The sequence below is a fragment of the Nicotiana attenuata genome, unplaced genomic scaffold, assembly GCF_001879085.1.
Source record: "Nicotiana attenuata strain UT unplaced genomic scaffold, NIATTr2, whole genome shotgun sequence".
NCBI classification, from domain to species: domain Eukaryota; kingdom Viridiplantae; phylum Streptophyta; class Magnoliopsida; order Solanales; family Solanaceae; genus Nicotiana; species Nicotiana attenuata.
In genome coordinates this window covers 157,903-229,991 of record NW_017670692.1, presented here as the reverse complement: position 1 = coordinate 229,991, position 72,089 = coordinate 157,903, and the positions used below count along the sequence as shown (strand labels likewise).

Here is a 72,089-nt window from a genome sequence, read left to right as displayed (position 1 = left end):
ATAAATTTTATTTACAATATTAATACAATGTAAACAATTATATTTCTAGCCGATTACTATTCTATTACAAAGACATACTCGTTGTTGTAGGTCAAGTCAACATGATAATGTAAGAATTTAAGGGTCGTTTGATATATACGTCGGATAATGTGGGATAAGGTGTGTGATTAAATTTATATCATCTTTAGTTGACGGTATATATTTATCTAAAATCAAACATGGTAAATAAAATTATCTTAGACTTAATACTGGATATCCGTCCTTATCCCATCAAACTTGGGATTATTTTATCCCACCTTTCAAGTATGATAAATCAGGGTTATAATCACTAGATAGTTTAGTTTGCGTACCAAACAACCCTTATAAACTGTAACCTGAAAGAACTTTTTATATTATTAATATATGTAAGTTAAATTCTTATTTTGAAAAATAACCACTTTTGGCAAGAGATCATTAGGATGAAAGAAGAAGTAATACTACAAGAACAATATGGATAATAAATTATAATTACATTAACATAAATACTATCAACATCAATTAAGAGTACTAGCTACTACTTTTCATTAATGACATAAAAACAAAGCTACATAAAAAAACATATTACATTAATTTTCTTGATTTGTTTTTTTTCCTAAGACCAACTAGAGAACAAAGCTTCACAAATCTCAGTAAAAACTTCAATAATAACCTCATGATGATTATGTGAATTTAAACTCAAAAAACATTCCAATAATTTCTCAAGATCTTTAGCTGCAAATATTTGATTTTCCATAATCATTTCCAACATTGAAACCCTAAAATCGTTATAAGGATCACTTGATTTCTTCACCACCGCAAGACTACCTTTAACACCACCTTTCGCCACCCTTCTCCGCCGTGTCTTTCGCCGGAAAGAATATTCTGAAGAATCAGAATTAGTAAATGACCTTGATGAAAAAAGGGTATTATTGTCATCTTCTTCACTTTCTTCATCACTGCTGAAAAGACCCTTATAATTAAAATTAGGAAATTCTTTAAAATCAAATCTTTTTATATTTGAATTTGTCATCTTTTTCTTCTTGCTCTTCTTCTTCTTCTGGGTTTTCTTTTCATAATATTTGTTCATATTTTTGAAGTTGCATTTCTCTTGAGAATCATAACTCAAGGGATAAATTGGTGATGCTGGAGGGCATTTTCTTCCATTTGTCTCAGCTGTAAAAATAAAACACTTTCGTCAATATATTAAGATTTAATATATATGTACAAAAAATAAATATTTGATATGTATGCATAATATATAATTTTTCAACGAAAAGTATTCAACTAATTACCCTCGAAGCTACGTTCAGGGGCGTATCTAGCCTTCTAATATCTCCGGTTCAATTAAATCCATAACTTTTGACGCGGTGCATAAATTCATGTGTCAAAATTGCAACAACTAATATATTTGAACCCGTAATTAAAAAAAAATAATACAACGAGTCAATGATAAAAACTTTAAAGGCTCAACCCATAAAATTTGAGTCATGGATCCGCCTTTGGCTAAGTTATTGTTTGAGACGAGGTAAAATTTTAAAGAAAAAACATAGTACCGGACATAAACTGATTACTTACAAGTTGAATTGTGACAGTAGACCGACACAGCTGTTTGCATAAAATTTCTACGTACGCCACTGTTGGGAAGTAAACACTTTTGTTGTTGTGTTTGGAAATTTTGAGGGTATTTTGGTGCACAAATGGAAGGAAATGGACGAGGTTTTGGAGAGAAAAGTTCAACTAATTGGTAATGTTGAGGTTGAAAAACTGGTTTATTATCAATGGCATCAGAAATATTCTTTGATTTGCATGAACCAAAAGAAGATTTAAACATTCGAGAAATTCTTGTTTTAAATTTATTCTCCATTTGAGAAGAAAGAAAAGAAGAAGAAGAAGAAGAGTTTGAAGAGAGAATTATTATACAATTATGAGTATATGAATGAGAGTTTATATATAAAGTAACTGAAAGAAGAACAGTTTTGAAAATGAGAAAGTTTTAAAAAAAGGTCTGATAATGCAAACTTTTTGCTGTTTTTTTTGTCCTTTTTATTGTCCTTTTTATAATCAAATTTCAACTTCACTAAGTTAGTCCACCTTAACTTTTTCCCTGAAATCTGAAAACAGTTCATGCATGGGGCTCCCTTAATAGGCGTTGAAATAAATAAATACTAATTGATATGATCAATATAATATAACAAAATTATTGGAGCTTACAAATAAAATCAAATCAATTTAATTTATATACACTAATAATATAACGTAAATAATTTATATGTTATCATATGACACAATAGGTAATCTATCTTATTTTTTTAGTAACTTCTCCTACTTATATACGGTTATATAATCTATAATTATCTTTTAGATGAACTAATAGCATAAGAAAAAAAACAATCAGTGTATAAAAGTTAGAAAAAACTCGAAATACAATAATATTAAACAGAGTTTAAATTTATGGAGTGAAAATTTGTCTAAAAAAAATGTATGTAGATGTCCACAAAAAATAGGATAACTTTGAAAAATAAGACAAGTTAAAATAAGTTTAATTAATTAAACTTAAAACACTCAAAAAGCTACTATACTACTAAAAGTCTATAATGTAGGGGACCAAATGAAGGAATTATTCAAATTAAATGACAAGTACTTGTTTATATTTTGAATTCAAATTGCAAAGCAGATTTCTAAGTATACTTTAAGAAAGTAATACAAATGAATAAAAGAATAAATCAGGTCGAATAATTTATGATCCAACTAATTAACGTTCCAAAGAAAAACAATAAAGTAATAAATATAATAAGTAAAAAAAGATCAAATCCAGTCAATAAAAACATTCTGCCTAAAACAAGGATACAACTCAGTTACTATGAATAAAATAAAATTGACATTGTTAAAAAGTTCGTGGTTATGGAGGTTTCCAATGCTCGAAATCTTGAACCCTAGTTCTTCAAAATTCAAATTACTACTTGAATGTTAATTTTTTTTACAGAAGCAAATCTAGAATTTGAAGTTTATAAATTTCTACAGCAATTTCAAGTTAATGTACACACACACAAAAAAAAAAGAAGTTGAATTTAGAAGTAAATATTTATACTTATTTAATAAATTTCTCAATAAATAAATACTATAGTTTAGACAAAAATTTAAGCAGTAAGTTACATGGTAGATCCACCCTGCTTGTTTGTGCGCAAAAATAAGTACTCTCTCTATTTGACTCGGCACGAAGTTTAAGAGGAAAATTAAAAAGACTTTTGAAACTTATGGTCTTAAAAGTTGTAGGGCTAAAAGCTTTGTGGGGCCATGACATTTCTGTGAGTGTAAAAGCTTCTTATTAAGGGTAAAATGGTTAAATAAAAAATTTAAAGTTAAATTATTTCTAATTGTAGAAATGTGTTATTCTTTTTGAAACGGACTAATAAAGAAAGTGTGTCATCTAAATTAGGAGGAAAGGCTCAAGGTGGATACCTAGGCCGAAGAGGAGGTAGAACGTAGTAATTGACGAAATATTTTTAAAGAATTGAAAATTAATATAGACCCGGAAGATTATTTGCCAAATATAATGCTGTTTGACCCAAAATTTAGATTTATGTTACTAATAAAATAGAGTTACTCTTAATCAATGTTAATATCAAAAGACGTCTAAATCGATTTCGTGGCAAGATAATACGGGTATTATCTAAGTAGCAATAAATGCCTGCAATATGGTTATATTCAATGATCCCAGAATGAAGGAGGTAACATTAAATAATAATAAATAGCAATGAATGATATTTAAGTAAATAAAAGTATGTGAGTCACCTGAAGATGAGATTCTTTGGTATTGATGGGCCTTTGAATATTCGGGTTCTCCTTGGATCGTGGGAGAAAAGTTAGACAAGAATCTCAAGAAATAGGTATATTTTGTATGTGTATAATAAAACAAGAATCTTCAAAGAATGTCAATGTGTTGTCTTACAAGCGGGTGTTTCATGTCCCCTATAACTGTCTCTTTCTATTTATAAGGGAGCATGTGTCATAAAACCCTAATAATATAGATCCAGAGAATATTCACTGAAATATTCTCTTTGAAGTCTTATCCTAAAACTAGCTGTTATTACTCTGTTTAAGAAGAGTCCTCGTCCTCGACCTCAATCTATATTGACTCCTCGACCCCGCCTTTCATTTCTTGTTAGGTAACTTCGACCCCGACTATGCCTTTTATCGAAGTCACACCGGCGACACGTGGCAGCCTTTGAAGCACCCTTTTTAATGCTGATATTGTTTAAACATAACTAAGATAATTTCTGACTCATACAAGTGTGCGCGCGCGCACGAGGAAGATTATTTTCTTTCTCTCCGCTATCCCATCCATTAGAAGCGAAATTCTCAACTTTCAATATAATGAGATATTATCAGATCATCTAAAACAATATATAAACAAGTGTTCATAATGTGAAATTAGCAACCTAAAAATATAAGCCCCGTATTTAACGTGCGACAATAGGTTTAATATACTAATAATATAAAAGCTCTTTATACGTTTACTGTTACTAGTTTCTATGTTCGTGCGTTACACGAGATTTTTAAGTCAATTATTTATGAAAGAGTTTCAAATTAAATTTTAAAAAATAATCATAAGGAGCATGGTTTGATTGATATTGTCCAACTCAAAGTTTTAATATTTGGTCATTTAATAAAAGAATAATATAGGAGATTGTTGGTATAACTGTGTAGGAGATGTGGATCAGAGGCGGATGTAGTGAACAACCAACGGGTTCAACTGAACCCATAACTTTCGATGCGGAGTAACAATTTATATGTAAAAATTTATTAAAATTGCAAAAGTAGCGGATATGAACCCATAACTTTAAAAATATAATGGGTTCAATGCTAAAAACCTTAAAAGTTGAACCCATAAGATTTAAATCCCGGATGCGCCTCTAATGTGGATGATGGCAGGAGGTAACGTACATTGAGAAATTCTATCATTAGTTGGTATTAGATTCCTAAATATTAGGCAAATTAATTAGATATTATTATTATTTTATTCAATATGGAACTATCTTTTTAACAAAATATAAGAGTATAAAAGTTGATTAATGTTTTAAGGATATTTTTGTCGTTCAACATTTAGCATGAAACATTCGTGCTTTTATAATAATATAGATAGATAGATATATAGATAAATATAGATAGATACAGACTATATTAAAAGCCCGAAGGCCTTTAATGAAATATAATATCGTTTATCCTTTTTTTTCCTTTTAAAGATAAATTATGCATCGAATAAAATTATCATTTAATTTATTCTTTTAATATTTAAAGTTTTATAATCAACTAAAATTTTGATTACTAATCTTTTCTAGTTTTCTTATTGAATTAGGTAGGAAGTATATAATATAAATATATATTAGTTTGGGATTATGTATGGAAAATAAAAATACCATGTATAGAAAACAGAAGTCAAATCTCTTCAAAAATCAATTAATATTTTGCATATAATAGAATAAATTAGCCATTTAAGTTATTTTTTAATATTTATAATTTTATAATCAACTAAAATTTTGATTACTAATCTTTTCTTATTGAATTAGGTAGAAAATTTATAATATAAATATATATTAATTTGGGATTCTGCATGGAAAATAAAGATACCATGAATAAAAAATGGAAGTTAAATCTCTTCAAATATTAATTAATATTTTGCATATAATATAACATTCAAATCCACCAATATTTGTGCACTTAGTGTTGTAATAAATCACCGCCGCTGAAGAGATCCTGATTTGCGATGGATTCTATTATAAGTACCTATCCTAGTGTGTAGTATTTCTAGTTTTGTCCTTTTCATACGATTTTCTGTAAACACTAATGTAAATAATTAAGGGTATAAATGTCAATCAATATTTTAGGGATATTTTTGTTGTTCGACATTTAGCATAGAACATTTGTGCTTTTATAATAATATAGATAGATAGATATAGACTCTCATGTTTCTAAATGGATTTGGACAATACAATACGTTTTTAAGTTAAATTACTAATAGAAATTTTTTAAGAAGTATATCCTAAAAATGATAGGATTACATGGCTAAAAATATGTCCATATCCCCAAAGTAATTATACTAATAGAAAATTTAACATGTTCCTAAACGTATTAGGTGTACATTCTAACATGAAGTATTATATATTTATGCCAAAAAATTATACTAATAGGTTTCTTAAAGGTTATTATGTAGGATTTTTAACGTGTAGTATTATGTCCTAAAAGGCTAAAACTAATAGGATTACAAGGCTAATGTCTAGAATTCTGATTATGTCCCTTTATTGTGAGTTATTATGGTTAATATTAAAATGTTATTTTTGTACTCCAACATTTTATTCATGCTCTTATAATAATATTGATATAGATAGACATAAACATATATAGATATAGATAAGAGTAAAAGTGATTTGGGTGAATAACTTGTCCTCCATTTGTATTTAATAACCTTAAAATTTGGATAAAATTAGGTTCTCGACTTCTCGTTTATCATTCTATCACAAGATCCGATTATTGAATAGTGATCTTCAAATTCCAATTAGTTTCTCTTCTATGATTTTACTTTATGTGCGAAATATTTACATTTGCATAGAGATTAAACAAAATGTAGAACGTCCATATAAGTGATTCTGCCGCTTAGTTGCTACAATTCCTTTTATAAGTAGTCTTGGTATCGTGTAGGATTCTAACGTGTAGTATTATGTCCTAAAACTAATAGGATTATAATGTTAATATCTAGAATTCCGGTTATATCCTTTTATTATGAGTTATTATGCTTAATATTATAAGGTTATTTTTGTAAACCGACTTTGTATTCATGCTTTTATAATAATATAGATAGATAGATAAATTAAATATATATCCAAGCACTAAAATTTTCAAAGTCTTGAGATTTGTTCTACTATATATGATCCAGATGAGAAACCCCTTGATTACTCTTTCATAATAGAAAATAATTCCCAAATTAATTTTCCCCCAATGGAACACAATTTTCGAAATGTGAGATTCAAGATGGGAAAACAAAGGTAATATTGTCACCTTTTTCATGTTCTTTTGTTAGTCAACTTACCCCATATTGGGATCTTTGTCATTATACATATGTCCTGTTTCTCACCAGTTTACTGCCTCAGCAAGGAACTGTTTATCTTGGAGAGTACTGCATTAACCTCAATTTTTCACCATGCACGGGATCATGGATGAGCCGGACCACAAGGGTCTATTGTATGCATCCTGACCTTGTATTTTTGCAAGAGGCTGTTTCCACGCCTCGAAACTGTGACCTCCTGGTCACATGCCGGCAACTTTACCAACTATGTCAAAATTCCCCTACAAGTTATTTGTAAGTAATTACAGATAACTTTCTATGGTAATCATTATAGTAATCTGAAAAAATTATTAACTAACTTGATATAATATATTATATTGCACATATTTTCAGTGTATAAAATTAAAGAAAATCTAACCTAGTCGCCCCTTCAAGTTAATTATTTATAAAGTAATTACAGATAACTTTCTATGGTAATCATTAATTAGTAATCTTAAAAAAAAATATTAACTAACTTGTATAATATATTATACTGCACACATTTTCAGTGTATAAAATTAAAGAAAATCTAACCTAGTCGCCCATCCAGCCGCTTAAAATTAAAATAACTGGCGGATGTATAATATATGTATAACCTGTATATCGTATGTATATTACCGTATATAATCAGTGCCTATAATCTACATTAAAATTATAAAATAATAAAAGATAGCCTGGTATACAAAGCATCTCGCGGTTATGCAGGACCCGGGGAAGAGCCGCACCCCAAGGGAGTTTGAAGTAGGTAGCCTACCCTGATGCAAGCATCAATGGTTGATTTTACTGTTCGACCAGTGACCTATAGATCACACGGAGACAACTCGACCATTGCTTCAAGGCTTCCCTTCATCTATAAATAGTAAATTCAGCTGACTATTTGTATAAATTTCTCATTTAAATCCTTATCTAAATGTACAAGTGCTCTTCTACTCTCTCAACTCTCAAAGAGCATCTTGAAATCATAGAAGCTTCCAAAAACAAACAGACACAATTCCTATTGATAATTAGTAGTAGTAGTAGTACAAAAGCTAGGAGACACTTTTCTCAAGTGATGGGTTCAGCTTTCTGAAGTTGAATTCAGCTTAATGACAAAAATAAACATATGGCCTTTGACATTGGTTCTTGATTTTTTTGCTTTGATTTGATGCTTTGCTTTTGTATGTTAGCAAAATGGGCTCTGAAAAATTTAAAGTTAAAAAAATCTTATCTACTTGTCTTACCATTAGTATGTACCATCAAGGCAGATACAATATATAGTCGACGAGTACAACTGAATTTAGTATTTTTTGCACAAAGTATATAAATTTATATACAGTCAAACCTCTTTAGAACGATCTCGTTTGTTTTGATATTTTTTGACTACTATAGTGAGGTGATAATATAAAGAACATATATTATAACATAACATAAAATCGTTTTCGAAAAAAAAATGACTTTTATAGTGAATGATTGTTATATAAAAATGTTATTATAGAGAGGTTTGACTGTATACCATAATTGCAATAGCACATTAGATTCAGTTGTGAGAACATAAAAATTGAAATTGTCACATTTAAATAATCAATCTGCCTCCGAGTACCCTAATGAAGTATGGACTATAAAGACGGAACTAGAAGTCCGATTATAGATTCAGCGGAACCCAATTTTTGCGCTAATAGTATATTTGTGTTTTAAAAAATTAATTTTATATATATATATATATATATATATATATATATATATATATATATACACACACACACACATGTCACGCTCCAAACCTCGGGGAGCGCGACCGGCGCGCGATCGAGGGAATCCGGTCGAGCAAGCCTATCTAGCCTTTCATACCCGACTCATTCTATATCCGAAGAAGTAATACATTACCAGTTGTTAAACATGAGAGAGAGAGAGAGAGTTGTCATATAAACGCATAAACATTGCTAGAGAGATTCTTACTTAAAATACAACATGTCATAGTTAAGTTCCCAAAAGTGCATACAGTTGATAGTCTAGTAGAGAAAAGTTTCAAAATACAAAGTGATCCTATGACCCCCCCGGCACCCATACATGACCCACTTAAATGTCTACAGAGCCTCTAAGGATACAGAAGACCAAAACGATAATGCCGGCAACAAGGCCCCGGCCATACCTCAAAATATGGAAATTTACACAAAGAAGAACTACAAAACCCCTGGGAGGAATAGGGGCTCACCAAGACAGCTGTGAGAGGAGCAAGAGAGCACCACTATCTGCGATCGGCACTATCAGCAACGGAACCGCCTACATCCATTCAAAGATGTAGCACCCCCGGCAAAAGGGACGTTAGTACTGTCATACAGTACTAGTATGTAAGGCAAACCCAGTTCTTAATAGGATGAACAGTGAACAAATAGAAGGCAGTTATATCATCAACAAGCACATCACAGGATTACGAGGAAAAACACCAAATAAGGTTCACATGATTCTGGTTAAGTCTTTCCTTTCCTTTAGGCTAATGTTCTTTAGTGCCAAGTGCCATACTTATAATATAATGCCACCGTGATTTTTACACGGAGTCCGGTCTCGGCCGACCGGCTAAGCCATCCCAAGTGAGACATATCCAAGTCCACAATGATATTCAAAAATCTAATATAAATGCCACCATGTGTACAGCATGGCGTCCGATCTCGGCCCGATCGGCTAAGCCATCTCACTTGGGACATAACCTCTTTCAATTACTCCTTAGTTCCCATTTCCTTCCATATTTCCCATTACATGGTACAACACCTCTTTTTGTTAATTTATTTCTTGGCACTTGGATACATTGTTACAACACAAGTGTTCCTTTTATTAATTCGTTCATATAACTTCATCTTCCGTGTCGATAAGTGGGCTATCATATAAGGCATGCACACATAAGAAAATAATGAACACTTGGAGAACATAATCACATTTCAACTATCATGATTTCAGAATAAACACATAGAACAATTTTGGGACGAAAGTCCGTCACCCAACACATTAATGCAATTCATCAAGTACGATCAATTCGAAACTCACGCCAACTATTTGGACACTAAGAATTCAACACTAAGAAGAAGAGGGTTAGCCATACATACCTTAATGGAGCTTCCTCTAAATCTTTACAATAAATTTCGAAATTTCCCAGCAACTTCGATCTATTTTATGAGAATTACAAATTAAGCCAAGAATTAGAGACATGATTAAGATTCTAGCTTATTTGAGCATATTGTCAAGCGCTAGGTGTGCATTGTGGTTTTAGGACCCTTTGTGAGAGATTTTTATCACCTTCCACCCCAATTGTCATCTTTTTAACTCACAATCTTTTCATACCCCATTGTCACTCATGCATGCAAGATAGTTAATTTCTATACCCACGAACTCACCCGTGATCACTTATTTTAGTAGAATTTCGAAATTATAGATTAGGGCACAAGTTCTTACCGCTTAGGATGAAGACCTAGCAGATTTTACTTGATAATCGTCAAGGGCTTAGGCAAAGATCAAATGGGGACTTGATGAAGACCACCCTCTCTCTCTCTCTAGAACTTCCTCTCTCACTCTATTTTCAGGAAAATCGCATAAAAGGGGTCTAAGGGGTGTTTTTAATAGAATGGGGTCGGGTTTTAAAAGTTAGAAAATAGGAGCCCCGACAAAATCTGCGATCGCATAAAGGACTACGGCCCGCAAAAGGGACCGCAAAAATGGTCCCCAAAACCTGAACAAACTGCCCGGGTATGCGACAAGAATGCGGTCCGCATACCTGTTCTGCGGTTGCATAATGCACCGCAGAACTGCCCCTCGCAAAAATGCCAAGGGAATTATGCGATGACTATGCGGCCCGCATATTGATTATGCGATCGCATAATTGGTCGCATAGTTGACCTCAAAATTAACCAACGCACTGTCTGACTCTGCGGCGACTATGCAGTCCGCATAGGCATTATGCGATCGCATAATGGACTGTAGAAACGTACTTTTCTGGAGAAATATTATTCCTTAACTTTTTAATACACAGCACAGTCCAAAGGGTCCGAACTTGGCACTACGAGATCTCGGGTTTTTAAGTAAAATTTTCACGGGGCCAAACAATATATATATATNTATATATATATATATATATATATATATATATATATATATATATATATATATATAAACTTGTTGATGTCGTTTCAAAATCTAGAATTGAAATTTTGGATTTCATCACTTTAAGTTGATTTTTTTTTTGTATAATCAAGTCCTTTTAATATGGCAATATTGGGTCTCAAATAAACTATTAAAACAATTTTTGACACAACACAAGGGAATTAACCAAATCTTTATGTGGATTTTGCATGTTAATTATCAAATACTTTGTCATATTGTTCCTCCTTTTATACTTTGATATGACGCACGAGGTCATAATTAACGGCTTAAAATTTAAAGAATATATTTTGTACGAGTAAAATTGAGGATAACGCATACCCCGATTTTTCGGTGAAGAGAATGGAATAAGGGCATGAACACACAAGGTTGAAATCGAGGTTGGGAGCCCTTTGTATCGAGATCCGTGAGAAGTGAACGATGTGCTCATCATCGGGCCTGATAAAGAGACGCATCCTGGACTCGGTACGAGTTCTAGGACCTCAAAAAATACGGTAAAATATTACACATGACGGATAGAGGCCCGTAATATTCACACCCAACCGGATATCACGGTGCAGAGTTCGCTCGATGTCGGTTACGTATTAGTAATTAACGAGAAAGGAAGATTTTACCTTTTTTAGAGGGATGACACTCTCCTATTATATAAAGGGAAAGTTTTTCTTTTATAAGGGACATTGTAACATGCAAATTAAAGGAATACAAATTCATTTTATGCCTTTTAGCTACTATAGAAGATCGATTTCCTACTCAAGATCGTAATCGCGTCCTAGAAAGCTGATGAAAAAAATTCTCTCTCCATGAAATCCCAACAATACGAATCTTCATATTCCATACCACCCAAACCACTTGACATCCTAATGGATTTAGCTTTAACATCATCCAAAACTTCACTCAACAATTCCACCATCAGTCCAAATAGCAATATGAATATTGATACGTATGAAACTGTCTCAAATCCTCCTCAATTTGTTACCAAATCATACCTAAATACCCTAATCTCTTATAATGTTACCTCTTCACCATCTACCCAACATGAATCACTAAACCTTAGTTTGGTGATTAATGATGAAACGGAGTCACCCTCTGACCCCTCCATTTTCATCCCACTCTCTCTTGAAGAAAAAAATAGGATTTACAAACCATGGTAACATGCAGTAATCGTTAAGGTATATGGTCGCAAGATTGGACATCAAATACTTAGGCAAAAAATATATGCCTTATGAAAACCAACTGAAAATCTACCTCTCATCGATTTAGGATCAGATTTTTTCCTTATTAAATTTCAAAAAGAGGAAAATAAGACTCATGCATTACAGGATGGACCTTGGTTCATTTTAAATCATTTTCTATCTGTTCGTCAATGGGAACCAAAGTTTATGGCTTCTGAAACAAAAATCACGTACTCTGCTATATGGTTGCGATTACCTGAATTACCTACTGAATTTTATGATTTTCAGATTCTTCAGAAACTAGGTAATAAAATTGAAAAATTATTAACTGTTGATATTTGCACCTCTTCAACAACAAGAGGAAGATGTGCAAGGTTATGTGTTGAAGTACCTTTGGATCAACCATTACGGACACACATTTACATTGGAAATCATAAGCAAAATATCCTGTATGAAGAATTAAATTTGCTATGTATTAAGTGTGGTCGGATGGGACACAATCAAAAAGTTTGTACTTATCAATTCCAAGATGACCATCCTACTGATATCTCTAGCATGAACCAATCAACCAATACTAATCCTAACAATTCTAATAACTCAATTTTATCTACTGAAGAATGGAAGAATATTCAATTTCCCAAAAAAATATTCATGAAAATGAACTCTTACAAAGCAAATCAATTCCAACCAGTGCAAACTTCGGCTGCTAATCCTACACGCCACTCAGGTAAGCATGTGTCAATTACTCCTAACAATCTTCCTTTCACTAATTTAACTATTCCTAATATTAGCCCTCCTAGTACTTATAATATTAATCCTAAAACATCCCCACCTCCTTTTTTAAATAATAATAAATTTTCTACCCTATTTCCTAATGACTTTGATAATATTAATTTATTAAATAATCTTGCTGAAAAGAGCCAATTACACCCTATAATTTCCACTCAAGTACCAATCCACTCGGTCCAATTAGACAATCCTCAAAACCCAATACATATCACAAACCATGCAGATAGACACGTTACCCCATCCCACATGCAAGACATACTCCAATGCCCAAACACACCTTACTCAGCACCCCAAGCAAACCTACTACACAATCTATCCAATCATCCAACACCTATTTTGAATACCGGAATACCATCACCCTTGAACAATCCTATTGTAGCTCCCATGCAACTAGGTCATGATGATATCTCAACTTCTACAACCCACTCCAACACACAAACTCCAAATCTGTCACTCCAACCGCCCATATCTACCATTGATATAGTTTCTTCTATAGCTCCTCATTCAAATCCGGACCAACTTACTACACTCAAACCACTCCCACTTTCTATCAATTTAGAAGATTTTTCCACACAACCTCAATCACTTACGTAGACAACAAAACCCAACCAGGCAAAACACTCATCGACTACATCACAATCACACTCCATTCTCCCATCCTCCCTCACATCTGATAATAGAGCCCAATACAATTATCTACACTGCTCAAACACCCCATGCACCAACACATCTAACATCTTGGCTCGAGACAGGCCTCCAGAATTATGCTCTAACATTTACAATGGAGGTCAACCATCAAGAGGTGACAATTCTCATCAACCATCCGAGGGACCTTGCACAAATAGTAGCGGAGGGCATGCAACTAGGGACAGACATATTTGGAAGATACCACTGGTCAATGATGCAAGCACCTTATCTTGCACCATACCACTCTCTCCATCTCCCAACACCATATTGGGATCCAATTCATCTTCACCCACATCTTCTTCAAATGCCTTTCTACCCCACACCCACTCCTGCCACCCCTTGGATTCAACCTTACATGGATCCACAACCAACACACCACTATTAGAACCAGTAACACCTCCAACCCCAACTCCATCACCACCTCAATCACCACCCTACCATCCCAATCCACTCGAACAAGACATGATATTTCAGGCAGAACTAGAAGCAGCAGTCGTTTACAACAGGGAAACACGTCCAATTCATGCATGTCTCGATGGAATCAAGGTCTTTGTCTAGAAGGAGGAGTACGAAAGAAAAATCTTCATAAGGTGCCCTCTAAATCTACAGAGAACATCCTTTCGACTAAGGCCAACAACAAACCCAGATGTGGGGATGTATGCAATGCTTCTACTTCTCATGTTACGTCTTCGTCCAGGAGAGACCAACAACAATCAGAGGAATCCCAGGAGCAATCAACTGCTTGAACCGCTCACTAGTCATATGAATTTCATTATTTGGAATTGCAGGGGTGCTCAATCAGCTGATTTCAGAAGAAATTTTCGTTCACTACTTGATTACAATCGCCCATCTTTGGTTGTTATGTTTGAAACACACTGTCAAAGCCATCAAATATTGAAAGAAGACTTCAATTTCACAGGTGATCGAGGTTGCTGACGACCCGACCGGTCGTCTTAAGAATTAATGCTACGATCCCCTATTAACTGCTTTCCCGAAGTCTATTCATGCTAATTTGAATTGCCGGGATTTTCGGTTTTGAGTTCCGGAGAGTTTTGAGACACTTAGTCCCTAAATGAGAGCTTAAGTGTTGGAAAGTTGCCCGTAGTCGGAACAGTGTGAAGACAGCCTCGGAATGGAAATCCGATGGTTCCGTTAGATTAGTTAGGTGATTTCGGGGTTGGGAGTGTGTTCGGAATGTGTTTTGGAAGTCCGTAGCTAATTTAGGCTTGGATTGTCGAAAGTTGGAATTTTGAGGTTTCCGGTTTGATAGTGAGATTTTGATCCGAGGGTCAGAATGGAATTCCGAAAGTTGCATAAGCTCCGTCATATCATTTGGGATGTGTGTGTAAAATTTTAGGTCATTTGGACGAGGTTTAGGTAGGTTTCTGATCGAAAGCGTGTTTTGTTAGAATTTGAAGTCCTTAGGCTTAAATCATTGGTTAATTCGAGTTTCCGGCGTTGTTTTAGGTGGTTTAAGGGTCGGTACAAGTTTGAATGATGTTATGGGACATGTCCGTAGGTTTGGTTGGGGTCCCGGGGGCCTCGGGTGTGTTTCAGATGCTCAACGGGCCATTTCCTCCTATTTTTGAACTACTGTTACTGCTTCTGGTATGCCTCTATTGCGTTCGCGGGCTGCCCTTCGCGATCGCAAAGGCTTAATTTGACCACCTGGAATTTTCCTCTTCGCGTTCGCATAATCCCTCCCGCGTTCGCGAAGCCCAGCTTACTTCCCCATCGCGTTCGCGTAAGCTGTCACGCGTTCGCGTAGGGTAACTCCTGGACCTCGCTATTTTTCTTCATCGCGATCGCGTTCCAGACGTCGCGTTCGCGTAGCTTCATGATCCCAGGCCTTCGCGTTCGCGTTCTCCCCCTCGCGATCGCGAAGGTCATTTTTGGCAACTTCTATTTTCCTTCTTCGCGAACGCTACCTTACTTCCGCGTTCGCGATGCATAACGGGCCTGGGCAGTATTAAATCATTCAAAACCGAGGGTTAGCCATTTTTATCAAAATACAAGCTTGGGAGCTCGGATTTGGGGAAAATTTCGAAGGTTTTTCTAGGGCAACTACTGGGTTACGATTCTCTACTCTCTTATGCTTAAAACCCACTAATCTAATCACGAATTCATCCTTAATTTCGGATTTTTGAATGAAAAATGGGGAAAACTTCATAGACCAAACTATTGAGTTTTGGGTGGGTGTTTGGCCTCTGATTTGGGAGATTTTTATATGCTTAGACTCGTGAGAGTACGAGGGTTCTAAAAATATGAAAATTATCTGGTTCCGAGACGTTGGCCCGAGGGGCGTTTTGGTCATTTTACTAAATTCGCGTCTTAGCTTTAAATTAAATAGTAGAATCAGTTGGTTGTGATGTTATTTACGATGTGTAATTGAATCGAATAGATTTGGGCCATTTGGAGTCGGATACTCGTGGCAAAAGTGTGGATTCGAGTTGATTTTGGAGCCGGTTTGAGGTAAGTGGCTTGTCTAACCTTGTGTGGGGGACCTTTCTCCTCAGGATATGATATTGGTAATTGAATGCCTTGTACGTGAGGTGACGAGCGCGTACTTGAGCTAATTGTTAAAAAATCCGGTTTTACTTTAAATATTTAGACTGAGTTTCTTTCTTATCTGCTTTATTTTTATTTGCAATTATAGACTGTGTTAGCTAGAAAAGCATGCTCAGTTGTTCCAAATTGCCTATCTGCTCAAGTTGCCTTGTTTGTACTACGTGAATAGCATCTTAGACTAGAACTACCTGTTTCCTTGTATCTTTGAACTTCATTTCTGGATGTCTTCTTGTTGTGACTGCGTATTTACATTGGGACTACGATGTGGAATTCCGGTAGCTCCCCCCCTTGTTTGTTTACTTTGGGACTGCGGGTTAGATTCCCGATAGATCCCGCTGTATATTTACTTTGGGACTGCGGGTTAGATTCCCGATAGATCCCCCTGCACATTGATAGTTGGACTACGGGACGGTATCCCGGGAGATCCTTCGGATATACTCATATGGTGGACTACGGGACGGTATCCCGGGAGCTCCTTGGACAGTGGATGAAAGGGACTACAGGACGGTATCCTGGGAGATCCTCGTTGTAGGTATTGATATTGAGCTGTTTTACTCTGTGTTATCTTATTCTCTGAGTGTTAATTGTTGCCTTGTATAACCTGTCTTACTTCATAGCTGTACTCATTATTTCCGTTTATTTCATGCTGTTGCAAGATTTATTATTATGTTTATTCTCAGTAGAGCCCTAACCTTCCTCGTCACTACCCAACCGAGGTTAGGCTTGACACTTACTGAGTACCGCTGTGGTGTAGTCATGCCCCTTCTGCGGCATATTTTTCAGTGCAGATCCAGGTACTTCATCCCAAGCATATCACTCTCGAGGCGGAGAGATCTAGCAGAGACTTCGAGGTACATCTGCCGCGTCCGCAGACCAGGAGTCTCTATCTTATTCTAGCTTTAGCAGTTAGCTTTTTCCTTTCGTACTTTTGCTTTAGACATTCTGGAGTTAGCGCCGTGTATTACTTTCTGTTAGCTTGTGTTCCCGTGAGTTTCCGGGTTTTGGGATGATATTGTAGACTTCCGCATTATTGGGTTGTATATGCCGAGCGGCATTTATATACAGTACCCTTCTAGTTTGTTTAATTTAATTATTTGTTTCCGCAATTTATGCTATTTCCGCATTGTTAGGCTTACCTAGTTGTAGGGACTAGGTGCCATCACGACATGTTCACGGAGGGCGAACTGAGGTCGTGACAAGGTTAGTCTGGAGGAATCGTTATATTATGGCTTTCCGATGTGCTTAATGTGGAACCAGTGGCCACCACTACACAGGAAATCCATTGCCATATTCAGGTGCACCCTTTTCCTTTTAAGTGTTTATTTACTGCCGTATATGCTAGTACTGATTTAGCAAATAGACAATCCTTATGGCAAAATCTGATGTGTGTATCCGATAATTATAAGGGCCCATGGATCTTAGGTGGTGATTTTAATGAGATAATACATGCAGATGATAAATTTGGTGGTTTACCTATTAATAATTCACGATCAAATAAATTATTAGATTGTATAAACTATTGTCATCTAACTGATTTAGGTTATAAAAGAAGTTGTTATACTTGGACAAATGGTAGGCATAATAGTTTTAATATACTTGAACGTATTAACCGTATTATGGCTAATTATGACTGGCTAAATCAATACCCCGATGCACTTGTTACACACCTTCCCCGTACTCATTCAGATCATTGTCCCATTAAACTAGAACTGCAACACTGCCCACTACCTCGTAAAAATTTTTTTAGATTTGAAACTATATGGACTACACACCCTTCATTCCCATCAGTAGTTGAACAAGCATGGCTGGATAATTTACAATTACTACCAGCTATTAATCAATTCACTGACATAGTACAAGAATGGAATAAATCAACTTTTGATAATATTTTTAAACGTAAAAAGAAAATACTGGCTCGTTTAGGTGGGTCTTCAATCTTCTCTCAATTATCCAACAAGCACTTTTTACATAACCTGGAATATTCATTAACACTGGAATTTAATAAAATTCTTAAGCTTGAGGAGGATTTTTGGAAATTAAAGTCACGTATTGATTGGTTAAATGACGGCGGTGCAAATACAAAATTTTTCCACCTTAGTACTCTAAATCCTAGGAGACATAATCATATAACTGCGATTCAAGATCAAGGGGAAATTGGATAACTGACCCTCATTACATTAAGGATAATATTACACAGTACTATCAACATCTTTTCACAACTCAAAAAACTACTTCTACTACAAAATTTTTTTTACAGCCTTTTAATGTATTAACACTATATGATCAGTCTTGTTTAACAAAACCATTGCAAGACTATAAAATTATCAATGCAATCAAATCATTTAAACCTCTAAAAGCACCTGGACCAGATGGTCTTCACCCATTATTTTATCAAAAATATTGGGATATAATAGGTAACTCCGTTAAATATTTTTGTCATAAAGTTTTCTTCGACCATCTGATTGATCCGTCTATTAATATAACCTTCCTTTGCTTAATTCCTAAAGATAATAATGCATCCACAATATCACAATTTCAACCTATTAGTCTTTGTAATACTATCTGCAAGATTATTACAAAAATAATTGTAAACAGACTAATATCTGTTCTGGAACATATTATTCATCCAACTCAATCTAGTTTCCAGAAAAATAAAAGAGCGGCTGATAATGCTATTATTGTATAGGAAATCAATCATTACCAGATTTCAAATAATGAAGGGTAACAATTTAAATATGCTTCTAAAGTTGGATCTTGAAAAAGTTTTCGACAAATTAGAATGGTCGTTTATACATAATACCTTAATCACCTTAAATTTCCCTCCCACTTTTACTAAATTAATTATGTCATGCATAACAACCGCTACTACTTCAATTTTGATTAATGGCAACCCTACAGACTAATTTACACCCACAAGAGGCATTAGACAGGGAGACCCATTATCACCTTATCTGTTTATTCTATGCTTGGAAATGCTTTCGAGAAAAATAAATACAGCAGTTGATTATCATGCTTGGATACCAATTTCAATTGGAAAAAAGGGACCTCAGTTATCCCATTTATTTTTTTCTGATGATATTATTCTCACATCAAAAATTACGGCTAGATCATGTCAACCTATTGTTAATACTATTACTCAATTTACACATCACTCTGGACAAACTATCAATTTTGCAAAATCAATTTTTTTTTTCCAAAAATTGCTCATCCAATATAAGAACAACTCTCCTACAAATCTTCCACATGAATGAAGGAAAAAGTTTTGGGAAATACTTAGGATTCCTTATATTTACCACGAAGCCTGCCAAAAGGGATTACCAATTCTTAATTGACAATTTTAAAAATAAATTGGCGGGGTGGGAAACAAATTTCTTATCAAAAGCAGGAAAGACAACTTTAATTCGTTCAAGTTTAAACCACATTCCTAATATCTTTACGCAATACATTAAAATACCTAATTATATATTTTCCTACCTTAATCGTTATCAATGTAATTTTCTCTGGGGAACAACTCAACAGAAGAAAAAACTACATTTAATTAAATGGTCTACCATCACACAACCTTTAGATCAAGGGTGGAATACAGAACCTAAGTACAAAAAACCAAGCCTTGCATGCAAGTCTTGCATGGAGGTTATTTCAAAATTCAAATCAACTATGGGCACAAGTGTTATTACATAGTTATTTACGACCACCACAACTGATCAAAAAGCAAGTTTCATCCACTTGGCGTAATATTATGAGAGGGTGGTCCTACTGTTGTTTAGGGTATAAATGGAATCTTACTACTGGCCAACATGTAAAATTTTGGAATGATCATTGGCTCAGCTAGAATTACTTAATTCGTAACTGCATATATGGACCCCTTCCACAATATGAGGAAACAATACCTGTTTCAAATTACTATTATAATCATAAATGACATTTAGATACATTACCATTCACACTACCAACTCATTTACAATCTGCAATCACAGATGTTTATATGCCTATTGTGCCCTCAACATATGATGAAATATATTGGGCTCTTACACCAAATGGTATATTCTCTGTCAAGTCAATGTTCAATTCTATCATAAATTATATAAATCCAATCACAACAAATCCACTATACTCCTATAAGTGGAGGAAACTTCATATCCCACCAAAAATATCCTTCTTCTTATGGTTAATTTGTCTTGACAGACTCCCAACGGCTGTTTATCTTACAAGATTAGGTATCCTTAATTCATTTATATGTCCATAGTGTAATATGGCCCCAAAAACATTACCACATCTCTTTCTAGAATTTCTAATGCCATTCAACTTTGGACTGCACTTAAAGTCTCATCTACTCATACCAATTCATCCCTATCCCATAATGATAATATAAATTGGTTATACCAATTTATACATACATAGTTACTATTCACCCCTCATAAAATTCCAAATACCACTCTCATACCGTTTGCATTATGGTAGCTCTGGCTTATAAGAAATAAGAACACTCTAGACCATCAAAAACTTACTTTAAATATACCTTTTATATTAAAGGCTGCGAAATTTTATTATCTAACAAATCCAATATCAAAAAATTATTTTCTAATACCTTTATATATAAAATGGCATCCCAAGGCCTAAACCTTCACACTTATAAGCTTAACATTGATGGATCTTGCTCCTCTAATCAGAACAAACATGGTATTGGTGGTATTTTTCGAAATCACCAAGGCAACTGGATTATAGGATTTGCAGGAACATCAAGACACGGGACAAGTGTTCAAACAGAACTTCTCGCACTGCTCATGGGGCTGAAAATTGCTGTTCAAAAGCATCTCAAACCACTCATCATTGAGACAGAGGCACATGCAATACTCGGTATGTTCACCTCAACTACAATGCAATACACTAATCTAATTAATGATTGCAGGTTATTACTCCTACAACTGGATAGTCCTCCTCTCCAAAGCATCTACAGAGAGCAAAATTGTGTTGCAAATAGTCTGGCTAAATATGGAGCCATGCATGCACAAGAGAGCTGTCTACTTTTTGGAAGTCCAACACTTTTTGCCACACCTACTTACCAACAAGATCAAAATGGAATGCTAAGAAGAAGGATGATTAAAACTAAGTCTACTTTGTGTAATAGTAGTATTTTAACTAGTACTGTACCTAGTACTCATAGTAGTGTTTTATCTAGTTCTACCTTTGTTAATAGTAATGGTTCCCATACGGGGGCCTTAGTGCCAAACTCTACTTTTGTAAATCTGATGCCGCTGATGCATCTTCTTAACAGCTCTCCTGTAAGAGTTCGATTATCTATAATATAACTATATCTTTTCGACCAAAAAAAAAAACTATAGAAGATCTTATTTAATTTTGTTCTCTATTCATAACTGGGTTCGAACTGAAGGCCCAACCAAAGGCAAAACCACTGTTCAACCCGGGTACATATTAGGCCATAACATTATAACTGGTTTGGTCGTTTATTCTGTTTTTAATTCGTTTATCTAATATTCTTGATTATTTATGTTGAATCGATCCACATATCCCTAAAATTGCGTACAAATTTAATTGTTATCCGATTTTAGGGTAAACATATATGTTAATATTTTCCTCTGTAATCAAATTAATGTTTTGATGTATAACTTATGGAATAAAAAAAGAGAGTTCATCGTAAAAATGTTGAGAAAAAATAATCTGAACTTCACTGTTATTAATATGTTGATAAAATTGTTACGTTGTAGCAGAAAATATTTAATACAAGAGAAAAAGTAAGTCAAATTGATTAATCTTTACACCATGCATCTATAAGAAGACGCTATTTTTTTATTTTCTATTTATTTGACAAATTATAAAACAAAATATATATATAAAGAATTGATTGTCTATTTTTGGTTCCTCTCGAGTAAAATAGCGAATATAGTTAAACAACGTTTGCTTTTTCTCCTCAACCACCTGACCAAAAAACAAGTACTAGTAATTTGTCATTTGCCTGTAAGAAGATACTACTGATGAATTATTGAATTGGTGATGAGTATGTCGTTTGGTATATTATATATACATAGCAAAGTATTAATGGCAAACCAACATATATAAGATATGAAACTAGATTCTCTCCATTGAATGTTTTCTCTTTTGTTTCTCGGATGACGCTCATGTACTCGCTGTTTACCCTAAAAACTGGATTTAACAATTAAATTTATAATATGGTTTTAAGTACATATGATTTCACCTAATACCAATCGATAAATGTAAAGATTAGTAATTGAAATTGACAATAAGATAAAGCAAACCGTCATTAGAACGTACTTCAGCCCTCGAGCTCGGATACCCTCGAACTGGTTGATGCAAGAATAGTAAAAAATATGACAAACTGATGAACAAGAGAGTGTAAATTAAAGAGAATATTATATTGCTTTGATATTTGTGGATGTCCAGTGCTTACAAAATGATTAGAACCCTCTTTATATAGTAGAGGAATCCTATCTATGGTACAATTCTATTTACGGAAGTAAATCCCATGATTAGCCTAAACAATAGCCCTTGATTTGATCTGTTTTGAGATTTCCGCCGTGATCTTCGACCGATCACGGATATCTTGCTTTTCCGTTATTGCGCTTGCTCGAAGTCTTCCATATTTTGTCTCGATCGCTGCTGTCCTCAATCTCGACAGGCACTTCGATTCTCGATCTCATTACCTTGTCTTCGTGCTCTAGTTTGATCCACTACGAGGCTGACCTTCGATGCAATTCCCTGGTCTCGATCAAATAGCAAAATTGGGTAGGCCCGGTTTTAACCGTATACAGATAGTCCCCTCGTTTCTTAGAGTGTAATGATAAGAAACGAATTGAGCCTTCGATTTTGTACCACGACCTGTCATCCTCGTGACGTAAGCGACTGAAGCGTCCCGTCGGTACAGTTTCCAAAGTCATTAATGAGCGTCAGTTGGTGGTCGGCCACCAGTGCCTTTGAATCGTTGTCGTGAATCCTTTAAATAGGCCCCTTCTCTCATTGATTCACTCTTTACTTTCACTTCCTTCTAATCCCTTAAGCCTTTTACATCTCTTAAGCTTTTCCGTTCTGCACAACCTCTAAGTTTCGTTAACAACCTTCTCTCAAAACACCAAGCCTTATTCTATTCTTCTTTCTTTAAACTTATACAAAAAATGGCAAAAACGTCAAAAACTGTTCCTTAAAAGGAAAAAGCTTCATCATCGCGGTCGGCGGGCGATAAAACATCGGTGGACCCACGCCCTGAGGAGTGTGTTCCCGGGGGGTGTGAGATTACTTCCGACTTCAAAGTAGAGAAAACTTCGTCGGTCCCTGTTCGATGCGAGCCAATGTCGAGATATGTATGCACGATAACTGAGTGTGACCTTGAGCAGGTGAAGAAAGACTGCCATTGGGAAGATAAAGAGGTGGTGATTTCAGCCCCCTAAGAAGACATCACTACCCATCTGAAAGGGTTTCTAAGTGTTTGCACTTACCCTTTCACGTTGGGCCCTGTCGATCCCGTCATCATCGATTTTTGCCGTCAATATCAAATAACCCTAGGTCAGATCCATCCCTGTTTTTGGCGGATTGTCATCCTGCTCCGATTCTTCGCAAGCAAAGTCAAGGATGTCTTTCACCCTCGACCATCTCGTTAGGTTGTACAGCCCCCGTCTCTATCGAGGCGAGATAATAAGGCTTCAGCATCGGGCTACCAAGGTGCTGTTCTCGAGCATAGATGAGGACAAGGATCGAATATGGATGGGCCAGTTTGTTCGAGTAAAGACTTCCGACCTAATCTCGACCGAGAAGATGCCATTCCCCGAGAAGTGGAATATGAAACGTAAGTACAATCCCACCTATAACTTCCATTTATTGTTTTTTTTCCTTTGCTTTTTCTCATCGACATTCCTTCCTATGATGTAGTGGTTTCTTGGGTGCCCGGTGCAATTCCTAACCTCGAGAGCTGGGTTCGGAAACTAGCTTCGACCTCTTCGTATGCTGAGCGCTCATGGAGTGATTTGGCAAGGGGCCGATGGGAGGCCAAAAATCATGGAAAGCCTTTTTTCACGTATTTGATGATCTTCTTCCAAAATGTTTCTTTTCATACTCACTTGATTTCCTTTCATACATGCCTCGGAGAAAATGTTGTCATGAGGCCCCCATCTGGGAAGGAAGAAAATCCTCCCCAATTGTCTACTCCGAAATAGAAGAAAGACCGGAAAAGGAAAGAGGCTTCGAGTTCTACGAACCAGCATGAGAAAAAGCCTAAAAAGAGGCCAACTCGCAAAGGGGATGTTATCCCTTTGTCGATGGATTCAGTCCTTAGACTACGAGAGAAGCCCGAAGAGGGTGAACAAGAAGGAGAATAAGAAGATGATTCAGGACTGGTAGACTGTACTCGAGCTAGCAGCGGGGCTAGGAAGATTTCGGAGCCAATGGGGACTGATATTGACCGGTCCAAGCTCAATGAGGTCGAAGAGGATGCTTCGGCCCAAGTCCCCGTGCCGAAAGGAGTTTTGCCTAGGGGCGAAGAGGCCGTTGAAGAGGCAGTGGGTGCCGAGCTCGAGGCTCTTCGAGATGAAGAGAACGCCCCAAGTGACCTACTTGGGGCAGTTGAAATTGGAGATTCCCTGTCGTTTCCTTCGTTTTCCGAGGGGATGATTCAGGATGCTCGGGCCATGAAGGCTACTTCCATGGAAGGAGCCCACGGAGGGGAGGACCTTTTCCGTGGCTGCTTTACTGGGATCGAGGACATCCCTGGCTCGGGCGACCTGGAGATATCGAGGAAAGATTCAGGTGGAAAACCGAGTCTCTTCGATGAGGCACAACAGGCTCTGAATCGGATAAGCTTTAATTCCCTTTGTTGATATTATACTTGCGTTTTTTTCCCTTCTTCGTCTAATTCCTTTTCTTCTACCTGTGTAGTCCTTGGCGCTATCAGGAGGCACTATCAAAATCTTAGGCGGAACTGAATAGGTATGAGACCAAAATTCAAAGGCTTACCAAGGAGAAGAATGCTCCCAAGCTTCTTGGAGAGCAAAAAGAATCAAATGTCTCCGAGCTGAGTTGGCCGTGGCCCAGAAAGAACAAACTGAACTGACCGAGTAGGTAAACAAAGTCTTAGATGTTTATGGTCTCTGATGACGTCCAAATCCACTACTAAAAAGTAATAGACACGGTCGCATGCAATATAATTTACCCAACTATGAGTCGGGGTCGAATCCCACAGAGAACAATGTGTAGGCGATTAGGAATGTAAGAAAATTATCGCTTATCGCGCAATGCCAAACACTAAGAATTTGGTTTTGAAAATGTATTATATCTAAATGCGGAAATGTAAACTAACCTAGAAAGCAAGTAAAATGATCAATGGATACAAGTATGAATGCATCGGGAATTACACTCAAGTAACGATCCAATGTATTTCACGATTCTACAAATATGAGCGAGTTTATGTTAATTAGCCACGGATAATAATTCTTAATTAGCTTCTTCCGAAGACTAACAAGACTTCCTAATTGAATTATCCCTAAAATAATTAGAAGATTAAGCACACCCGGAATGGCTACAAGTAGTTCAATCCTATCCCTAGGTTGAATCTATAAAATGAGGGTTAACGCCTCAAGTTCTTGTTAATTAATCTTTCCCAACCCCAAACTATCTTTACCAAAATTAATTCGGAGTTAATGGGTGAGTCCTAGGGTTAGCTAATCCCTTTGGAAACATTAAAGAAGAAGAATAATTAAAATAACAATAACTCACTTCATAAAAGAATAAAAATCATTCAATACATAAGCACAACAAGGTATTTAATCCACACTTTAAATATGAATATTTCCATAAACAAGATTCAAGTGTGGAAAATAAATACTACACACTTAAATATTCAATACAAATCAAGGAAATGAAGAAGTAAAGATAAATGGGTAAGAAATCTTAACCACAAGCTTCAATCTTCAAAACCCAAGTGTGTGTGCAAAACCCTAGCTTCAATACTTGTTCTCTCTAACTCTATGAACTGAAAACAATCCAAAGATATGCCAAAGATACTCAAAATATCTGTTTGGACGAGTATAAAAATGGTTTGGGGTGAGAGCTTGTGAAATGCCAATTCTACCCAGGTCTGATGCACGATTTCCGCACCTGCGGAAGAATCATCGCAGGTGCAGCTCCGCATAAGCGGAACTCTCATCGCAGAAGCGGCGTTGGTCAATTGCGCTGTCACCGCAGATGCGGTTCTTTTCTTCGCAGAAGCATGATCGCTTCTGCGCCTTTTCCTCCGCAGAAGCGAAAATCCCAATCCAGGACTACACCGCAGAAGCGGTCGAATTTACGCGGAGGCGGGGTCGCTTCTACGACCAAACTTCGCAGAAGCGGAATCGCTGGAAGTTTTGCATAATTTCACTCTCTTTTGCTAAATTCCACTTCAATTCAATCCCAATCACTTCGTAGCATCATTTACCTAAAAATATGACAACAACCACCATAAACAACCTCATTTTATAATTAAAAGGACATAAAAGCTAAGGAAAAGAGGCTAGAATGAGTGGTAAAATCACCACTCATCAGTCTCGGTTTGGGAGTGATGAATAATGATTCGATCTCACAGGTCCAGCGCCTGCATGAACCGATAGTGCAACTCCGAGGAGAGGTAGATGAGGTGTAGGTAGAGACTTCAATGTGGAAGCAAAAGATGAATCGCCTAGCCTTGGAGAAAGAGGCGGCTCTAGCTCAGTTATCCTCAACCGAAAGCCAACTCCATGGAATGAAAGAGAAGAGCTTGGAACAAGCCAAGAAAATTGAGGAGCTACAGGCTCGGTTGGACACAGAGATTGCAGCGGTGAAATCTGAGGCTGAGACGGTTAAGGCCGATGCTGAGGCGGCGACTATCTACCGATCTGACGCCGAGGCCTCTCAAGCTCGAGCAAAAGAAGTTTCTGATGCTGCTCAGGCTCGATCATACTGGGTTGCCGAGCATACCAAATGCCAGTATCGAAGAGAGACTGTTGAGGAGATTCACGCTCGTGGCTTTAACCTTGCTGTCAAGATCGAGAATGCGAAAGAGCTTGAAGCTGAAGCCAAAACGCTGCTCTCTTCTGACGATGAAGATTCTGGAAGCGTGAGTGGATCCGAGAGTGGAGGAGACCCCGATGGCGAGAATGTAGCTCCCGAGGAAAATTAGGCTCTTAGGCTTTTTCTTTTTTGAATTTTTTGTGTAGGACCCTGATCGGTCCTTGTAAATATTTTCGTATATATAAAAGATCTCTGTGCTTTCCGACTTGTCTTTATTTTAATTTTTGCCTTATGAAAATTCTGCCTTGTGAAAATTTTGTTCATAAGTACAAAGCTTAGGCAATTTCAATCAAAGTCGGACTAATGTAGTCTTTGTAACCGAGTGAGTACTTGTTCGAACCCGAAGTAGGATAACCCTTAGGATTTAGTTGAGTGAGGATGACTTCTCGAACTCAAAAAATAAAATGGCCCTTAGGCTCTTGAATTAGGCTGATATGGCCTTAAAAATAATGGCTTTTCTCCCTTTTCGGCTTAAAAAGTTAATTACATAAAAATTTGTTATGCCTTAGCACGAAATAATTATGTACCCATTAGGATTTTCGAGGGTTAGTGTCATCGAAACCCTTTACTTTGTTATGCCTTAGCATAGGCTTGTTCGAGAGTTCGAACAATTTGGTACCCCTTAAGGTTTTTGAGGGTTGATGGTATCGAAACCCTTTGTAATTTGCCGAGGGTAGCCTTTTTAACCATTTTTGTGAAAATATTAGAAGGCCTGTTTTATTACAGATTTCGGACGTCTACGAATAGTGTTAGTTTGGCTGTAGCCTTTAACTTGAGATTTGCCTCTTGGTCTTGTTTCTCAGTTATACTTCGAACCTGTTCGAAGTGTCAGTCCCCGAGTGGGGTGGCCGTGTCCTATAAAAACTAGGGTTGCCTTTTTAGGGTCTTATGATCTCGAGATTTTAGTAGTTCGATTACATTGATTTTTCGGACGGCATTTCCCGAGTACGGGGTAAGCTGTTCGAACTTCAGTTGTGATTGGACCTTAAGCCTATTTCCACAATAGACCAAAAGTATGAAATTGTAAAGTAAAAATTTCTCTAAGGCATGAAATATTTTGGCAAGGAAAAATACTTCTCTCAATAGATTATACATGCGTACATGTTTGCTTTTAGGGCTCGAGTAATCTTCATGGGCACGGTTCGTTTGACTGTTTGGCCCTTACAAAATTTTATCTATCGAGACCCTGTTGACAGGAAGTATCTTCCTTGTAACAAAGTTGACATCCAAGGGTGATGCCCCCCAGTATTCGAGATTGATTGCAAAGAAGCCTCGGATACTGTTGAATTGCCCCAAGGTACCACAAAAAATGGTTGCCTCGTTAAAAACCTCGCCGGAAAAACCATTTGGGATAAAACGCGGTCAAAGGAAAAAAGATTGTAACGCGTGCTTTCAAACCTTAGGACTTTGTTGAAGAATTCCTCGATGCCTTCGATCGAACACCTGTAATTGGTTAGTATAAAATAGAAACGAAAATGGAGAAGTTTGTACCTTAGCAGTAATATCTTTTGAGGAGTGATACGTTCCAGTTTTTTGGTAATTGCTCGCCGTCCATCGTGCCAAGTTTTTAGGATCCTATTCTGATGATATCGAGGACTTGGTATGATCCTTCCCAATTCGGGCCGAGTTTTCCTTCGTTTGGTCTTGAGTATTGAGGGTGACCTTTCTCAGAATAAGTCCCCAGTTTTGAAGTGTCGAAGATTGGCTCTTCGATTGTAATATCTTTCGATCCGCTGTTTCTCCACGGCCATTCAAACGAGGGCGGCTTCCCCCTTTCATCTAGCAATTCGAGGCTCGTATTCATAACCTCGTGATTTGACTCTTTCGTTGCATACTGAAACCTCAAGCTAGCTTCCCGACTTCGACTGGGATTAGAGCTTCGGCACCATAGACTAAAAAGAACGGTGTTGCCCCGTACTGGATTCCGACGTTGTTCGATATGCCCAAAGGACCTCGGGCAATATTTCTCTCCATTTTCCTTTGGCTTCGTTCAATCTTTTCTTTAGATTTTGGATGACGGCCTTGTTTGTCGATGCAGCCTATCCGTTCCCACTAGGATGATACGGCGTTGACAGGATCCTTTTTATTTTGTGATCGACGAAAAACATTGTCACTTTGCTGCCGACGAATTGCTTTCCATTATCGCATACGATCTCGGCAGGCATTGTGAATTGGCATATAATGTGGTCCCAGATGAAGTCTATGTCTTTTTTTTCTCTGACTTTCTTGAAGGGTTGTGCTTCAACCCACTTAGAAAAATAGTCAGTCATAAACAAAATGAATTTAGCTTTACTTGGGGACGATGGTAAAGGGCCGACGATATCCATTCCCCATTTCATGAATGGCCATAGGGATAGGACTGAGTGGAGTTGAACCCTAGGCTGGTAGATCATCGGCACGTACCTTTGACCTTTGTCGCATTTTCGAACAAATTAGTGTCCCTTTCCATATCGGCCCAATAGTATCCTTCTCTGACGATTTTGTGAACCAAGAACTCGGCACTAGAATGGTTACCGCAGGTGCCCTCGTGAATTTCCCGTAGAATGTAGTCGGTATCTCCTGGTCCCAAACATTTCGCTAATGGTCCATCGAACGTCCTCCTATATAGTGTTCCACCCTCGGCCAATCTGAATTGTGCGGCCTTCGTGCGTAGGGTCCTCAATTCTTTAGGATTCGATGGAAGCTTCCCGTTCTTTGGGTATTCGATGTACTTATTCCTCCAATCCCAGGTTAAACTTGTGGAATTTATTTCGGCGTGTCCTTCTTCGATTATTGACCTTGAAAGTTGGACGACAGTCCCCGAGCTAAGTTCATTGTCTTCGATCGACGACCCTAAATTTGTCAAGGCATCAGCCTCGCTATTTTGTTCTCGAGGTATGTGTTGTAGTGTCCATTCTTTGAATCGATGTAGAGACACTTGTAGTTTGTCTAAGTACCTCTGCATTCAATCTTCTCGAACCTCGAATGTTCTGTTGACTTGATTTACCACAAGTTGGGAGTCGCATTTGGCCTCAATGACCTCCGCTCCCAAGCTCTTAGCTAGCTCGAGACCTGCAATCATGGCCTCATACTCGGCCTCATTGTTAGTTAATTTCGAAGTTTTGATAGTTTTGATAGACTATCTAATTGTATTACCTATGGGTAGCTTTAAAACAATGCCTAGCTTGGACCCTATCATGTTCGAAGCGCCGTTTGTGAAAAGGGTCCACACCCCCGATGACGTACCCTATTTTAATAATAGTTCCTTTTCTACCTCGGGTACGAGGGCTGGCGTGAAGTCGACCACAAAGTCTGCCAAGATTCGAGACTTAATGGCCGCTCGGGGTTGATACTCGTTATCATACCCGTTGATCTCGACGGCCCATTTGGCCAATCGACCCGAGAGTTCGGGCTTGTGCAGAATGTTGCAAAGGGGGTAGGTGGTTACAACACAAATTGGGTGACATTGAAAATATGGTTTTAACTTCCAAGAGGCGCTTATCAAAGCAAGCGCCAATTTTTCTAAGTATGGGTACTGGGTCTCGGTTTCACCTAGGGTAACATAATAAACAGGAAATTGCGTACCTTGCTCTTCTCGAGCTAAGACCCCACTTGCCGCTATCTCCTAGACCGCAAGTACAAGTCAAGTTGCTTGTCCGCCTTTGGTGTGTAAAGCAATGGCGGGCTTGACAGGTATCTTTTGAGTTCCTCTAAGGCCCGTTGACATTCCGGTGTCCACGTGAAACTGCTTTTTTTCTTAAGCAGTGAGAAAAATCGGTGGCTCCTATATGAGGACCTCGAAATAAATCGACCCAGGGCGGCTATGCGTCTTGTTAACCATAACACAACCTTGACATTACCAACAACTATCCCGATATTGAGCCAAGCCCGGCACCCCTGATTGTGTTACGGATTCAGTTTCCCAAGAACAATCAAACAGTTCGTAACTCTAATTGCGTGACGTGATCGGCTGTTAGGACGATGGGGACGATAGAGAGTCCTCTAGCCCGGTCCCGTCCTTGCGTCCTTGTATTCTGATTGTTCTTACCGAGCTAGCGAATCTAAAGTCTTTCATTCTGTGGTTAAGCCTCTTTCTCTGTTGCCTCTTTGTTTCATAAGGATCGAAGCTTTCCTGGCCCCGGGCTCTCTTAGGCATTTTAGCTATATGCTTTTATTCCTCTTCTAGTAGCTAGTATCTAAATTTAGTATCATATCATTTCTTTCATCCGGGATTGGAATGACCTATGTTGTAACGGAGGAGAGAAGGTGAACCAGCTTCCTTTGGTCGCCTCTCCCGTCTGGTCGAGTAGCTTCGAAGTAACAGAAAGATTTAGAAATAGAACCATCTGATTTAATTCGTTCTCAATAGCCACGAGATGATCATCTTAGGGTGATCCTTTTGTCGACGGATGCTAACCGGCCTAGCCTAACCAACCGCTACAAGCGGGCAGGAAATAGATGTGGTGGAGACTCAAGTCAAGGCGATGGATCACTATCACTATAGATAGATGCTTTCCCTGGACTGTGTTCAATGGCACCTGATATGCCAGCAAGGGGTAAAGCTTCTACGAAAGCTTCCCCCTCATGTAGTCGTGGGCCTTCCCAGCCCCCCCTCGTCGCTTCTGGCGAAGCTGCGAGTTCATGAGCAAGTGATTGAAGGAGCCATGTTCCTAAAAGAAAATGACCCTCTTTCTTTTCTTTTCTTCCCCTATCCCTCAAAGTCCTTGTATAGGTTGGGCCTTTGGAATAAAGATCGTCGAGCCGCCGACAACTCCCTAGGTTCACTAAAACAGGGGATACTCCGCGAAAGACTATTGAGTGACCTGTCGAGCTGATCCGACACCAAGTGGGCCGCACCTCTGAGGACTCAATATGAAACAGAAAGGTGTTCCTTTAAGCCCTAAAGTCGTTTGTCATTTTCTTTATACGATATTTCTACTCAGCTTGAAAAGAAGCCTCTCTTAAGTTCAAGAGTTTAGAAAGGCCTTAGCATGGGAAGGAGTCTTGGAATTCCTATTGTATAAAATAAATGTATTGGGCAATGCCTTTCTTTTCTTGAATTCAAAAATTCTCCGCCTTTTCTCAGCTTGACAAGGGCCAGACATGAATCGGAAAGAGTCACTTTCCTCATAGGAGAAAGGGTGCGCGCTAAAGCTAGAGCAGCTCTTTTTCGCGATATAGGTGTAATTTAATTAATTCAGTACTTAAGGTCTTCACGTTGTGTGCTTGCTTTGTGCACCGGCACAGCAGAATTCGAAGCTGCTCGGCGTACTAGCCCTATAACGGAGTCAAACCCAACCACACTCTCTTAGTATAAAGCGGAGCAGGACCGTTGGCCTGATCTGACTCCCCACCCAATTGTTTGTTTTCCTTAGCAGTATAGTACGACACATGGGAAATCACAATCAGAGAGAAGTAACGATACGATAGATCCGCAGGAAATAGTGATGCTAATGTGTAATGTGCTGCCTGGTGACAAATCACCAACTCAGGAGTCCATGAAAGCCTTGATCTACGGAACTGACATATACTTGTGCCCAATGCGATGAGGAGCTTACTTAGTATTGAAATCGAGTTGGCAAAAAAAAGGGTTGGTTAAGAACTATTGACTGTAGACCATAGCAGTTACAGTCACTCAATGGAGATGTTCGCCTTTGTTTGGAATGAAGATGGATGAACAGGCCTTCTTTAGGTATCTTATATCCAGGTAGACAGGTCAAAAGCTGTTAATAACCTGACGGCTGCTTCAGAGCTTCAGATGCCAACCAGTCGGCCGCGATCTTACCTTCTCTCTTCTCTATGAGTATGCTTACAAAAGCACTGCCAATACCTTTGAACAAGATTCCAGCAAGCTTGGGTCAATACCGATCTACCTTAGTAGATCATATGGATGTAGAAAAAGCTTCTAATTTGGATGAAATAGAAACATCTCTTTTCCATTTCTATTTACCCATTTTATACAAAAAGGAACCCATGCAACGATAGGAAATCCTTTTTTTAGAGAGCCAATGCCTTAAGACAGACCCTAATAGCAGTTGTCGCCTACTTCACTGAGTTGTGGTTCTAAAAAGAAGATTTAGCTTGGTATATTCCATCAAGAAGTCTACCCGGGCGCCCTTCTTCATTCATCCATTTAGGCCCGGCTAGGAACACGTGGATCCAGGGAACCTGGCTCAGGAACAGCTTCTTACTAGTAGGAGCTAATCACAGTAAGAGAGTCCAATCTCTGAAATAGAGCTTAGTCTCTCCATAGTAGTCTTTTGACTAATAAGATAGAAAGGGGCAAGCCAAAACCCACTCTGCTGAGTTCGGCTTTCGGGGCTACCTACTTTCAACTGGATACCATCAAGAGGTCAAGAGAGGAGGAGCCGATGAAATTCTTTCGGAGTTCTTCCCCCCGAACGAACAAAATGTTGAATTGAATCGTACCAGTCTCTACTGGGTTTATTACTCATTTTTGTACTTGCTTTTTTATTTTCCAATAATTTCTTCAATTAACAAAACGAAAGAGTCTCTTTCTTACCCGCCCTTATTAGTAGTAGGCAACCTTTCTTTCTCGCCTTTCTTCCAGCTTTTTCCAACGAAATCATTAAACCTGGCGGCTGCTCGCTCTTTGATCAGTGATTCACCGACCACTAGATCGATGAAGAATCTCTCTAAAATCTGCTCTTTGATCAGTGATTCACCGTCCACTAGATCCAGGAATCCCACCTTATTCTCAAACCTGGTGGCTCGGTTGATTGGCACTCCTGTAGGCTCATCTTGCATACAAATTCTGGGGGTCCCAAGTCCTGCATCCACCAAGAACATTTCTTCCCTTAAGCGTAAAACTTCAGATGCAATAGCACGAATCCTAAGCTACGACGCGCGAAGGAATGGTTCCATGAATCATGGGCGGATCTTAACAGATTTCCCATCAGAGGACTACTACGACTTCATCATCGTCGAGGCGCCCCGGTCTGAACACGCCAGTTGGTTGCAATTTCATATTCATTAGATAAGACATTGTGGATATGTTCTTAGTGAGGACAACCAGATTGGGACGATATGATGTCTTCGATTGCCTTGATTTTATTGGGGTTGATTTCGATTCCCCGATTTGATACCATAAAGCCGAGGAACTTGCCCGAACCGACCCCGAATGCGCATTTCTCCGGGTTGAGCTTCATGTTGTCTTTTCTCAGTATGTCAAAGGTCTTCTGTAAATGTTCCAAATGGTCCTCTGCTCGCAGGGACTTAACTAGCATATCATCAATATAAACCTCCATTGATTTACCTATTTGTTCTTCGAACATTCGATTTACTAGGCGTTGATAAGTAGCACCAGCATTTTTTAGTCCGAACGGCATTACATTTATAGCAATAGGTACCGTATTTAGTGATAAACGAAGTCTTTTCATGATCCTCCGGGTTCATTTGTATTTGATTATACCTAGAGTAGGCATCGAGAAAACTAAGGATCTCGTGGCCGGCCGTGGCATCGATCATGCGATCGATATTCGGCAAAAGAAAGGAATCTTTAGGGCATGCCTTGTTTAAATCCTTATAGTCTACGCACATTCTAAGTTTGTTCCCTTTTTAGGGACAACAACTACGTTTGCTAACCATTCGGAATATTTTACCTCCCGAATGGATCCTATATTGAGAAGTTTTGTTACCTTGTCCTTAATGAATGCATGTTTTACCTCGGACTGAGGTCTTCTCTTTTGTTTCACCGGGCAGAACTTCGGGTCCAAGCTCATCCAATGCGTAGTGATCTCCAGTGGGATCCCTGTCATATCTAAGTGGGACCAAGAAAAAGAATCCATATTATTTAAAAGGAATTGAAGGAGTTTTTTCCTGAGCTCGGGAGTTAACCCCGTGCACAGGTATACCTTTCGATCTGGAAGATGCTCGATCAGTATGACTTGTTCCAGCTCTTCGACCGTTGACTTCGTTGCATCGGAGTCATCGGGGATTATGAAGGTTCGAGGTATCATATAATCATCATCCTCAAAAGTTTCCTGCTCCTTCGATCGGGCTGAGGCCGGCGACTGTGGTTGCTATTTGACTTCTTGTATTCCTTTTGATTCCTATCTCCTAGTTGATAACTGCGCTGATACTGGTATTATCTCATCGATTGCAAATATTTCCTTGGCGGCGGGTTGTTCACCATTCACCATTTTGATTCCTTTTGATGTTGGGAATTTCCAGACTTGGTGAAGCGTCGAGGGTACTGCTCTCATATTATGAATCCAAGACCTTTCGAGCAACGCGTTGTACCTCATGTCGCCTTCGATCACATGGAACTTTGTTTCCTAGATAGTCCCGACCATGTTTACTAGTAGAAAGATTTCCCCTTTGGTGGTTTCACACTCCATGTTGAAGCCGTTAAGTACTCGAGCTGCAGGCACGATCTGATCTTGGAGGCCGAGTTGCTCTATGACCCTTGATCGGATAATATTTGTCGAGCTACCTGGATCAATCAACACACGTTTAAATTGAATTTTATTCATAAGGATATATATTAATAGTATGTCGTTGTGAGGTTGTTCGATCCCTTCTGTGTCCTCGTTGTTGAAAGACAAGGTTTCTTCTGGTAAGTAGTCCCGAGTTGGCTTTTCCCTCGTAATTGTCACTTTGGTGCATTTGAAAACCGGTCCTTGAGTGATATGACCCCACCAACGATCATATGAATTACGTGATGTGGCTCTTCCCGCTCGTTTTGCATGTTCGAATCTCTATTTTTGAAGTGGTTCTTGGCCCGATCACTTAAGAATTCTCGAAGGTGACCCTCCTTGAATAGACGGACTACCTCCTCCCTCAACTGTCTGCAGTCTTCGGTTCTTTGACCATGGGTACCATTGTATTTGCACATATGATTCGGGTTCCTTTGAGCTGGATCGGTTTGTAAGGGTCTGAGCCATCTAGGATCCTTAATCTGACCAATGGCTGATGCAATACTTGATGTATCGATGCTGAAGTTGTTTTCTGATAGTCGAGGTGCCTCTTTGGACCCGGCATCCCTATCAAAATCAGTTTTGCTCATAAGCCCCTGGAAACTTTATCCTCAATCATTTCGTCTATCATTCCGTACGGGGTTGCATCCGGACCTGTCATTTCTCCGATCTCCATTGTATGGCTGGTATCTATCTCTATTCGAACGTGGTTCCGATCGACGTCCCTTTTATCTCTGTCCACGGGCCCTTTGGGATAAATCGAACCAATTGGAGTTCCCAGTTAATCATCTTCAACTCTAATTTTTGATTGATACTGATTATGTACATCGGCCCAAGTGACAGGTGAATATTCGATCAAATTTTGCTTCAACTGTTGTAAAGTTATGGAGCTCCGAGTGTTGACCTTATGTAAAAGCTTGAACAACCCAGTCGTCGGTGACTGGAGGCAAATCCATTCTCTCCGTTTGGAACCGAGATATGAATTCCCTGAGCGTTTCGTTATCTTTCTGTCTTACCTTGAAGAGGTTCGATTTCCTTGTTGCAACTTTAATGGCTCCGACGTGGGCTTTCATAAAAGAATCTGCGAGCATTGCAAAACGAATCAATAGAGTTGGGTGGTAAGTTATGATACCATATCATGGCACCCTTCGATAAAGTTCTCCAAATTTCTTCAATAGAATGGATTCAATCTCATCATTTTCTAAATCATTTCCCTTTATTGCACATGTGTAAGAAGTGACGTGCTCATTAGGGTCGGTGGTCCCACTGTATTTGGGGATTTCTGGCATACGGAATTTCTTGAGAATGGGCTTCGGAGCCGCACTTGGAGGGAAAGGCTTCTACACGAACTTCTTCGAATACAAACCCTTAGGATCAGGGTTCCCCCGGTATTTGGTCAACCCGTGAGTTGTATGTTTCTACCTTTTTGTCATTAGCCTCGATTTTCTTTTCACCTGATTCGATCTGTTTAGTGAGCTCCTCAAGCATCTTCATAACGGCGGGATCATTCCTTGATTCATTAGCGTTTGATTTCTCCGGTACAGCTTTGATTCTATGAACAACTTCTTGTGATGTTTCGAGCTCAATTCTGTTTGGTGCTCGATTCTGATTTTGGAGTTGCGCTATCGCAGCTTGTTGAGTTTGCAACATTTTGAATATCATTCGAAGGATAATTCCGCCTTCTTCACCGCCTTATGCGTTCTAATCCGCTGCCCGAGCGTCTCTGCGGACACTATTTCCAGGGTCGACGCCCAGATTTGTATTTAGGGCGACATGCGAACGGACATCGATGGGGTCTGCGATCGGTACTCCCTCGTGGCCAGCCTGAGGCACTTCGATCCCTGGGGCGGCTACATTATCCTTTTCTCCATGGAAACCGAGGTCGTTATCGGTGTGAGTGGCTACTACTTGCGAGTTAGACATGTTGATCCTGATATCAAAAACACTCACAGGAACAAGCGTAAAGTAGTGTGTTTTATGAGAATTTATACCGGGCAATCACTATTATCCTTAGCCCCACGGTAGGTGCCAAACTGTTTACCCTAAAAACTGGATAACAATTAAACTTATAATGTGGTTTTAAGGACATGTGATTTCACCTAATACTAATTGATAAATGTAAAGAATAGTAATGGAAATTGACTATAAGACAAAGCAAACTGGTATTACAACATAATTCAACCCTCGAGCTCGGATGCCCTCGAACTGGTTGATGCAAGAATAGTAAAAAATATGATAAGCCGATGAACAAGAGAGTGTAAATTAAAGAGAAAATATTGTATTGCTTTGATATACTTGGATGTCCAGTGTTTACAAAATGATTAGAACCCTCTTTATATAGTAGAGGAATCCTATCTATGGTTTAATTCTAATTACGGAAGTAAATCACATGATTAGCCTAAACAATCACCCTTGATTTGATCTGTTCCGAGATTTTCGCCGTGATCTTCGACCGATCACGGATATATCATTTTTGCGTTATTGCGCTTTGCTCGAAGTCTGCCATATTTGGTCTCGATCGTTGCTGGCCTTGATCTCGACAGGCACCTCGATTCTCGATCTCGATACCTTTTCTTCGTGCTCTGGTCTGATCCACTACGAGGTTGACTTTCGATGCAATTCCCAGGTCTCGATCAAACAGCAAAATTGGGTAGGCCCGGTTTTAACTAAATACACTCGCTTTGGTACCCGGCTAAATCGGATTGAGAAATATATATTTTTAGCCGTTCCCAACAATAATTTTGATTAAGTATATTTTTTGTATATATATTTATTATATTCACATATTTATACACTTTTCGACTGACGACTACAATTAGTTTCAGCCGACCGATCATTTTTGTATTTTGCCCAATCGGATCTGTACCGTATGAGGAACTCTCTATCATGTTACATTGGCCGAATTTTAACTCGAGACCTCTAATTAATAGTGAAGAGTACATATCCATCCTATCACATCCTTTGATTGTCTCTCGTTTGAATATTGACAGAGCACAAGTGAATGACACAAGGAGGCAAGGGAGTAAACAAAAAGAAAATTATATATGCTCGATGTTTATATCAATTCAATTATCACATCATGAGTGTCTTCATATAAATTATTATTACTTAATCATATTTACTTAATACATATTTTCATATCAACTTTCTAAAAGAAAATGACAGATTTATTTATTTTTTAAAAATCTTTGACAACTTTTGAGTATGTACTTTCACACTGTGGGAAGACAACAATTTATGAAGTTGACATATATTCGGACAAACTTTAGGACAAACGACACATTAGCAAAGGTACGTTTATATGTGAATCTGCAATTAGCCAGTTACAGTACGTTCCTTTGTTTTCACTATTACTCTGTAGTACACATCATTGTGAAATTTGCCTCTAAATTTTTAGATAAACTTATATTTTTTGCTATGAAAACATTAAAGCCCCATGCTTGTACTCGTGGTACTTTTTGAAAACTCACAAAAAGTAAACTGTATGTATTCCCTTCCGTTCAAATTTGACCTTACCATCAAAGTCGGATTTATGATTTAAATTATACGGTTTCAATTTTTAAGGTTCTTGGCATTGAATTTATTATATTTTTAAAATTATAGGTATCTACTATTATTGCAATTTTAGTGAAATTTTACACAAATTTATATTTAACGTTGAAAGTATAGGGTTCATATAAACACGGTATTGCAATTGTCCACCAGCCCTTGCTTACCAAGCCTTTACAAGATACTCCTTCCGGTCCATAATAAGTAATCTTTTGGCCTTGTTATTTTGGTCCAAAATAAGTGTCATTTTACATAATCAAGAAGAAATTAAATTTATTTTGCCCAAATGTGCCCTTATTTACTTATCCCAATGTGTTAAGATAACAATATGCAAATTTTAATTAAGGGTAATTTAGTCAATATATCTTTTTTTTCTCTAGGAGCTAATACTTTCTTAAGGGGTGTGCCAAAGGTCAAAAATTTACTTATTATGGATCGGAGGGAGTAACAATAAAAAATAGATACACTCCTATCAAAAAATTGCCTTTACTTAGATGACCATTTAAGTTATTAACTCCAAAAAGAAGTTAAAATAAATAGTTCATAAATAATATAAGTATGATTTCAGCTAGGAAAAAAAACATTTATCCAAAATATTAATACGTGCACCTAATGGAAATTGGTCTTTTCTCACTTTGTCATATGTGTAATAATAATGTCACTAAAAGTTGAGTTTGTTAAATTTAAAAATAAAAAAAAATTCGTCGCCTGAGAGATTCGAACTCTCGCGGGGAAACCCCATGTACTTAGCAGGCACACGCCTTAACCACTCGGCCAAAGCGACATCTGTTAGCACTTTCTAACCTTATGTTATTTCATACAACAAAAATAGAGACTTAATATTCTGCAAGTTGAGGTTGAAAACTAGAGCTATCTTATATTAATGTTGAATAACTTCTTTTTGTTTCACACTCGGTGATCGGCACTCACTTTGTGATCAGGCTAACCAAGATCCACGCTAACACGTCCTACCTTGGGGATAAAGAGATCACACTTGGTACGTGCTTTGCAATCCGATTAATCAAGATTCACTTTAAGAAGTCCCACTTTGGAGGATAAGACGATCGCTACTGAAGGCGACTCTTATCCAGAACTCAAACCTTCTTTAAACCAACTTATTGCATACATTTTGTTCGGAGTGTTAGATTAGTTACCGTTGAAGACTTAGTTTTAAGAGGAAGAAACATGTCCGTCATTAAAAGAAAAAAAGAAGGAATTTTTACATTCCTATACCACATAGGAAACCTTTTTACCCTCAATGTTTAAGGTTTGACTTAATTACACTTAGTATACCAAATTACCATTTCTATACTATAACTAATTAAGGGTATAATTAATGAGATATTTTTTACTCCTTAATTAAAGGGTTTCCGTTACCCGCCCAGTATCTCCACTCCTCCCTTACTTTCTCTCTCCGAATCCCTCAGCCTCGTACCCACGTTCTTTTACCCATACCCAGTAAAAAGGTTGTGGAGGATTTGAGCATGTTTAACCAATTTCTATTATTTTCATTGCCATAAACGACGAGATTACAGTAAGTTTATAAATAAAATAATTGTGGTTTGAGTATAATTGATACTGGTAGCAGAGGCGGACCGAAGATTTGAAGGTGACGGGGGCACCATTATTTTTCAACATAGCTATACATATCTCTAGCTTTAAAGTTTAGCGTACAACTCCCTTGAAGGGTATATGAGGTCTTTCGATTTAGGAATTTAATTAGAAATAGAAGGGGGCAGGGAAGTTCGAGGGAAACAAAAGCAAAAAAAAGTAATTAAAAAAAGTTATTTGTAGTTGTGATGTTCTGCCTTTTGTAGTTGTAGATATTTTGTGGACAAAATAGTTTTATTGTTGTATTTTACTGTTTGTAGTGTAATTGTAGTTAGTTTGTAGTTTATGTAGAACATTACAAGATTAATTGTAGTCTAAAATGTAGATGTAATGTAGACATGATTGTGGATGATGTGTTGCCTGTTTGCCCTGTAACTGTAGGTAAATTGTAGTTATTTTTATATTAGGTACTTAAACTGTAGGTAATTTGTACATTCACTGTAGGTAAACTATAGGTAAATTTGTTTAAATTGTAGAGCTGGTTTTATACATAATTGTAGAGTTTTTGTAGTTAATAGTAGTTATAATGTAGGATTCATGTACCGCTTCACACCATCTATCACAGTATGGATATGATCTGTTGAAGCCCTCACCTAGAATTACATAACAAACAACAATAAAAATATTTACAATCATAAAATAGTTTATCTACAATTTATCTACAACGTATCTACAATTTACAAATTAACTACAGTTTGTCTACAAATTATCTACAATCTCACTTTAATATTCCTCTATGACGAGAGAGGCTGGCATATCCCACACTGTAGTTTATTTGTAGATAAATGTAGGTATTTTGTAGATATTATCGTAAATTCAGACTTCCATATTGAAATCTCGTACACTTATGAGTAACGGCTACAATCCTAAGTTTTTATTCTCCTTTTTTGTCTCCATATACACACTAACCCCTATATTGTTCCTAATCTCCATTGGGGGACAATTCTCATTCACAATGTATTTGATTTCTACAATTTTTTCTGAAGTATCAATCATTAATTGCTCTGCAATTGTAGAAATCAACATACTGTAACTTGCATCCTCATCGAGCACAATGCCATCAACTTGAAAATCTCTAAATCTACCATAGCTATCCCAATTTCCATTAAAATGTAGCATGATTGGGATTTTGGACATGATTGCTTGTCGTTGCAGAGTTATTGTTCAATATTTTGTCGCTTTTTGATTTTTTGGATTCAGAAAAAAAAAAAGACGAATAACAGAGAATCGTAGAATTGATTTCTACAATTTGACTTGAACTTTTTGATTAGGGATTGATGAAAAAAGTCGACAAATTGAGATTTGCAGAACTGATTTCTACAATTTGGAATTGAGCTTCTGATTTCGATGAACTGATAGTTTGATTTGTAGCGACGAACTGATATTTTGATTTCGACGAATAGAATTTGTTTATAAATTGAAGATGAGCGATTTCCGTGATATGATATGATCTTATTCACGCCAAATCTGTTCAGAATATTCTGCTCCTAAAATTTAGCTCGCAAAAATAGGAAGATACAGCTGCTATTAATTAGCTTTTAATGATTGGTACAAAAACTGTAGAAATAATGTGGACTGGGCGGGTAATTTAGGAATTATGCACATTTTTGGTGATAAGGTTTCATATATGGTATAGGTAAGAAAAAATCCCAAAAAGAAGTTAAATGGTTAGCATATTTTGAGGGATGTTTTGGAGGAAAACTTGAATTTGGCTATATCATTAATAGTCAAGATTGAGCACTTGTTTGAAAACGTCTGGAATATTGTTGGATCATTGGAAACGGTCTAGTGACCGATATTTATTGCTTTCCCCATGACTATTGAGTTCATTTTATGAAGTGTTGACGACATGCAACACGAATTTGTGATTATATTCAGTTTTTTTTGTGTCTTAGCATATGCTGATTTTGTACAATTTTTTTTGACGGACTCTGATTGACCTGAAATTTCGTAACATAGGAAACGGCCGAGTGACCAATACTCATTGTTTCGCCATGACTTTCAGATTTATTTTTTGGTGTTTCGGGGTCATGCAACATGAACTTATGACTATATCCACTTTGTCGTGTGTATCAGTACATGTTGATTTTGTAAAAAAAAATTAAAGGGCTCTGATTGGCCTCACATTTTGTAGGTACATTCGAACGGCCTATTGACCAATACGCATTGCTTCGCCATGACTTTCGAGTTCATTTTATGGCGTTTCGAGATCATGTAACACAAATTTATGATTATGTCCACTTTATCGTGTGTATTAACACATGTTATTTTTGTAAAAAAAATTCACGGACTCTGATTGGCCTGAAGTATTGTAGGTCTATAGGAAAATGACCTAATGACCAATACTCATTGCTTCGTCATGACTTTCGAGTTTATTTTTGTGAGTTTCGAGGTCATGCAATACGAATTTTTTATTATATCAACTTTTTCGCGTGTATGAATACATGCTGATTTTGTAAAAAAAAATTGACGGACTCTGATTATTTGAAATTTTTTAGGTCCATAAGAAACGGTCTAGTGACCACTACTCATTACTTCGCCATGACTTTTGAGTTTATTTTTTGGTGTTTCAGGATCATGCAACAAGAATTTATGACTATATCTAATTTTTCATGTGTATTTTTACATGTTGATTTTATAGAATTTTTTTTTACGGAATTTGATTGACCTGAAATTTTTTAGGCCCATTGAAAGGCTTAGTGCCTAATACTCATTGCTTCGCAATGACTTTCGAGTTCATTTTCTGGCATTTCGACTCGTTGCAACACAAATTTATGATTATATCCACTTTTTTTGTGTGTAGTAAATATTGATTTTGTAAAAAAAATTTGACGAACTCTGATTGGCTTGAAATTTCGTAGTACCATAAGAAACGGCCTAGTGACCAATACCATTAATTCTCCATGAGTTTCAAATTCATTTTACGGCGTTACGAGGTCATGCATATTTAATTTGTGATTATATCTATTTTTTCGTGTGTATTAGTACATGCTGATTTTATAGAATTCTTTTGTCGGACTTTGACTGGCCTAACATTTTATAAGTCCATAGAAAACGACATAGCGACCAATACTCATTGCTTCACCGTGACTTTTGGGTTCATTTTTCTATTTTTGGGGATCATGCAATACGAATTTATGAATATATCTACTTTTTCATGTGTTAGACATGTTGATTTTCTAGAATTCTTTTGATGCACTCTGATTGGCCTAAAATTTTATAGGTCCATTGGAAATAGCCTAGTGATCATCGCTTCGCCATGACTAACGTTGCTTTCTGTGTTTTGTTTCAATTGCCTATTATGTTTGTTATTTAATTAGAACATGTTTAATTATTAAAATGTTTTTAACAATTTTATTTAAAATTGAAACGTGACTATTAATTTTTTAAAGGTGTCAGTTAGCAAGGATTGAATTTGTTAATTCTAACATACACCTAAAGGGTTTATAAGTACCCCTTGCCTCTCCAAAACGAAACAAAACACAGGAAGCAACAGTTTTCCTGCTATTTACAACTCACAGAGTTCATTCTAGTGAAAATTCGAGTTAATTGCCAGTACTCAAATTTCATAGGCTTTGTAGAATCCTAGAGGAATTCTGCCATAATCCTGCAGCAACAATAGTGTGAGGCTTAAACTCCTTAAGGACAGTGTACTATTAAAACCTGATTATTTCATACCCATATTTCTGTAAACACGAAGCAATCGGGTTTCTCCCTTCACATTTTACTCCCAACAATATCCTTGTCCTATTGTCTATGCAATTATCTTTCATGTGTTTTTTGAATCTAGGTAGGTAAATATTTAAGTAGGTCCCAAAAACATCTTTGTTATCTTTCTTTCTATTAGATGACAGCTTAATGTTGTTTTGGTCGTCTTCAATCTTCATCTACCCTGATGGTTAGCAAGAACCTAAGCAAGATGGGGTTCTTTTCTTTCTTTTACCTTTTCTTATTCTTTTTGGTGGAGGGCAAGAGAGGCATTGAAATGATCACCAGAATCTCTTTATTGCAGATGTGTAATGTAAATATAATCAACAATGAACACAGTACAGTTTAGGTACATACATGAACAATGTAAATTATCTGAGACAATTGAAAATATAGAACTCTACATACCTGGTCCCATGATCGGACAATCGCTGTACAAATATATACTATGGGTGCCAAACAACAATAAAGGGTATGACCTTATAATAACAAATGAACAAATAACAATCAAAGCAAGAATTCAAGAGAAAAGTACAGTTTGTAATTGAATTTAACAATAGAATAAAATATGTACACAAGGCTGTATTGATCCGGCTGTTTCAATCAATTTAATTACATTAATTGTGCAGATGAACATATTGAGAAATGTCTGATGCAACATGGGAAATCCAATTAGCTGTAGTGCCAAAAAAGAGTTCCCAAAACCAAAGATCCAATGCAAGAACAGAAGAAAAAATTAGCAGGGCTAAAGTCTGATATCGATTTAGAGGCCAACCTGAGACTTCTGCCATCTGTTTCAAGAAAGGAAGTGAACTGGTTGTTAGGTCGCGGTTCCTTATGGACCAGGCAGTTACCCACTGTACCTGATAAGGGACAAGGTCAAACTCTTCTCGCAGCCTCCGTCCCAAATCTGGCATGTGCCCACCACCATACAGGATAGCAATCTTGTTATGACCCTCGTCCATTGCTCTTTGAAGTGCTTCTAATGCAGCTTTGTTTCTCTCTCCGATGATGACAGATTCCGCCTCTACATCAGCTGTGATCTGTGTGAATCTACATGTATAATGGGAAAATTTCTTTAGTAAATGAAAAGAGGCAGTTGCAAACGCACACTACACAGAAGATCAGATGGAGGAAAAGGTAAACAATATCAGCACGGAGCAAAAACGATACTCTGAAAAGATTAGATTGTCCTCTCTGTTGATGCACAAACTTATAGACTGTACGATATGAGCTTTGCATTCATGGATTACATCTGCTTTGGAGAAAGGGATTTCTTTAAACGGCCCAATGCAGCTTCTTTTTTTCTTTTTTAGAGGTTGGTTTTACTTCATTATTCATACTCTTACACTCAATGGTTTCAGATAGCATCTGTTCTTTTTTCTCTCTAAATTATTTGACCATTAATAGTTATTACTTCCTATCTAAACTTCATATGAGTTGAATACTAGAATAATTTAGAGTGGAGGTGTTCCTTAGCCACCACTTCTGACTCTCAATCTAGAAAGCAGAAACCAATAAAATATTCCAGCCTGCTGCAAACCAAAACTAACTTTTGACTGCCAAAAACTTACTCGGATGTTAGTCGCTTTGCCAGGAAGACCTTCATTGCAGCACCAAAATCAAGTCTGGACAAGGCTTCTAGTTCAGGATATTCAGACGCCGGGCTTTTCACATCCGCACAAACACCTCCAATGATAAGAAGTCCAACAAGAGGCATCGGCAGCACCCGAGAAGCCCATAGAAGTTTGGATCTCCAAGGGCCAAGATCTTCTGGAATTGTAGGTTGCACAAGTGCTTTTGTTGATCTAAGGGTCATATCTCTGGCAAATGTGAAGAAGCTCTCACCTCGTTCAAGCTGAAAAGTACATACAACTTGGTGAGATCTTCGGGTCATGTGAGCAGAGAAGACAGAAGGAAGAAAATTTGGCACAGTTAAAAAAGAGAAAACTAGAAATGTTGGTCTGAGGTACAACCTTATAAATATTAAATACATACACACACCAAACATACATCAACCAATAAATAATACATAATACAGATAAAGCAACTGTCGTTTACTTAACAAAATAAGCAAAGGGAAGTGAGGGAGAGGCTTCAAGGGTATGAACATTTTGAATAAACAGCAATTCGCTTAACAAGTAATGGCCTTAACAGCAAAGTTATCACATAGACTACCTGGAGTAACTTGAAGGTCTCAAAATCAAGATCTGCATGGTACCAATTCTCACCCTCGTAGTCAAGACAATCTAGCTGGAAATCAAGGGTGAGAAATCTTGCCATCTGCCTTTGGATGAATCCAATAATATTAAATCCACGTGATCTTGAGCTTTTTAATTTCTTTCTAGAAATAGAACTAGAACCTCTTCTACTCTCCAAACTTTCTCTGCTGGCTACCATCTCATAAAGAACGCAATCATATGGTTCAAGTTCCTTTTGTAGGGCCGCAAAGTACCTGCAAATACAACATTAATCCAAGTCAAACTGTTCTGTCAGACAACATCAGAAAAGCATGATGCAGAAATAGAGGTTAGTAAGATGTTTCTATCAGGAATACAGATCAAGATATCAGATAATAAAATTTTAAGAAAAAAAATAAATAACCATGACCATGAGACAGAATCAAGACGGAAGCAAGTGCCATATAAGCAACCAGAGTCCGTACGAAAACTGATTCACGAATATAACGGAACTATTAACTAATTACCGAAAGATGATTAATTCTATCTTATTCGGCCAAAGTCGATGACTGCTATCTTTTGATGTGGTTAAGCAACGAACCTTAGGATGGTTCTTCAATTGACAATAATTACCCAACTGCTAACCGCAGTTTTCTATGGAAGCAATGAAATGAGAATCTATTAGCTTTAGAAGTTAGAAGCATGATGCCAATGAAACACAGGAAGTGGGTAAAAAACTCTTCAGTAAGACAGGTCACAGGACGCATTTGTTCCCACTTTGGGAATTCCACACCTTTTAGGAATTTCAGTTGAAGCAGTTGCAATTCATGATTTGCATAACATGGAAAGGATGATTTTCAATTTGACAAGAGCATTCATGAAAAGGCTCTGCCAGAAGAAGACCTGGATTAAATTGGATAAATGTACTCCACAAATGATGCAGGTAATCAACTGAATATCAAACTATTCAGAAAAGATAATAATACGTCATCAGTGATCGTAGGTAAAAAGGTGACCATAAAACACAAGGTGGAATATGCAGAAATCTAGAAAGGAAACTTTAGTATCAACTCAACAGGAAGATGAAAAATATGCTACCTGATGCATTGCCATAACCAATTCAGTCCTTTTGTCTAGCTCAAGTTAGTTTATAATCGAATTTTAGCTAAAATACATTTTAAGAAGAGGAAATCACAGCACTTCACATTTAAGAGTGGAGGTAATCACAGCTAAATAGACTTTTTCCTTACCAGAACACACAATGGGCGACATGTAAGGACTTCAATGTTATACCAAAGAAGCCTTGACCACCCGACATAGATTGGTAGTCCCTGATGTGAAGCTAAAAGAAGAGACGAGTTCCAAGCAACTGACAAGCACTAACTAACAAGCCTTTCCGGAAAAGCTACAGAAGGAGAAAACATTGGACCTAGAAGGTTAGGCATATACCCAGTAAAAGGAAGTGCAAGAAGAATTAAGAAAGTAGCAAGTGAAGTGATAGGTGTGTCTAAACGCCTAAGACCTCGACCACATGAATCATGGTGGTGGAAGGAGAAGGTGCAAAGCAATACTAAAGCAAAAAGAGAGTACTATCAAAAGGTTATAAAAACAGAAGACCGAGAAGACTTGAAGAGTATAAGAGAGCTAAACGAGAAGCTAAAAAGGTTGTTAGCGAAGCTCGAGGTAAAGCCTTGGATGGCTTGTGGCAAAAGTTAGGGCTGCATGAAGTGGAGAAAAAATGTACAAAACTAGAAGTTTAGAACCCCTGAAAGAGATCAAAGACTTTATTCTATCTTCATTAAAGAAAAAAGATCAAAGACTTAAACCAAGTTAAATGTTTTAAACAGAAAGGTATAATCTGATATGACCACCAAGGATTGTGGTGAGATGGATATGATCCCTCCACCTTTAATCAGAGGTCTCGAGTTCGAGCCTTGAGAAAAGAAAAAGAACCCAGTAGGGAGCGCTTCTCGCTTTCCCCTTTAGTGAGCCTAACGCTCGAATCCGGATCAATCGGAACCTTAATGTGGATACCGGACACCGTGTGGTAAACCAAAAGAAGATTATGTCTGATATGTTCGAATATTTATGATTCAAAAATAAGAAGTTGTGAGAAATAGGAAAATAGTGATAAAAAAATATAAATAGGATTCAAGGATCTAAATAGGACAAAGAAGAAGTCAGAGAAGTCAAAGAAAATAGCATCCCCCCGGATCTGATCTCTGTTCGCAAGAAGAGAATCAACTGAATAGCTGTTGTCCACAAGTGCGACTTCAATATGTTTTCCAATTATTACTAGGGTATCAACTAAAGAGTCTACAATTCGAAGGATCTAAATAGGACAAAAATATAAATAGCATTCAAGGATCTATGAGATGGTCACAGTGTCACAAAATTAGAGATGACCGCATTCAAATAAAAGGTATAGCATATATATTAGCCAAAAACATCCGAATAGAAGGAAAAAGACAAGTAGTACAAAATTCCTTATTTGAATAGTTGTAGTTGTAACTACTAACTAGTCATCCTTCTTTAAGGCCCCAACAAATGCAACATCTGATTTCCTACATTCAAGGGATCTAATGTACAAAGAGGAAGCTAATAGGCTCCTTTTGGAAAACTTCCAATAGGACATAGACCAGAGCCCTTTTTGAATCAAAGAATGTCATATGAGGTGGTTTGGTCATATTATAAGTAGCCCTCCAAAAGCACCAGTTTATAGGTGTAAAACCACGATAAGGTATTAAAACGGGATGCGATAGACCTAAAATCGCATGGAAGGAAGTTCCCCTATCTATTAAAATCCATGCAGGCTTAGCGAGAAATAGAACACAATTGAAGGAAAAGTTCATTGTTGGTAAGTTTACGTTAGATTCAATGTTTGCTAAGAGTCTTTAATCTATTAGAGATCTGTATGTTAGTAGAAAATGTATAGAACTTCTAGTGTTCGAGAATTTTCAACTTAAGTGAAACATATAGTGAGGATTCACATAGCCAACCCTAACTAACTTGGGATTGAGGCTTTGTTGTTGTTGCTGTCTAGCTCCAGCCATGGCTACTAAGCTTCTTTGTTATCCATACTATATAAGAGGGGAATATGGATTCCTTTTGGCACTTACTTTACCACATCACCAAACAAAAGGACAAGTAGATTTAACAGCAGAATTTCACCTCCATATTACAGTCGTTAAATGCATAGCAAAAAATCTGTTAATATAGGGTAACACAATTACCACTTTGACATTATTCATCACCATTTGAGAGAAACCACAGAAATGAGCAACATTATCCAATCTCTTACTCTTTATTCATACAAACTGAGTTGTGCAGAATAATAACTAGCTGATTATCATATGCATTTCTAATTCCTCACATATGTCTCGTGCCCCTACCTTTACAAAAAGTTATCATCAACATTAGATTCTAGGGGCAGTTACGATTAGCTTGTACTATAAATATCCCCCCTTTCCCATGATTGTACCCCATTCTCATTCTACTACTCATACTGTTAACATACTGAAATCACTGCAACACCTTTCTCTCAATTACAAGTGACGTTCGACAGCTTTCTTCAACCAAGGATTGCTCAATAAAAATTCTTTACTTTATTTCACTACTTTTGTTTATATAGTTTCCATTGCTCTCTTATCTGTACTAGCAAAGATTCATCCTGTTATTTCAATTCAAATTGCTTGTAGCCTAATTCTATAAATTTAACTGACTAATCTAATAATTAGATTTTAGGTTAAACTTTATAAATAAATGAAATATTGATCAATCTAGTTCCTCACATTTTGGTGTTTCAGATACCACATAGATGACCATGTTCAAAAGTAACCATCATAAATCAACACAATCTTAACTTCTTCAACTTATTGACGGTGAATTCATATTACTCAATCTAGAGTTCTACACAGAAGCCAGTGACTAGTAATCTGTATTGCCGGAAAGGTTCTCCCTGTCCCGGGCAACCTCTCTTCTTATAGGATTCATAGAGTGGAGTTTCCCTTTAAGGTTGGATTCCACAGATAGAAATAATCTCACTTCATATCAACATAACATCAAGCTCTATAAAATATTTCTGGATTCTAAGAGACATGAACTTACTCTTTATCAGCAATGTGTATTGTCGACACCAAATCAACCTACACAATCAAAATTTCGAAATCACAATCAAACTTCAAAAATTAAACTCAAGCATAGTCAAATTTTCAGTTTATTTTGCAAATATTACTCATATCAAAGTCATATATACAGTCAATGCAAAAAAGTTTTTACACTATCAAGTCACCCAAAGAAAATCTACAAGTAAGCCGCTTACCTTAAAATGTAAAATGTGGGATTTGTAGACTAGAAATTAAGACAGGTTACCTGCTACAACGGGTAAAGGTGACCTAATATTGTGAAAAAATCCTTATACCAATGGTGTATATAACTTAAACTAAATACATCACGGATTTAAGTTATATGCACTGACTGACAGTGTAATGATTTTTACACTATCCGGTTGCTTACCATTTATTGTTGGTTATGAATGAGTGCTTATTAAATTGAATCACCTACAATTGACTTTTCGGTGACCTGATTGTGTAAATAGTTTTCTTAACCTCACACAATATACACACTCGCGTACGCGCACACGCACACTGCCAAATAAAATGCGTCCCATGCCGAAATACACACACACACTATCTCTGAAAGTTCCAGAAGGTTCAGTTCGAAACATTTTATTTTACCTGGAGAAAAGGTTGAAGAAGAGACCAAGGGAACTTCTTACGGTAAGTAACGACAGCGGTTTGCAGCTCAGCGGTGCTAACTCCATCATCGGCGCTAGTACTTTTTTTAAACCTCATGAAATCAGCAATCGAATTATTCCCAAAAAACTGCTCCGCCGAGTCATTATTATCAACCAATAGCTGCTGCTTCGGTAAGAAAACGTTGAGATTCGGAAAACGAGGAATTCGTCGAAAGGAATTAAACGAGGGGGAAGGGGAATCGGAGGTGAAATTTGAAGGAAATGATGATGGAGATGTTGAAGAGAGTATAGAGAGAGAAGTTTGAACCATAGCTCTCTTCTAGAGAGAGAAAGAGAAGAACGAGGATATGGTGAAGAAGAGAGTGATGAAAAAATCGGTTGCTCTGGTTCGGGTTGTGGCTACGTTGCACGGGAAGTCGGAGCTTAATTTATGTTTTTCGTTATTTATCGATTTATTACTCCCGTTATATATAGTATAAGGAATTTCGAAATTATAATAACTAGGTGTATTTCTTTTTTCTCACACTTCTTTGCTTTGAAGCATCAACATGGCATCCTTATATATCTTTATGCATCTAAATTCAACAATTTAGTACCAAAATTATGATGGGATGGATAATATCCTTCTATCATTGATCAATAATCTCGAAATCGAATCATGAGAATCAACGTATAAACATATTTATTTTACAAATAATTTAAAATTTTATAATTTTTTCTTAAAAATTAGCATCGATATTATCCGTTATATCCTTGCTTACAACAATAACAACCCAGTATAATCCCACAAGTGGGATCTGGGGACGATAGGACAGCCTTACCCCTACTTGGAAGGGCAGAGAAAGTGTTTCCGATAGACCCTCTCGGCCAAGAGCATTATATCCTTGCTTGAAACATAATATTTAAATTTTATACAATTATAGAGAATACATTTTTTACATTTAAATACTTGATTATTATATGTATGGTCACTTTCTTATCAAATATATTGTTAAGTGTTCGATCGCTTTGTTATTTCATTTTCACAAGCTAAGATTTATTAAACTCATACTATATTTTTTATTTGAGATGTTATTTTAGTGACAATTCTTTTTTTGGTCGATTTTTATTGACAATTCTTAAAAGTAAATAAAACATATCAGTGTGTATCACTAGCAGTATCAGACAAGATGGAACCCTGATAATACAATAATACATATAATCACAGAACAATATAAGGATGATTATTTAGTAGTCCAGTACAACAATTTTTGTCAACCTGTAAGGCTGCAACAGCCTAGCAACTTATAACAAAAGTACATAAAGAATTTCCTAAGTACACTGAAGAATTTCAATGGATATTTAACAAATTTAATGAACTAACTAATACAAGGTTGTAATATGCGAAAACAGAGAAATTCATGAGGAAGTAATCCATGGAAAACAGACCTGCAGGCCTGAGCTAATCTACCTCTAGCTATAATCCATTCCAAGGTCGACGTCACCAATATATGGCAATCTCTATAACTTTCTTTCCACAAAGTCACGTATAACTTTATTAACTTCTATGGCAACTCGTTGGTTCTGCGCTCTATTTGGCTCAGAAAAGAAGTCAGGACTAAGCTGCAACTCCTGTTTGCGACAGCAACTGAAGCCCAGCTTTTAAATCCTCTAAAGTAATTGTTAATAGTTCGTCTGAGTCTATACAGTCAAAATTGAGTCTGAGATCTAAATTCTCTCTTGCATTAACCAGCATTGGATCCAGTAGACCTCCATTCATCTCCTTCCGCAGCTTTTCAGTGGTTTCTTCCTTGATAAGTGATGCAACAGCATCAACACTACATGAAGGATGCAACTTAAATCCGTATAGCAAGCTACTATCAGCTTGATTGGTCATCTTAAGATGAAGAATCTTGGCAAGGTCTTCAGAGCTAAAGTTGTCAAAATGGAAAAATTTTGTCACTCGTCTACAGAAACCTTCGTTAGAAGTGATCACACGCTTCATTGGTTCACTGTAACCTGCAAAGATTACTACAATTTTTCCACTATCCATGACTGACATTATCTCCTCTAGTGCTTCCAAACCATAGTCCTTATCATCTGATTTCTGCATAGGTATTAATCGATAGGCTTCATCTACGAAAAGAATCCCCCCTTCAGCTTCTTGGATCTGCAGAGTTTCCCTAGACTTGATCACCTCGAAGCCAAATACTTATGGGAATATATGGAAAAACTTCACTCACAAAAAGCTTACCTTTCTCCTTGTCTTCGGTCCTGTATGACCAACAAATTCACCAACCAGATCTGTTCTCTGCACCTCTGTCACCTTGTCAGTGGGAAGAATCCCCACCATATGAAGTAATTTTCCAAGAATGCGAGCAACCATAGTTTTTCCTGTAATAGTATACCATCACGAAAATATAAGAAATCAACCTAGAAGAAATATATATCAAACACATAAGTTGGCTAGGCAAATATCAATGGGTAAAGAGAAACTGAAACACATCCTGCATTCAACAGCATCACTGACATAACCACGAGCTACAAGGTATGTGCTTTCTTTCGATGAGTTTTTTTGTACTTCCTTTTAACAGTTTGACACCATTTCCTTTAAGTAGAATGGGTAAAACATTGTGATGTGCGTATTGGAACATATTTTTCTTTGTAAATTATATAGACCTGATTACCTGTTCCAGGGTTTCCAAGGAAAGCCATATGGGGCGGTCTTCTTGCACCAACTTTAAGCCCTAGGGCCTTACGCCTCTCATCCAAGAGCATCCCCTTTGCCCATTTGCGGAGCTGCAGTTTAAGTTCGTCCAATCCCACTATTGTAGATAATTCATGTTCAAGTTCATCCATTTTAGCTTTGGTCTGGCTGCATGCTTCAATGGCTTTACGTTTTCTTTGTTCTTCAAGATAATGGTGGAGAAGTTCGCGCAATTTTTCATTTCCAGGGCCTTGAGAGAGATGATTTATAGGAGTCATGCCCTCCTGCACTTCACATATTATTCAATTAGCAATGACCAGAAAAGAAACATGAACTTAATTTGAACAAATGGAGTCTACAGTACATTGTCTTCAGCACTACAATCCGCGTCATACTCCAACAATGTCTTTACTGTTGAATATTCTTCGGCTCGTAGTGAGTGCCAAACAGCAAGGTGCAATGGAGTCATCCCATTCTGCAAAAAGCCATATGAAAATGAAAATCAAAACAAATTGAGAAGCACATGTCCCAGGTCCAATCACAATTGTAGCAGTAAATATACATACATTGGCTCTGGCTTCAACAATAGCACCATGAGCAAGAAGCACTTTCGTCGCTTCGTTACAACCATTCTTGGCTGCCATGTGCAATGGCGTCTCTCCATACTGCAATGCACAAAATATTAACACCAGAAGGCAGAAAAGAAGAAAGCAAGAAGTTACAAGAGACAAAGTCCAGTCAGCTCCAAAAGAAAATGCAACTGTATGTAATTGATAGATTCCTTCACGTACCATGTTCCTGGCTTCTAGCTCGACCTTTTCTAGGCCCGACCAACCAAGCAAAACCTTAAGTATTTCAACATTGTTGTAACCAGCAGCGACATGAAGAGGTGTCTGCACCATCTGCATACAGATAAGTAACAAACCATATAAAGACTATACTTTTCACAAGCAATCTTCTAATCTAGCTTCCACAAGACTGTGACCAGGAAAACATGATCAGTAGCCAACTCACTTTGAAACTTTTATAAAACCATCAGTACCCCGTTTAATTCCCTCCCTCTAGAAAATTCCAAAGGAAACATAAAAGCAAGAAAGATCAAAGACATTGTAACCCCGGCAACTACTTATATTAGCCTCAAATTTAACTCCATATCTAAGTAAAACATTAACATCGTGAAACAACAAAGTGCACGAAATAACTCCAAATAAAAAGCTATACATCAGCTTATGAACATGATATCGCGTACCTGAGGTCACAAACTACACTAGCATAGTACAATTAACTCTATTAAACTGGCAACCAAAAACCCATTTAGTGAACCTTCATCCCACCCATTCACCAAAGCAACTGTACTATTATGTGTTAGCATGCACGATTTGATTTCAACGAAACATAAAAGAAAAAGAAAAGAACTTTTTTAAATCCAATGACCAATACTCTAGATGTATAACAAGGCAACTGAGTTTGACTATGGCTGTGTAAATGAATAGACATAATCAGGTTTGGGGCAATCATAAGCCATAATCAAACTTAAGAACGTAAAAAATGTCAAATCCCACATTGGTTGAGGAAATGGTTTGTGGTCTCCTTATATGATCTTGGCAATCCTCCCCTCATGAGCTAACTTTTGCGATCGAGTTAGACCCAAGAGTCATATCTTAACAAACAGACCAAAACAATATTTGAATGATAAGGATATCCTAATGCATCTTCCTCTTTTCTTAATAACCAATAAAAGAGGAAGGTGCATAAGGATATTCTTATTATTCAGATGTTTTTTTGGCTTAAGTTAATATATTTAACCTCTTTTTATTCATTGTTGTCACTATTAATCTTGCCCCAAAATGCTCAGAGTTGGAGCTCCAATTACATATATAAAGCATACCTCAGTGGGTTCCTAGAACATACTCTCGCATGCAAATTCAGGATTTGAATTTTGTGAATTCTGGATTCTAGGACAGCGACCTCAAGTGCTACTAGTTGGGTTCTGAATTCAATGATTGTATATATTTAGTGGATTTCTTAACACATACATTTTGGGCTAAAGCTACTGGGTTCTGCCGAACCCATATCTTAAAGCCTACACCTTCCCCTGCTCGTTATGCATTGGAATTCCTCAGAAAACACGGTATTCAGGATTGCATTATCATATAACTAAGCGGTTCCTTACACACATTTTTTTTAATCCAAACGTGTTTACATAGATAATGATAAAAAACTACAAATGATACGGTACCCCTTTATAGCACTTCTTGCACGAGTCTAAAAACTACAAATGTTAATAATATATAAAGACAGAGAACGAGAGAGAGATCGTACAATAGGGTTGCGTTCATTGAGAAGAGAAGGGTTGTCATTGAGCATCTTTTGAAAGGCAACAAAATCTCCAGATTGTGCTAAGCCATGAATGGTTGTGGGCCTTGAGGATCTTGACCGTTGATCCCGCGGCCTCTGCATCTTTTCTTTAATTATTTCCTGTCGTAATTTTCCTCCCTTTGACGAAAGAAAAACAAAGGAAGCAAAAACAGAGAGGTAGGAGAAAGAGAAATGTATGACGTCGGTGGAATAGAAAGGGAATTATCAGCCTTTCAGTCTCAGGGGAATTTCGTCAAACAAGTCATGTGTGAGTCATGCTGCGCGGAAAATGAAATGGAATGGAAGTGTCCGCATTTCGTACCCGGACTCGGCGCGTAGCATTGGCCGGTAGATTTTTTTATCCTAATTTGATGGCTTTACAGCTGCACACCAATAGCACTAAACCTTCCAATTTTATGGTCTTTTTCTATTTCATTAATTATAGAATTCATTTTTACCTTTTATGGCGTCCGACTAATCCAAAAATTCACGCAATAAAATTTCACTTTAAACGATAAATCTCTCTCTATCAAAAATCGACTCAGCTAAATATAATTGTTTCAAAATATTATTTGTTTAAAGTATGAGAAAAATAATTTTTAAAATCGTATCCTAATAGTGTAAAACATGTTTTATAAAAAAGTACAAAAATTGAGAGATCAAAGAACAATAACAATTTAGTCAAATATCGCTTATTATAGTTCATATTTCTTAAAGAATGTGGAGAAGAATAAAATAGCAAGTGCAAAGAATTGGAGGAAGTATATTTTAGTTTTGCATACTAACTAGGTCAAAAAGAATGACCAATTTTGAAGTATATAAGTTAAAAACTAATCCAATATATCATTTGGATTGTATTATGTATATCACTTCTTTAATTTATAAAAAGTAAAATTTATATATCAAAATTGCATAGAAGTACTATAAACCACACTTTATCATTAACTAATATTTAAAAAATATGTGAAAAAATTGTCTACTTCCTTTTATTGTGGCTTGGGTAGAGTTGTTGCTTCTCCAAAAGCTTTAGGAAAATGATATTGTATAGTCGTTGTCAAAATAATAGCCGGAAAAAATATATTTTTTGTATATATTTTGCATATATATACATTATGTATGTTATATGCAAAAATTATATAAATATTATACACTATTTTCGGTTATCGAATATAAATAGTTTATGACGCTGGCTAAAAGTGAAAAAAGCTCAAAGCTTTTCAACGACAAACCATTAGGTCCGTCACAAAGTTCCCTGGGCTTAAATTAAAAAGCCAATTTCTCAAGGCCCAATGGAAATGGAATTCCTTCAGCTCCATCTAATGTGGTAAGGATTAGAGGCGGATTTAAAAATTAAATTTAATAGGTATGATCTTTAAATGTTTTAAAACTATACATATTTATACTTTTAAAATTGTGAATTCAAATTTGATATTTACTAAAACTTTAGTGAATTTTCACATATATATTTATGCTTTAATAAAAATACAAGTTCGAATGAAACTGGTACCTACGGGTTGCATTCGCCCCTGGTATGGTCTAAGGTACAATGCTCAAAATAATTAATCTTTTGTGCAAATGCGAATGGACTCTAAAACAAATTAAAATAAAATTTATAAAAATTTCGCTTCGTCTCCTCAAACAGTAATAGTGTCACGAAAAAATGAAACAGAGAGTATATCTTTTTAGGAATTAAAGTTTGAGACGAATAATTTTAGTGTTTACAACATTTAGTTTTGCATATTAAGCTGATATGGCAACCTATCTTCTTCTCTTTTGCGGTATTAGGTTAAGTTGACTTACAATATAGATAATTCTGCATATCTAAGCCGATACAACAACCTATAGAATAGAGTAATAACAAGCGATAAACTGGTTAAATTATAATAATAATCTAAATATTTAACTTATGAAATATCTTTTTTAAGGTAGATTAAGTCGTTAATTAAGGAAAGATTAATAGGTCAATAGGTATCATGTAGGAAGGGAAAAAGTATTGCACTTAGATTCTTTCTTATCATAGTTCCTGCAATCACGCTATCATTCACATGGTTTTCCCTCTAGACAATAAATAATGACAAGATTTTGACCAAACTATGATTGCTCAACTTTAATAATCTTACTATTTCTTTACAATGATAAATAAATAGATTAATCTTCTATGGCCAATTTCGTAGCTATAGGTTACTAGAAAAAAACAAAATGGTTAGATGAGGAGGAAAATGAAAAATTAAATATGAAAAGAATTAATATTCAGGACACCTTATCCAAAATTATTAAGATTTTTGTATAAAATGTATATCAGTATCAGTTAATAATTAATAACTAAATAGAAAGTTATTATTTTAATCGCGATAATATGACTATTCTTGAGAAAATATTCTCGAGTTGAAACATATTCTCTTAGCTTTGTCTTTGTGCGTGAATTTTACGCTTTGAGTTGGGTACATAGCCTATTATTCGGGCCTCTTACCTAGTACTATGATATATAGGGGGTTTTTTCATTTCCATACACTATTTGAAACTTTATTACCTTTAATGTTCATATTTAGTTAATTACCTGGCATAAACAAGTTTTGTTTACAAAATATATACAATACACCTTAAAAGGCTCCCAATCCATTATTTGTGTCTTCAATCAAGGGATGTAGTTACACCCTTTTCCTTTTTTTTTCTCCTATTCACTTTCCTTATGTTTCAACTCATATGTTTTCTCACAAATCACTTTTGATTTTTCAATCTCCTCGTCAAAATCAAAAACAATTTTCATTAGTTGGTTCTCTTCCAAAAGTTTCAAATTGATGTTTGTAAATAACCTCAGAGCTTTAGTTTCTTTTTTTTTTTTCTTGATTCAACAAATAACTTCCCATTGTTATCAACAAAGCAAAACAGAGATTGAAATAGATGCCGATCCATTTTCAGAACTCTAGCCTGAAATAGAGCAATTCAATTGGAGCAGACTCTAAAATCTATTAGGCACAATTTCGATCATAATACATCCACCGCATGCGACTTGGTAAGACAAAAAGAATACAGAAAGTTAAGCATATAAGATCATAGTGAGCATTCAAACATACACATACATGAAACAAACAAAATTCTCAATCAAAGAAAGAGATGGTTAATCGATTGACATACGCTTGTCCTCCTCCACTTCGCTCCGCCAACTACATTTACACGAGCTGTCAAAGGAACTTCTGGGTTGAAACCAGCTATTTCAATCTTAACAGGCTTCCCATCTAACTGCACATTGTTATATATTTTATGTGCTTGGAATGCATCACTTCTCGTTAACAACTGCACGTTGTCAGTTTGTTAACATATTATGAATTCGTTTATATGCACACAATTTATTCATGGGAATTTTTTCGTACACTATCCAGTTAAATACAACTACAATAACATACAACTTAAAGACAAATTTTATACAATATGTCTTTTGCATATTTTGTATCTGATTTATACATAGTAAAAATAAATTTCATACAACTAATTATATATTCTATAACTTATCTATAATTTTCATACATTATTTCTACTCAGTTATATACAACTACAATATCATACAACTTAAACATAATTTTTATACAGTGTTGTTCAACTTTCATACAATAGTTAAATGAATAAAAAAATATATAAATAACAGAATATAATTTTTCTAAAATTTTACTACAATTTCTGCAGTATAATGTATGTCATGACTTCTTCTTCTTCTTCTTCTTCTTCTTCTTCTTCTTCTTCTTCTTCTTCTTCTTCTTCTTCTTCTTCTTCTTCTTCTTCTTCTTCTTCTTCTTCGAGTTTTAATTTGAAATTCAGCCAAAACCAAGTCTAATCTTCACCAAAAACCCTCAAAATTGAGATATAAACTCCAAACCATATTCCCAATTAAAGATTTGCAACAACACCCAATCCAAATAAATAATAATTGTGAGCACGTGATTTTTGCCACGCTTGAATTATTCCTATAGAATTCTTAAAATTAGGATTTTTCTTTTATTACTTGATTTTTAGGATTTAATTGCGTAATTTTGTGTGTATTTTTATTTGTGTATGCATGGTAATTCATAAAAAATATAAAAAAATATTGCATGAGCATTTAGGATTTAATTAGGCTTTGCACAATACAAAGAAAATTTTTGATTTGTTTTAGTTTTAGGCTTGTTAATTTCCTTAAATCGGTATTACGTTAATTGTCGCTTAATTAGGTAGTTTGAGTTAATTTTTAAGGTTCAATTTTAGTTTAGTTTTTTTTAAAATAGAAAAAAAAGAATAAAAGAAAATAAATAAAGAAAAGAGAATAAGAAGAGGAGCAAGGCAGATTGGGATGTTTATTGTTAATTAATTAATGGCCCAGTCTTTGAACTAGTCCAAGCCCAAATTACCCAATACCCGTCCAGCCCCCCTTTAATTGAAACGACGCCGTTTAGGATCAATCAATCCTGACCGTCTAGGTTTCTTAATCTAACGGTCACGAACTGATAGATTAATGATATATAAGTGTCTGAATTCCCCCCTACCCCCTCATTCACCGTCTCATACCACCCCTGTTAATTCTGGCGTAACGCCGCCTAGCACCACCGTCCCCCCGCCGTCAGCCGAAAATCGCCTCCGGCGGTGGCGAGTCTCCAAATTACCCCAAAATTTCACCATGGCTTCCTCTTAACCCCCCCTCCCCCCCCATTCCAGATCCAGGCCTATTTTCCTTCAAATCCTTCCTGAACTTGTCGAATATTCGAAACAGTGGCCGCCGGCTCCGCCGTGTCCGGTGGCGAGTCCCCAAACCACCCCAGATTTACACCTGAGCATCCCCCCACCCCCTTCTTTCCAAATCCCCGTCCACTATCCACCAAATCGAACCCCAATTGTTCGAATTTCAAATCGAAAATCCAAACCCTAGCGCCGCCCTTGTTTCCTCCGGTGGCGGCGCAGCCCCAATCAACCCCAAAGTCACACCCTTGAACCCTTATCACCTCCTCTCCACTGATCTATGCTCAATTGCTCTCAAAATCCCCCAATTTGTTCGAATCTTAGATTTAGGGCTTGCTGTCAAGGCCGTTTGATTTCCCAGGGTCAGCTAGTGTTCAAGGGGTTTTAAAATCATGTTATGTGTTTATTCTTGATAAGAACAAACACATAATACTATTTGAAAACCAATTTCGAGATTAGGCGAGTTCGAAATCTCAAAAACAGTAAGTTTCCCTTCTTTTTTTTTTGCGATTTTTAGTCTAGTTTTTGTATTGTTGATTTAGTTAATCCAGTTTTTGGTTCTTGTTCTTTAATCTTCACTTTTACTGATTAGTTTAGTTTAATTTGAGTTTTTCGGTTCATCCCTTCAGTACGCTTAGAATTAATGGCAATTCCGTTTCATTCATATTTGTGTATTTTGATTCATGATTTTCTGTAGCTTGTTTAGATATAACTGGAAATTTCCAGCCTTGGTTAAGTAACCCTGATCATGTTGACCAAAGTAAGAGGGGTCAGGGTTAGTACAGCCTAGGTTAGTAATTTTGGAATTGAGTTAGGGGTAATATAGGCATTCTACAATAAAAGAATCTTGCAATAACTGAATTGGAACCCCTTAGAACCTTCTAGATTGGGGTTTTAATTTAAAATCCAGGAACTTAGTATTACTTGGCCAACAAGGCATGAAATGAGGGATCTAATTAGCTGAAAACAAAAAAATAAAAGGACCAAAGGCTAAAAAAAAAATCTAAGGTCTGAGCTGCCCTAGTAACTTGGCTATAAAGGCAGTGTTACTTAGAGCTGAAGTCAGATTTTAGAGGCATTAAAAAATACTGAAAAGTTTCTGCAAACTTGAGGCAATCAAAATTCCAAAAAATCACTATTCCATTGAGTTTTTTTAGGGTAATCTTAAAGCTCTAAGTCCTAAATTGAAGTTCTAGCTTATATAAGGTTGAAAATAGTTTGAACATTCCTGGTGTTTTGGTCGCTGAAGCTTCAGAAGTTCCTGGGTTTATTTCGAGTCTATTTTGGTTCATTCAAGTCTATTTTTGGTTATTTGTTGATGTTGTTCCTCTGCAATTCACTCCTGAGCTGCTGTGATACTATTTTGGGTTTAAAATTGATCTTGTTGTTGCTGTGTGCTGCTGATTACTATCTGCTGATCTTCTGATCCAAAATTTACCTTTTGTGTGGTATTATCCAGGTATTCCTTTGAGCTATGTATGAGGATTATTTTATGCACATGTAGAGGATTAAAAAATTATGCAAATGAAGAATTTGTTGAAGTTGAATTGATGTTGAATCAGCTGCTGTTATCTGATTATGATCCTAGTCTAAATGTAGAGCCATAGATGCTAATTGATGTCTGTTATTGTTATAGTATAGTTTTAGTTTGGTTTGTACTTAAATGAACAATGGACTGTGGTCACCTATATACCTGTTCAAATCTGTTCTAAGTTAGTTGAATACGATTTAGTTCGGTTTGCTGAATTTACAAATGTTTCAATTCGGAGCAGATGCTAGATCTAAATAAATGTCATTAATTAGTCCGTTAGTTCGAAATTAAAAGTTTACTGTGGCTCAGCCTGGAATTGAAATATTTGAAGTCATTTGTAATTAGTAGCCTTGTTTGGATTACATGTTATAGGTGATTTGTTTTTTTTTTTCCATATAAAATTAGTAGATCCATTGAGTTTACAATATGTTTGTCTGGTTAACTTAGTGGATTCTATTTGAGCCTGTAAAATCAAGCACCCAGTCATTCATGTTTAAGTTTTAGAGCCTGCTAATTAAATCTATTCTGTCCAGTTACTGGTCATCAAAAGCAAAACAAAATTGGCTCATTGAGTCATTGTTAATGGACGTTGCAAAATTAGTTATACTAGTAAGTAATTTATTGAACAATACTGGTCTGGTTTATACCTGGACCGTCTGGGCCATAAGGAATTGATTTAACACGGCCCGGTTATACAATAACTGTCCAGAATTAAAACCAAGCCCACCCCCTTTTAATTCAATTGATTTCATCAAGTCAAGGGCCTGGGCGGCTTGGGCCCAAATATGGGCACACGAGACAGCTTTTATGAAGCTAACTACTTATTCTCCTTCTTCCTGGATTCATTTTAAGGCCCAAATGCTAAGGGCTAGACTTCATAGTATTAATTTGGTAATTTGGGTTTAGGGCTTGCTAGTTAAGTAGCATGCTCGAATTAAGAGGTTCTCCTCTTGTTCGGGTGTGGACTTGAACTGGAGGCCCAAAATCCTTGCATACTTTAAATAATAGCAATTGATGGTATTAATTATTTAGGCCCTTTTAGAGACAAAAATAAATAGAAAATCGTAGTTTGCTTTAGGTTGGCCTTAAAATAATAAAGTGAGATGAGCCTCGCCAAACAAAACACATAAATTGCGGGGCCCTCATTGGATACTTAATTAAAATACTTAGAATTCGGGGCGTGCCGTTTAGCGAATTTCACGGCCTCCCGCAAAGATAATAACTCGTTAGTTGCTTTAGGCGCGCTTTTTAATAATTTTACCTTCCTAAATACGGATGTGCATTTCATGCAACCCAAATCCAAATCCGAAAACATTGAATAAGAAGGTGTCAAGGATCCGGGTGCATTTCATGTGACAGTGATCAAAAATACGTTTCTTAAACGACGTTCACTTTCCTAAAAATCAACTAAAAGCGGTAAATAATCTTAAAATTGCACTATAGGATGACATGTATTAAAATCAGTTTGTTAGCCAATTATAATAAATTTAAGCGACCGTGCTAGAACCACGGATCCCAGGGGTGCCTAACACCTTCCCCCGGGTCAACAGAATCCTTATTCAGAATTTCGGTTCGCACTCCAATTGGGAAGTCGACAATTTTTCCTCGATTTGGATTCAAGTTAAACCGGTGACTTGGACACAAAACCAATCCTATCCCAAGTGGCGACTCTAAAAAATCAAATAATAATCCCATTCGAATAATGTCACTTTAAATGGAAAAACTCCCTTATACATTATCCTTCGGGGTAGTGTGTGTAAAAAAGAGGTGTGACAGCTCTGGCGACTCGCTGGGAACAATCCCAGAATTTCGATTCAGGGTTCAAGAATTCGAGCTTAGTACAATTGTTATATTTGGCTTTATCTGATTTTTCTACATGTTCCATGCTATATGTGCTAAATGTTTTACCGCTTTGATATTTGTTGAAATTGTATATATAAACTGTCGCGAATCCCTTCCTCTTTCTGAGTCTTCTACATCATGGGGTGCACTTCGTGTAGCTTCTCTTCTGTTTAGAGTCTTTTCCCATTTAGAACGAGGTTTGGATAAGTTGCAAAGCCGGCGGAGCTTCTGTATCCCCGGTACGCTGCCTCCCCCTCGGCTCGAGTTGTCCGCTCGGGTAAGCCAGGTCTAGACCAATAAACCTAGGGTTAAACCTAGAAGAACAAAAACTCATGCCGGATCCCTAGTAGGACGCTTGTTTGCATCATGTGCATTTGACTAAGGGGACTCAACAGAGGGGTTGGGTCCGTCTAGGACAGGTGACCTGAAATAAATTGACCATCCTGATGCATCTTACGTGCTACTTGCGCATTTATTTGCTCGGCTTTGCATGTTGACCGGCTTGTCTAAATGAGTGAATTATGAAAACAAGCAGTGTTAGGACTAAGTGAGGGTGACCATTTGTTGTGAAAAACCAAATGCCCAAATAGTACCGAAATGCTGCCGGATTTTTGAAAAATGAAAAAAAATAGAAAAAGGAAATATTTGAAAACATAGAAAGAAAAATTGTTGGTCAAAATAGTTTTGATTTTGGAAAATCTGCCCGAACTACGCTGGTTTGATTCTCACCGGATGTGAGATACGTAGGCAACCCTCATCGGGTCCAACCTCCCTTTTTGCAAAAATAGCCAAAAAATGTCAAAATTTTAATTTTTGTCATAAATAAGTCGGGTGATGCCATTCTTGTCTAAAATAAGCCAAATTTCCCTAAAAAGACGCCGGAAGGCCGTTTTGCAAGAACAGCCACCTGGAGTCATTTTTAAATGGTTTGCGGGCACGGCCTTAAAATCTTCCTCCCAGAAGTACTGAAAGGCTGTTTTGCAAATCCAAGTCCTGTTTTCTAAATAAAGAATTTTTGCACAAATAGCCATTTTTCAAAATAAATCATTAAAGTCCCCTAAATAAATGTGCAGGATGAATTCAAATAACATCGAAACCTTCTCAGTCCTGAGCGAGATCCCTTTGAAACTCCATTTGTGGTGGCATGATCTGGGAAAAGGAAGCAGAGATACCGTGGTCAAAAGTTTGGGCGGTCTCGTAGATTTATTAAACAACAAACCAAGGAAGGATATCATTGAGGCACTAATACCATTTTGGGATCCGACCCGTAATGTATTCCGGTTTTCAGATTTTGAACTCACACCTACATTAGAAGAGATTGCCGGATACGCAGGTCTCAACGGGAACCTCCGAGGTAGATACCCATTGGCCCCACGACCAGTAACCCTTCATAGGTTCTTGGATTTGTTAAACATCAGCCGAGACATTCAAGACCCGCACCTGGCGGAAGGATGTTGTACATTGCATTTCTTATATCACCGGTATGGTAACCCCAAAGGTTTCGAGGAACCCAACACAGGATTGACACATGCTGGAAATAAAGACAAATGGGAAGCCCGACGGGGACTAGCCTTCATGGTAGCCTTTCTGGGAGTGGTAATTTGTCCGAGAAAAGATGGTCACATAGACCTTGGCCTGGTAGGGATGCTAGATGTTGCCATGAAAAAACCTACTAGTACAGTGGTTCCCTTGATTGTAGCAGAAATGTACCGAGCTTTGACCAAATGTCGGGAAGGCGAGAAATTCTTTCAAGGTTGCAATTTGCTTTTACAATTGTGGGTACAGGAACACCTCTGCCACCGCTCAGGCTATATGAACTACGGTTTAATCGGATTGAGTTGTATTGCAGAGTTCGAGACCCGGGTGACAGGTATTGAGTTCCCTGAGGGTACGGAGGCCTGGTCGTCATGTTTAAGATCTTTGACCGCAGATAAAGTTGAATGGGCTTATGGATGGCTTCCTGCTACTGAAGCTGTATACACATCAGCGGAGGTCTCTTATATTCTTTTGATGGGTATTCGAAGCATACAGCCTTATGCTCCTTACCGAGTTTTGCGACAATTTGGAAGATTCCAGACAGTGCACAACGATGAAGACCTGAGTGAGCAAGTCATCGAGATAGGCCCGAAAGCTGTATTCCCTGAAGGCAGAATCCGAAAGATATAGAATGAGTGCAGGTACCTTGAGCCCAAGACTATAGTACAAAACCGAGCCAGAGGTGAGGTAGATCCCAAATACTTGGTCTGGTTTGGTAAAAGATTTCAAATTCCTGAGAGACCCGCCAAAAGGCCACATGTACAACAATTCACTAACGAGGCCCAGGTGCAATGGGATTGGTTGGCCAAGGAAAATGAGTACAGGGCCCGAATAGGAGCATTAGAAAAATAGGTTCAGGAGCTTCGGTTTGAAAACACCTTGCAATCCGCAGCTGATGAAGGTGATAAAAAGAAATTGGCCCAGGAGAATGAAGCTCTCAAGGCCCAAATCAAGCATATGAAAATAGATGCCAGGAATCGAGAAAGAAGTCTATCCGACGAGAGATTGATAAAAGGGTTAAAGAAGCAAGTCCTGGACTGTCAGGAAGAATTGGAAAAATCCGAGGGGAACATGGCAAGACATCGGGCACAATGGGCAAAGAAGACTGAGGAAAGAGCCCAGTTTGTACAACAAATAAAGAGAAACTATGAGGGAACCATTGCTAACATGAAAAGAAACATGAATACTCTTGAAGAAAAGGCAGCTCGGCGGGAAAAAGAATTTCAGGCCGAGAGGGAACAATGCTATGGGTTAATCGCTGAGATGGAAAAGGAAATAAAATTGTTACAAGACCTTCACTTCCAGGATTCTCAGGTGCTAGAGGCTCGTACCCAACAGATAAGTCGGCTACTCCAAGAAAAGGGCCAAATCAGGGAAAGAATCAGAAACATTGCCAACTATATTGTCATGAAGTGTCAGGCCGGTGAGCGGATGGGTCGTACCACGTTCTTTGCCTCCGTGATGATATTTGTTCGCCAGGTCATGAACGATTTGGATCAGTTGCAAAAGGGTCTTGCACGCAGGCCCGCGGCGATGCCGAGTGATGCCCCGCGGGCCCCAGGATTTGAAGCTTTGATGTATTCTTAGATAATCAAGTCTGTATTTTTGCTTTTGAGTCTGGTTTTTGTACTTTCCTTTTCCGAGAAAAGAAAAAAAAAATAGTCTAGTAGCTTTGTAATCGCAGTTGTTATTAATGAAAATTTGAAAATTCCCAAAAATTGTTTCTTTATTTCTTGCATTTATGTTTGCATTTATTTGCAAGAACTATACTTGGTCTGATTCATGCGGGGTCATGATACGTAGACAATCTCCATAGGATTCGACCGTAACCCTAAAAAAACAAAGAAAAAAAAGGGGGAAAGTACGAAGGAAGGAAAGAAAAGAAAAACAAGAGAGAAAGAAATGCAGAAAGAGAAAATAAGGAATCGAGAGAAAAAAGCCATGGCAAAGAAAAGGGAAAAGCAGAAAAGGAAAAACAAAAATGAGAGACAAACAAAGAGAGAAAGAAAAGAAACAAGAGAAAAACCGGGATGACGCATGCAACCGAAGCAAACATGTAGATATTCATTTAACTGTATAGGTGCATCACACTCCAATGTGCGGTTACCTATCTGTTATTTGTTTCAAAACTAACCGTTGTTGCTGTCAATTACCAGCCGAGCTTTTTAGAAACAGTGGTTGGTTTGTGGTAAGCTGGCCTCACATCGCTATTTCACCAGATCCAAAGGAAATACAGAGATGTCGTCTGAAATGCCTCATACTCCTTTGGGACAGCCTACCATGACCGCTCACTTCGTCGGAACACCTTTTGAGGTCCGCCCCCAGGTGTTCCCAGCAGGAGCAGCTCCTAACATCTTCACTGCTCCACCATGCCCTGCTACAATACAACCTTCACTGCCAAGGCCTGCCTTTGATCCCTCAGCTTTCACCTTTCAAAACCCTATCTCTCCAGTGGATCCTCCTCAATATCCCATATATAATTACTCTCAGCCACCACCATACGAGCTTACACCAGGGCAGGACAAAACCCCCAAAGCCCCAGAGCAGGATGAGATGGCAAAGAGAATGAGAAGCCTCAAGCAGAGCTTGAAAAATATGCAAGGCTTGAGTGGGCAAAAAAGTGTCTCCTATACAGACCTATGTATGTTCCCGCATGTACACTTGCCGTCAGGGTTCAAAACACCAAAATTTGAGAAGCATGATGGACACGGTGACCCCATTGCTCACCTGAAGAAGTATTGCAATCAGTTACGGGGAGCTGGTGGCAAAGAAGAGTTGTTGATGGCATATTTCGGGGAAAGCTTAATTGGCATCGCTTCAGAGTGGTATATGGACCAAGATGTCTCGCATTGGCATATTTGGGACGATCTGGCCCGAGACTTTGTTCGACAATTTCAGTACAACGTAGACATCGCGCCAGACAGGAACTCCTTGGCGAATCTAAAGAAAAAGCCTTCAGAAAGTTTCCGTGAATATGCAATTAAGTGGCGTGAACAGGCGTCAAGAGTGAAGCCTCCGATGGATGAGGTAGAGATGGTCACTGTTTTCCTTCAAGCCCAATAAGTAGACTATTTTCAGAATATGATGTCCGCCATGGTCAAACCATTCGCAGAGGCAATAAAAATCGGAGAGATGGTAGAGAATGGGCTAAAAACGGGTAGAATTTTGAGCCAGTCAGCCATAAGAGCAACCTCCCAAGCCATCCAAGGCGGGTCTAGAGGAATAGCCAAAGGCAAAAAGAAAGAAGAAACAGTGATGGCAGCATCGGGAGGAAGAAGATACCGGGCACCTAGACCGGTGTTCTCTGAAAGAATCCCTCAGCACTACTATCCTCATACTGATATGGCTTACCCTCCCCCACCTTATGCGGTCATGAATGCTCAACCCTTCGGCCGACCGCAACCACAAGCTAACCGAAATCCACCTCCATTCCAAAGAAATCAACCCCCTCACCAGAACCAATATACTCCCCGACCACCGCAAAATAACTTCCGCCCTCGGGAACCACCCAGACGACCAAATTTTACGCTGATTGGTGAACCTTACTCCAGTCTGTTCCCGAAGCTCGTCCAGATGAATCTGCTGCAGCCTATTCCCCAAAACAGGCAGAACCCGGAATCTCCAGCTTATCAACGAGGGTTCCATTGTGCCTACCATTCAGGAGCTGAAGGGCATAGTACTGATAAATGTTGGACATTGAAGAAAGATATAGAAGATTTGATTGAACAAGGAAAATAGTGTTGAGGGATGAAGAAGCCCCGAATGTGACCAATAATCCATTGCCCACTCACAACAACGGGTCGGTAATCGGGATGATCTGTGAAGACAGAGAATTTGATCCAGCATTAAAAGCTATAATTGCTATTGCCGACGTAGAAAAGAAACCCAAGGTACCCCCGAAGCAAGAGAAAGGGGAGAAGAAGAATAAAAGTGTCGAAACTGAGCTTGAGAAGAAACCTGAGACAAAAACAGAGACGGAACCTCTTAAGAATGGAATTCTCTATGTTCCACGAGGACGCCAAGAAAAACCATTAGTTGTCAGTGCTCCAAGGAAGTTTGAAGTAAAAAGGGAAACGCAAATATATGTACCAAAAGGAGCTTATGTGGTACGGGGGACAATTAAACCGCCTCGGCTGAATGAGCCAGTGGTTATTGGACGCGTACCACAGAAGCCAATGACAGACCCTCTGCAGTGCCATGGAACTATCAGCAAACGGTGGTCACATACAAGGGCAAAGAAATTTCGGGGGAACTTCCAGGGAAAACCTCTGTTGAGAAATATTCGAATGTACAGGAGGTAAACAATGCCGCTCGAAAGCGTTTTCCTTCCAAGAAGCCAGTGAGTGCTGAGGAAGCAGAAGCCTTCTTCCAGAAAATGAAGATGCCTGATTATGAAACAGTAGATCAATTAAGGAAATATCCTGAACAGGTGTCTCTGCTAACATTGGTGACGAAATCCTCCGAGCATCAGAAGATCTTGATGAAAACTTTGAATGAGGCATACGTGCCAATTGAAACTTCAGTCAAACAGCTCGAAGGATGGCAGAAAGGTTCTTCGCCATCAATCAACTCTCTTTTAGTAAAAATGACTTGCCCCCGGAAGGCGCGGCTCACAACAAAGCCTTGCATCTAACTGTCAAGTGTGAAGGTTATTATGTCAAGCGAGTCATGGTGGATGGAGGCTTGGGGGTTGACATCTGCCCACTCTCCACATTGCAAAGGATGGAAATCGGGACAGGAAGGATTCGTCAGAATAATGTTTGTGAGAGCTTTTGATGGTGTTAAGAGGGATACCATCGGTGAAATTGATTTAATATTGACCATAGGCCCGGTGGAGTTCGAGGTAACCTTCCAGGTGTTGGACATGGATATATCTTACAATTTTCTTCTGGGAAGGCCCTGGATCCATGCTGCAGGAGCCGTGCCCTCTACCCTCCACCAAATGGTAAAATTCGAGTATGAAGATCAGGAAATCGTGGTCCACGGAGAAGACGAGCAGTCCATTTATCGTGACCCATCTATCCCATATTTGGAGGCGAGGGAAGGAAGTGAGCATATTGTTTATCAAGCCTTTGAAATTGTGGTGGCAGATCAGCACGAGGAGGGAAATCCTTGTCCTCAACCTTTCCTGTCTAATGCTTCAATCATGGTGGCCAAAGAGATGATTAGACACGGTTTCAAACCAGGAAAAGGGTTAGGAAAAGCTCTACAAGGAATATCCGAGCCAGTAACTCTACCCACAGCAGAAAAGTTTTTCGGGATAGGCTTCCACCCTACCCCAGATGATGAGAAATCGGCCGAGGAAAGAAAGAAAGAAGGATGGGTTCTGCCATTACCCTTGCCACATCTCTATGATACATTTGTCAAGCCCAAGTATAGCAAAGAAGAGGACGATGAGGTGTTCACAGCTGAGGAAATCGAAGATATATGTGGAGCTATGAGACAAATGCTTTATGAAACCAACATGGTTCAGCCAGGGGAAGGGACTAGCACCGCTGAGGTGTTCTATATGGGACCAGATGCTAAACTCCAAAACTGGAAGGCTACGCCATTCCCGATCAGGCGGGAGTCCCGGTAGACTAGCCCTATCACCTTTTCTGCATCCCGAGTTATTTCAGGGTGTAACTCGGATGTTTCTTTTAGTTTCTTGTCTTTAAATCCCTGAATGTAAACCCTGTTATCTTTCCAATTCCAAGAAATGAAA

The 72,089-nt window shown here is 37.5% G+C and overlaps 3 protein-coding genes and 1 non-coding gene across 4 annotated transcripts; all 4 read right to left on the bottom strand.

Moving 5' to 3' along the window:
• Positions 1-490: 490 nt before the first annotated feature.
• On the bottom strand, positions 491-1,961 carry LOC109242350 (transcription repressor OFP8-like). Its single transcript, XM_019409212.1, has 2 exons — positions 1,594-1,961; positions 491-1,191 (listed from the first exon to the last, which is right to left on the bottom strand). Exons 1-2 carry the CDS (start codon positions 1,880-1,882, stop codon positions 632-634), a joined length of 849 nt encoding a protein of 282 aa, XP_019264757.1. The 5' UTR covers positions 1,883-1,961; the 3' UTR covers positions 491-631.
• A 38,214-nt stretch (positions 1,962-40,175) lies between these two features.
• TRNAS-GCU lies at positions 40,176-40,257 on the bottom strand. The gene has a single exon. It is a non-coding gene; the product is annotated as a tRNA-Ser (tRNA).
• Positions 40,258-45,311: 5,054 nt separating this feature from the next.
• LOC109242354 lies at positions 45,312-52,171 on the bottom strand. The gene is made up of 5 exons (XM_019409216.1): positions 51,709-52,171; positions 51,080-51,117; positions 46,971-47,247; positions 46,367-46,650; positions 45,312-45,845 (listed from the first exon to the last, which is right to left on the bottom strand). Exons 1-5 carry the CDS (start codon positions 52,036-52,038, stop codon positions 45,410-45,412), a joined length of 1,365 nt encoding a protein of 454 aa, XP_019264761.1. The 5' UTR covers positions 52,039-52,171; the 3' UTR covers positions 45,312-45,409.
• Positions 52,172-52,900: 729 nt separating this feature from the next.
• On the bottom strand, positions 52,901-57,112 carry LOC109242353 (uncharacterized protein ML2537-like). The gene is made up of 7 exons (XM_019409215.1): positions 56,737-57,112; positions 55,206-55,316; positions 54,981-55,079; positions 54,779-54,889; positions 54,395-54,698; positions 53,962-54,101; positions 52,901-53,877 (listed from the first exon to the last, which is right to left on the bottom strand). Exons 1-7 carry the CDS (start codon positions 56,872-56,874, stop codon positions 53,326-53,328), a joined length of 1,455 nt encoding a protein of 484 aa, XP_019264760.1. The 5' UTR covers positions 56,875-57,112; the 3' UTR covers positions 52,901-53,325.
• Positions 57,113-72,089: the final 14,977 nt, after the last annotated feature.

Bases quoted from the DNA above. Each gene is read 5' to 3' on its own strand.
- LOC109242353 (XM_019409215.1), bottom strand. From the start codon at position 56,874: ATGCAGAGGCCGCGGGATCAACGGTCAAGATCCTCAAGGCCCACAACC. The intron at 54,699-54,778 runs GTACTGTAGACT...TGTGAAGTGCAG, and splicing joins ATTGTAGTGCTGAAGACAAT to GAGGGCATGACTCCTATAAA. The intron at 54,102-54,394 runs GTAATCAGGTCT...ATACTATTACAG, and splicing joins CCTTGGAAACCCTGGAACAG to GAAAAACTATGGTTGCTCGC.
- LOC109242354 (XM_019409216.1), bottom strand. From the start codon at position 52,038: ATGGTTCAAACTTCTCTCTCTATACTCTCTTCAACATCTCCATCATCA. The intron at 47,248-51,079 runs GTAAGTTCATGT...TTGTATTTGCAG, and splicing joins ATACACATTGCTGATAAAGA to GTACTTTGCGGCCCTACAAA. The intron at 45,846-46,366 runs GTAAGTTTTTGG...TTATACATGTAG, and splicing joins GCAAAGCGACTAACATCCGA to ATTCACACAGATCACAGCTG.
- LOC109242350 (XM_019409212.1), bottom strand. From the start codon at position 1,882: ATGGAGAATAAATTTAAAACAAGAATTTCTCGAATGTTTAAATCTTCT. The intron at 1,192-1,593 runs GTAAGTAATCAG...TTATTTTTACAG, and splicing joins CTACTGTCACAATTCAACTT to CTGAGACAAATGGAAGAAAA.